Consider the following 70,376-nt stretch of genomic DNA (forward strand, 5'->3'; position numbering starts at 1 on the left):
TGTGTTCCCAGCCCCTCTCCAGCCTTGTTGTCTCCTCTGGATTCCCTTGAGCATCTCAACGTCCTTCCCAAACTGAGGGGGCAGAAATGGACACAGCACTCCAGGATGATTTCCTGGTTCTCCTGGTTGTCCTGGTTCTCCTGCCTGCACTGAAGCCCCCCCCCTCCCCCCGTGCTGGGCACCCCCAGGCAGAACCCCATTTCTGCATCCCTGGCTGTCCCCGTGCAGAGGCTCAGTAGTGCTGACAGCCTGTGCCTGCTCTGCACGCTCTGACCTTCTCCCAGAGCCATCTCTGAATGCCACCACACCACCAGCAGCCCACAGCCCCCGTGGGAGCCCGGCTGGCAGCCTGCTGTGAGGCTGGGATCTGATTTGTGCCAGAGGTTGGGCAGGAGAGGTCAGAGGCTGGGCTGGGCTGAGCTGGTGGGGAAGATGAAACAGGAAAGCCTTATAAATGTGATTGCCTGGCAAAAGATTTTGAGAATATGGGAACTCTAAGCGAGATTGAAATGAAAGCAAGCTTTGAGATCCCTCAGTTACTGAACAACTGGAAAACAATGGCATGGCCAGCTGAAGGTGATCCCCTTTGGATCAAACAATCCCCTCTGCTTGCAGACAGGCCCAAGGCTCAGAGCAGACCCTGCCAGCTTGGCAGAAGGGGCCCAAAGAGGAGTTTTTAGGGTTTAAAATGTAACACAGGATGGTAATGCAGAGATTGATGAGGGCACCCCTGAGGCTCCTTTTCTATGATGATTTTATGGTTCTATGACCTCCACAGCCCAACCACCCCCACGCTCTGGGTGCAAGCTCAGTTTCACCAAAATCCCATCTCCCCCTTGGTCACTCTCCCATGTTCCCCAGCTTCTTTGGGGGCACCATTCCCCATCTCAGCCACACACACAAGCACTGACAGCAGCAGCAGCCCCACCTTGTAATATTTAAAACAATTTTATTCATGAAAATATGCTGTACAATGCACTATACACAGTTCTTTACATTGCCACATACACAAACTCTAATAGCACAACCAAGAAAGTTACCATTGCCTACAATAAATGTGTGTGAGAGATGAGACCCTCCCCCCCAGTCTGTACAGTTATAAATACGAGGGAAACGGACCCAAAACCGCCAGGGGAAGCAAACTGGGGGGTCCTGGGTGTCCCCCCACACTGGCTGCAGGCAGGGCAGGGTGGGAGCAGGGAGGGAGATCCTGGTCACAGAGGGGAATGGCTGATGGAGAGGATGGAGATCAGTGAGGTGGGATGTGGGGTGGCTGATTGCAGAGAGGGAACCCAGAGCGTCAGGCAGTGACACAAAGCCCTGGAGGGTGTCCCCTTCCCCACAGTGACAGTCACGGGGGGGCACAGCCATGCCAGCCACCCCCAGTCCATCACCACCTCCCACCTGCACACCACAGCCCACCTGCCCTGGTGCTCTGTGGCAGGGCCAGCTGTGCCACCCAGCCCTGCAGCCCCCCCGGGGGTGCCCACAGCCGCCCTGCCGCCCCTCGCCCCGCAGGGCACTGACCACACGACTGACTGACTGACTGACTGACTGACTGACTGACGTTACCAACACGACTGCACCGCACACACGACAACCCCACGGTCACGAACCACGACACAGCTTGGCCAGGGGCCGTGCCCACGCAGCGGGGCAGGGGCACGGGGCGGCACGGCGGGCACGGGGACAGCTCCCTCCTGTGCTGGGGACAAGGGACACTCCCCTCCTGTGCTGGGAACACCTCCCTCCTGCTGCTGGGGACACAGGGACACTTCTCTCCTGCAGTTTGGGGACAAAGGGACACTTCCCTCCAGTGCTGGGGACACGGGGATGTTGTATTGCCCTAAGGGGACACCTCCCTCCAGTGCTGGGGACACTTCCCTCCTGCTGCTGGGGCAGCTCCCCCATCACACTGATGGCCAGCCAGTGTCTGTGACACCGGAGGGGACTCAGGGACCCCAGCATGGGAGAATCCCATCCCCAACTGCCCGACTGCTGCCCGGCATGCTGGTGTGCTGCTGGATGTGTGCCTGGAGGGCAGATGCCTGGAAGAACCAGGAACCCTTCCCTTTCTCCCTTTCCTGGAGGTCAGATGCCTGAAAGAGCCAGGAATCCTTCCCTTTCTCCCATTCCTGGGGTGCAGATGCCTGGAGAACCCAGGACTCCATCTCTTTCTCCCTTTCCTGGAGGTCAAATGCCTGGAAAAGCCAGGAATCCTTCCGTTTCTCCCATTCCTGGGGGGCAGAGGCCCCAGTTTGCTCCTGCCTCTGGGTCCCTCACACCACGTGCTGAACTGGGGGTTCAGGGGTTAAAGAGCCATTTGCAATCAGTTTCCAAGGATTTGAAAGATGCCTGAAAGGAGAGGTGGTGTTTATAAAAGGAACGCGGTAATGATCCTGACCAAATAATCCTTTTTTAAAAAAAAGCATTCAAGAAAGATTATATATAATAGAATATATTAAATTCTGTACATGATCAAATAATGTAAACATAATTAATTAACTTCTAAGGATGTCTTTAGAGACCGTGCCTGCCGTGTGCCCTGGGTGAAGGTGGCAGTGGCACACAGGGCTCCTCTGTCACAGCCATGTGGGTCAGGAGAGGAGCAGGAGGTGCCACCCATGGGTCCCCATTCCCTGACCTGTGGCTGGGACCCAGCTCTGGGGCAGGAAGAGCTGGGCTGGGAAAATGTGCTGGTTCTGTGCACTGACCAGGGGCCGGGGGTCACACAGAGCCTGTGGTGCCCAGGAGCAGAAAAGCTGAGCAGAGACCCCACAGGACACAGCAGCAGCTCCCAGCTCCCTCTCCCAGCCCCTCCATCCTCTCCAGACCAGGTGCTCACCAGCCTGACCCCCTCCCAACCCTGCTGCAGTGTGGAATTGCTGGGACACCCCTGGCCCTCTCCTGCCCCACGGAGTGGGGTCAGTCTGGGGTCCTGACACACAGCAGGACCACGCGTGAGTTGTGGTCCTCACGCCCATGGAGCACCCCTCTTGCTGACAGCTCCTGGCACCCCAGGGGTGGGCAGCGAGACACTGGGACAGCCATGGTGGCGCTGACGCCCCCAGGAGCCCCCGTGGCACCTCCCTGAGCAACGTGGGTCACCCCAGCTTGGAGCAGGATGGACCCCACGCTGCATCCAGAGGCCTGGGCCAGCACATCCCTCCCTCCTCACACACACAGAGCCCCTCCTGGAGGGTGGCCCACATCACAGCCCCCAGCTTCCACCCCAACATCCAACACCCCCACAGCCAAGCCAGGATGAGCCATGTGATGGGACACATCACCCATGGCCTCTCTCCTCTCCCTAAGCTCAACTCTTTTCTTCCTTCCAATGCAAAAACTCAATGGCAAAAGAGTGCATGAAATCAAATAAATACTTCCCCTTCCCCGCCCCTGCGAGCTGCCCCTGAGCCTCCAGCCCAGGGGTCCCTCATTGCCACCAGGACCCCCCTGGAGCGTGCCCAGCCTGCTCTGGGCAGGGGCTGCAGCTTCTCCTGCACCCCCAAGGGCTGCCAGGTGCTGCTCCAGGGCTGCTGGCTGCACATCATCACCACCCCCTGCTCACTGCTCGGTCAGGAACCCTGCCTGCAGCCACCAGGACACCCAGCAGAGCTGGCCTGGGGGTGTGGGCTCAGCAGAGCTCCCATCTCCACCAGGACTGAGGGGCCACGAGCCCCCCCTTGCCCTGGGGCAGGGTCCCCACTCCTGACACTTCTGCCCAGAGGACTCATTTCCCAAGGTGGCTCAGAGAAGAGCTCTTCCCCAGGGGTCCCACAGCACCAGCCATCACCACTCTGTCCCCCAGCCCAAGGACAAACCCAGCTGGCACCACGGGGCACTGGGACTGTCTAGAAAGGCTTTCCCTTCCTGCCACCACCCTGGATCTGCCTGGCTCCAGCTGCCTCTCCCTCCCACCTGCCCTGTGTCCTCCAAAGGATGCTGGCAGGACCTGGCACACCTGGGGCTGGGTGTCCTCCCTCATCCAACATTTCACCCTCCGGTTTGTGTTTCGTGTTCGACCTTAAGCTCAGACCGATGGCTCTCGCCTATCTTAACAAACAAAGGCAGAAGAGAAAGGAAAAAAAAACAGTGAGTCTCAATGTTCCCCTGGTGGCTTCCCGGTGGCGAGCCCGAGCAGGGGCAGGGTCACCCGGGCACCCAGCTCTGGTTCGTGGGCTGCGGGCCCCCGGGCAGCGCGGGCACGTTGAGCCCGTTCTGCGGCGGGAGCGCCGAGTCGAAGTTGAAATCCATCTCATCGCTGTCCATAAAGTCATTGAGGATGATGGACTCCACGTCGCACTCCAGGCTCCCGTTGAACATGTCCAGGTCCAGGTCTGCTGGGAACCTGTCCTGGCCCAACACGGGGGGGTGGACGGCCCCCGGGTAGGGGCCCTGCAGCGAATCCAGCAGGCTCATGTGTGCCCCTTGGCTATTGGCGTAGGGATGCAGGTGCCCGTGGTGGTGCGGCACGGCCGTCATGCTGCACGACTCACTGGGCAGGCTCATAAGGCTGACAGGATTGGCTAAGGCACTGGTGCTGACCGCAGGGTGGTGGCCGGCTGGTGACGGGTGGTACAGGGCGTTGCTCTTCATCAGAGAGCCCGGGTGGGGCGGGTAGGAGGACAGGGCCTGCTCCCCAGCCCCGCACAGCAGCGGGTTGTGTCTGTGGCCACGGGCCGGCACCATGGGGCTGGCCTGCGGCAGCGGGGGCAGCTCCCCCGGGACCATGCTCTCCTTGTGCGCGTAGGAGATGGAGGAGAGCAGGTCCTGCAGCGAGGCGTTCCTGTAGGAGCTGGCGGGCGAGAAGGTGGCCTGCTTGTTCTCCTGGATGGTCTGCATGGGCAGGCGCCGCATGAGGCCCATGGCCGGCTGGCTGTAGATGGTCCCGCAGTAGGTGTTGGAGGCGGCCCCCATGCTGGAGCACTTGGAGTTGAAGGTGAAGCTGGAGCTCCTCTGCCGCAGGGCGGCCGGGGGGAGCTGCTGCGAGGGGCTCATGCTGTAGCCGTCCTGCAGGTCCTCCAGCATGCTCTCCCCCAGGCTCTCGTTCAGGCTGATGGTGCCGGTCAGGTCGGTCAGCCGGGGCAGCTCCACGGAGCAGCGGGCGCTCAGGGAAGGAGACATGGTGCTGGAAGGGCTGGGGTACATCAGCGGCGACGAGGGGGTGCCATCGTCCTCCTCCAGCTCGTCCGGCTCGTGGTTGGCCATGATGGGCGAGAGGCGCCCGCTCAGCGTGCTGGCCGTGGAGCTGGCCCGCGTCCTGAAGTCCGCCCAGGCGTCGTACTCGTCGCTGGCGTGGGACGCGGGGCTCTCCGACCACTTGGGCTGCTGGGAGGACGGGCTGTCCTCGCCGCGCTCCTGCGTCACCTGCAGCTGCTTCTTCTTGCTGGCCTTGCCCTTGATGCGCAGGAACTTGCTGTTGTTGTCCATGGACACGGCGCGCCGCCGCGGCGTCTTGCCCGTCTTGCCGCCCTCGGGGTTCAGCATCCACCAGGAGCTCTTGCCCGTGCCCTCGTTCTGCACGCGGATGAAGCGCGTGTGCAGGGACAGGTTGTGCCGGATGGAGTTCTGCAAGGGGACAGCAAGGACAGGGGCAGGGTCAGCAGCAGGGAGGGCACCTCCGAAGGAAAGGGACGCCCACAGGGCACTGTGGGACACTGTGGGACACTTGGGGTCCATCCCCCAGAGCCGAGGGTTTGGGGCTGGGAGAGCTCGGCTGGCAGGTCCCTCCCAGATCCCAGGGGTCACAGCCCCTTGCTGCCCTCCCAGCTCTGTCTGGGGCACAATTCCTGCCATGGCAGCTCCCAGGGACCCACAGCAGCCATGGCAGCTGCCAGGGGACCTTCCTTCCCCGGCAGAAACCTGCAGAGGGACAAGGTGAAGAGGGAACAAATGCAGTGATGGGGTCAGGACCATGCACAGGCCCAGGGCTTCTCCATCCCTCCCTCCCAGCTCTGTCTGTGGCACAATTCCTGCCATGGCAGGTGCAAGGCACCCATCTGGGCTCCATCCCCCAGAGCTGAGGGTTTGGGGCTGGAAGAGCTCAGCTGGAAGGTCCCTCCCACATCCTGAGGGTCACAGCCCTTGCTGCCCCTCCCAGCTTCTCCATCCCTCCCTCCCAGCCCAAGGCCACCACGTAGCCAGCACATCCCACAGGATGCTCCCAGCACAGCCAGCACCTCTGTGGAGATTCCAGCCCGCTCCCCACCAGCTCCACAGACAGAGGGGATCCCTTTGGAGGGGACTCCAAGCCCTTTCCCCTGCCTGGCATCCCTCCTGATGTGCTCCCCTCCACTCTCAGCACCGACACCTGCCCTGTGCAGGGCACATCAGCACCACCACAGCCCCAAACAACCTGTTGGCACCATGTGAGACCTTGTCCCCAAACGCCTGTGAGGCCAACAGGGCAACGGGGGAATTCCTCCCCTTGGCTCTTGCGAGACCCCATCTGCAGAGCTGCCTCCAGCCCTGCAATCCCCAGCACAGCAAGGACATGGAGCTGTTAAAGCTGCTCCAGAGGAGCCCCCGGAGCTGCTGCAGGGCTGGAGCCTCTCTGGAGCCAGGCTGGGAGAGCTGGGGGTGCTGCCCTGGAGAGGAGAAGGCTCCAGGGAGAGCTCAGAGCCCTTGCAGGGCCTGAAGGGGCTCCAGGAGAGCTGCAGAGGGACTGGGGACAAGGATGGAGGGACAGGAGGCAGGGAATGGCTGCCAGTGCCAGAGGGCAGGGCTGGATGGGATCTTGGCAACTGGGAATTGTTCCCTGGCAGGGTGGGCAGGGGCTGGGCTGGAATTGCCAGAGCAGCTGTGGCTGCCCCTGGAGCCCTGGCAGTGCCCAAGGCCAGGCTGCACATTGGGGCTGGCAGCACCTGGCACAGTGGCAGGTGGCCCTGCCCTGCAATCAGCTGCCATTGAAGATCCCTTCCCACCCAAACCACTCTGGCATTCCCATTCCTCAATCAAGGATGGAAACCAGCACCAAAACCCATTGCAGCAAATGGAGAAAGCAAAGGAAAGAATGATTTCCTGGCTGGTTCCAGGTGCCCCCAGTGCCATTTGCCACAGGGGGTTTGTAGGCTGGCAAGGCCTGGTTAGAGAGGTTTGGGCTGTGCCAGGGTGGCCAGAGCAGCTGTGGCTGCCCCTGGAGCCCTGGCAGTGCCCAAGGCCAGGCTGGAGCACCTGGCACAGTGGGAGGTGGCCCTGCCGTGGCTGGGGTGGAATGGGATGGGGTGGAATGGGATGGGGTGGAATGGGATGGGATGGGATGGGATGGGATGGGATGGGATTTGAGGTCCCTCCCAGCCCAAACCACCCTGGGGTTCTCTGCCACCTGCCTCTCGCTGCTGACATGCATCTCAAGGGATGCCACCCCAGCTCCCTGTGCCTCAGTTTCCCCAGGAGAAAAAGGCAATATGCAGAGCCCAGGGAAGAGTCTGCAGCACTGAGACCCTTCCCCAGCTCTGCCCAAAGGCTCAGGGCTGGCCAGGGGCTGCTGGAGGCTCCTCCCCAGTCCTTCTGCCCCTCCTGCAGCTCCTTCCCAGCTGCAGGAGGGGCAGAAGGACGAGGAGGAGGAGGAGGAGGAGGAGGAGGAGGAGGAGGAGGAAGAGGGGAGAAAGTTTGGTGCTGCTGTGGTGTACAGTGGAATACTAATGAAGAGGCAAGTGAGCTCCAGCCTCATCTATCATATTATGTAATGGCTTACTTCTCTGCACTTCATTTATTTGGAGATTGCTCCCAGGCTGGCTCCTCGCCAGCAGCCACCAAATCCAAGTCTACAGAAATCAATCTCGCACTGACTGATTAAGCCGTGTTTAGAACTAATTGCTCCTTCGTGTGTGGGGAGAATAAATTACGGGCTTTAATTTCACATCTTTAAAATGCAACTGCAGGTATGGGCCAGCCATTAACCCCTTCCTGCACGGCTGGGGAGGGCACCCAGGGGGTGGTTGGGACACAGCTGCCCAAGCAATGCTCACCACCTTCCAGCAGAGCAAGTCAAACCCTGCAGGGAGAGTCCCCCTGACCCTTCCAGCAGCTCTCCTTAATGCACAGGATGATCCAAGCTCCCATCCAGGACCCAGCCACCGTTCCTGGCAGGGAAAATCCCCCTGACCCTTCCAGCAGCTCTCCTTAAGCCACAGGATGATCCAAACTCCCATCCCATCCAGGACCAAACTCCCATCTTGTCCATCATTGGACAGGATGATCCAAGCTCCCATCCAGGACCCAGCCACCATCCAAGCAGCAGGGACAGAAGCACAGCAGTGGTTGTCAATGCCTGGCAGGGCCAGGGCCACCAGCCAGCTCAGCCCCATGGTGCTGCCCTGCACCCACAGACAGTGGGGAGCTGGGGATGCCAAGCTGGGCTTGCAGGAGTGATGCCCAGTCCCTGCTGGGCCCTGGCAAGAGTGGGGACCCTGCCACAGCCACGGTCCCTCCCTGGCAGCACTGCCAGCCTGCCCAGCACAGCAGGCAGGAGATGCTGCAGCAGGGCTGGAGCTGCCATGCAGAGCACAGGGACAGGGGATGGGCTTTGGGCATGTCACAGCTGCACGGGGGTGACATTCAGCATCCTCCCAGCACAGAGGGAGCACAGGGCACCCCACACCCCCCGAGGCAGGGCACAGGGCTGGCAGGGTCAGGCTGCCCGAGGCAGAGGAGACGAGGAGAGGCTGCTGCTTCTCCCGCAGCCGAGCTTCATTAGGAGCCAGAAGCCAGCAGCAATTAAGTGCAAGGTGCAGCACACCCGGCTCTCTCCTCATTAGCACCCCGACACGCTCGGCTGCCCGCGGCTCGGGGCGCACGGAGTGGGGCTGGGCTGGGCAGGAGCTGATTAACAGCAGGACCTGCCTCACCCCCGGGTACCCAGCGTCCCACAGCACCCTGGCAGCGTCCCCCTGGCACACAGGGGACAGAGCTGCCTTGGCAGGGGGTGCCCTGGGGTCAGGAGGGGCTGGTGCCAGCCCTGGGGCACCCACGGCACCTTTGGCACCACTCCCTGCCCTGCATCGCTTCTTGCAGCACCACTGCAGGGCTGGCTGTGCTCTGTGCCCCGCTGTGCCACCCTGCCCGTCCCCTCTGTCCCCCTATCACCCCTGCCCGTCCCCTCTGTCACCCTGTGCCACTGTACCCCTGTCCCTCTGCCCGTCCCTGTGGCTCAGACCTCACTGCTAACCCGGCCCCACAGCCCCCGGTGCCCAAACCCCAAACAGCACCGGGCAAGGGCATCGGTCTGGGCTCACAGCTAGGGGTGACAGCCAGCCCCTGCCAGGGGTGACACCCAGCCTGTACTGGGGATGACACACAGCCCATGCCGGGGGTGACACACAGCTTGTGTTGGGGATGACACACAACCTGTGCTAGGGGTGACACCCAGCCTGTGACACCCAGCTCGTACTGGGGGTGACAGCCAGCCTGTGCTTGGGGTGACACGCAACCCATTCTAGAGGTGACACACAGCCGTGTTGGGGGTCACAGCCAGCGCATGCCAGAGGTGACACCCGGCCGATGCTGGGGGTGACACACAGCCTGTGACAAGGGTGACACACAGCCCATGACAGCAGTGGCACCCAGCCCGGGACAGGGGTGACACCCAGCCCATGTCGAGGTGACACTCAGCCTGTGACAGCAGTGACACCCAGCCTGTGACAAGGGTGATGCCCAGCCCATGCTGGGGATGACACCCAGCCCATGCCAGAGGTGACAGCCAGCCCATGCTGGGGGTGACACACAGCCTGTGACAGCAGTGATACCCAGCCTGTGCCAGGGGTGACACACAACCCATGCCAGGGTGACACCCGCACCGCGGACCCCCGCCCGGCCCCGCAGCTCAGCCGAGGGCACCGGGATGCTCTGGGGGGCACAAGGGCGGGCTGGAGGTGGCACCGGGGCTGCAGGTGCGCCGGACCCCCTGCCCGGCCTGGCTGGCACCAGGGCAGGACGCGGCTGAGCCCGTGCCAGCCCGTGCCAGCTGCCGGAGGCTCTGCCAGGCTGGAAGACCCCGGTGCCAGGGCGGTGCCCATGTGAGAGGCCGGAGGGGGGGCTGCGGGCACCCACAGAGCCCCTCACCCCCCCGGAGCCCTCCTCCGGCGAGCCTCATTGTCAGGGGAGCCGGCAGTGTGAAATCGGTCTGATTAGCAATTAGTGCCATTGTAACGGGATTGGCCGGACCCATTGTGCGGGAGAGTGTCTCGACTGTCAATGGGCAGCTGGCAGAGACGGTGAGGATGACAACGGTGCTGCGGGGGAGCCTCATCCCCCGAGGCCGGACCCCGAAACGAGCATCGAGCCCCGAGATGAACCCCGGGCCCTGAAAAGAGCATCGATCCCCAAAACCAACCTCAGACCCCGAAATGAGCATCGAGCCGAGATGAACCTTGGAACCCAAAATGAGCATCGACCCCCGAGATGAACTCCGGGTCCCAAAATGAGCATTGAGCCCTGAGACCAACCTCAGACCCCAAAATGAGCATTGACCCCCGAGGCAGGATGGGCAGTGCCCATGCCCAGCCCAGCAGCGGGTGCCAGGGTGCCACCCCAGCCTGGGAGTGGGGCTGAGCTCCCCCTGTGTGCCCCGAGGAGAGCAGGGTGAGGGGAAAGGAGTGCAAGAACAGGAGCAGGCCCTGGGCAGAGAGGGGAGAGCAAACCAGGCTGGGCTCTGGGGCACTCCCCATGCCTGGCACATCCCTGCACCCTGTGCTGTGCCCACCGAGCTGCCACCCCTCCCCTATGCCCAGCACTACGCGTATTCCACGCAAAACTCAACCCCAGCTGCTCCCCACACCTGCTCTCAGAGGTCTGTCTGTCTGTCTGTCTGTCCAGGCTGCTGGGCCACCCAGCCAAGCAGCCCGTTGGTTGTTACCTGGTGCGGGCTCAGCACCGATGGCAGGAGGAAGCAGGGACAGGGACAGGGACAACGGGTAGGGACAGGGACAAGGACACAGGGACAGGGAAAGGGATAGGGGCGAGAAAAAGGGACAGGGAGAGGGATAGGGGCAAGGCAAGGGACAGGGGCAAGGAAAGGGACAGGGGCAGAGACAGGGATGGGGTCAGGGACAGAGAAAGGGGCAGGGGTAGGGACGGGGATAGGGACAGGGGGACAGGGAAACGGGGACAGGGAGAGGGACAGGGACAAGGAAAGGGACAGGGGGACAGGGATAGGGGCAGGGACAGGGACAAGGAAAGGGACGGAGCAGAGAGGGAGACAGGGACAGGAGAAAGGGCAGGGGCAGGGGGAGGCAGAGCAGGGGAAGCAGGGGGAGCAGGGCAGGGGGAAGCAGGAGAAGGGGCAGGGGGAGGCAGGGGCAGGGACAAGGACAGGGACAGGGCTGGGGGAGGCAGGAGAAGGGGGAATCAGAGGGAAGCAGGGCAGGGGGAGCAGCCGCCCCCCGGCGCGGGGTCTGGCCGGCGGCGGCGCGTTCGGGTCAGCGCTCGGGCTGAGCAGAGCGGGGCTGACGCGCCGCTAATTGAAGCAAATGCCCATTAGAGCTGCGAGGGGCAGGTGGCTGACACGCGAGGAGCCCGGGGGGCACGGCCCCAGCATCCCCGCCTCCCCCCGGCGCCGTCGACAGCTCATTAGGGAGCGCTAATCACCCCCGGGGTGTGCGCTCAGCCCGGGACAGCTGGGCACGGCTGCTGCAGCCTGAACCCTCCTGAACAACCCCGGACCCTGTGTGAGCTACCCCTGAATACTCCCTGAACACCCTCCAGGCCCCTGTGTGTGCCACCTCTGAACACCCCTGGGCCCTGTGTGCCACCTCTGTGCCACCCCTGTGCTACCCCGAACACCTCCCGACCCCCGTGTGCCACCCCCAGCCCCTGTGTGCCACCCCTGAACACCCCCAGCCCCTGTGTGTGCTACACCTGTGCCACCCCACAACCCCTCTGTGTGCCACCTCTGTGCTGCCCCTGTGTGTGCCACCCCTGGACAGCCCCTGGCCCCTGTCCCCTGGACCCTGTGTGTGCCACCCCTGAACACCCCCCGAGCCCTGTGTGCCACCCCTGAACTCCCCTGGCCTCTCTGTGCCACTCCTGTGTGTGCCACCCCTGTGCCACTCCCCAGCCCCTCTGTGTGCCATCCTTGTGTCACCCCCAACCCGTGTGGCACCCCTGAACAGCCCCCGACCCCTCTGTGTGCCACCTCTGTGCCACCCCCACAAACCCTCTGTGTGCCACCCCTCAACACCCCTGGACCCTGTGTGTGCCACCCCTGAACACTTCCAACCCCTCTGTGTGCCACCAATGGATGGATGGATGGATGGATGGATGGATGGATGGATGGATGGATGGATGGACACAGCATTAGGACTGGGTCTGAGTGATTTCAGTGCTGGGGAACACCTGCCTGGTCAATCCAGTTACCACAGCCCGCACAAACACCCCCTCCCTGCCTTGGGCTTCTCCTGATGGGGCCAGAACAGCCCCAAAGCCACCCTGAGTGACCCCTTCTCCAGCCACAGCCATTCCCAGGCTGGGTCAGCACAGGAGGGGCCACCAGAGCTGCTCCAGCACAGCTGGCACAGGTCCCATCACCCCACAGCGTCCCCCCAATCCCTGTCCTCCCCCACCACCCCGAGGTCTGCGGGCAGCAAGGGGTGACCTGAGGGGCAGAAGAGGAGCCCGGGGGTAGCACACACAGGGGGTGATGATGATGATGATGATGATGATGATGATGATGATGATGAGGAAGGCAGTGATCCCTGTGCAGCCTGTGTGCAGAACGACAGCCCTGCCAATCCCCAGCCACCCCCTGGTGCCCCACAGGCTCCCCAGAGGGCTCATTAGACCAGGGCAGGGCTGGGGATAACGAGCAGGCACAGCATCCCCTCTGGGGCAGGGCTGGGAGCTGGGAACTCCCCTATGGGGGATGTTTGGAGAGCTGGGGACTCCCCTATGGGACTGGGGGATGTGTGGGGAGCTGGGGACCCCCCTATGGGACTGAGGGATGTGTGGGGAGATGGGGACCCCCCTATGGGACTGAGGGATGTGTGGGGAGATGGGGACTCCCCTGTGGGACTGGGGGATGTTTGGGGAGAGCCCCACCTTCCCCCAGTTCCTGCACGAGCCCCACAGAGCTGTGGGCACACAGCTGCAGCTGCCCTGGCACCAGGGGCACAGCCCCACAGTGCTGGACCCTGCCTGGCTGTGGGGTCACTGCAGGTGCCACTGCAGGGCTGGCAGGGCACAGCCAGTGGTGGGGAAGGTGAAACAGGAAAGCCTTATCAATATGATTGCCTGGCAAAAGAGTTGGAGAAGATGGAAACTCTAAGTGAGATTGAAATGAAAGCAAGCTTTGAGATCCCTCAGTTACTGAACAACTGGAAAACAATGGCATGGCCAGCTGAAGGTGATCCCCTTTGGATCAAACAATCCCCTCTGCTTGCAGACAGGCCCAAGGCTCAGAGCAGACCCTGCCAGCTTGGCAGAAGGGGCCCAAAGAGGAGTTTTTAGGGTTTAAAATGTAACCCAGTGTGGTAATGTAATGATTCTTATAGGCTGTATGGAAATGCTATAGGATTTGTATCTTGGACTAGATTGGTTAGTGAGAATCAGAATATTCAGCAGAGAAGATGATTTATGGTATTGTAAGGGGAACTTTGCTCTCTTAAGTCTTAGCTCTTACCTCTTGTCTCTTAGCTCTTGCCTTTTACGCTCTCACCCCTTTTACTCTCTCACCCTCTCATCCTTTCTCCCCCTCTCTTCTCTGGGCCCTGCTCTGAGCTGTTTGGCAGCTCCCAGCAGGGCCCTGCACCCAGGCCCTTTGCAATAACCCACGAGTTCCCAGCCCTGGCTGCAGAGATCTCTGCTCTCTGTCCATCCCCACCCTCCTACCCCCATCAATCCTACAGCCAAGCCCCCTGCCCACCTCCATCCCAGAGGGCAGGGCCTGGGGCCAGCTGAGCTGCTGTGCTGCCCACCCCAGCTCTGTGCCCCTGGCATCATCCCCCTCCTTTGGGGACAAACCCCACCCTGAGCACTCCCTGCCCGCCCAGACCCCCCTGCAGCAGCTCAGACCCTTGGGGGACCCCCTGTCACCCCGTAATGCTCTAACGACACCCCAGAGCTGCCAGCCAAAACAGCTGCAGTAAATCACCCCGAGCTGCTGCCGTGCCGGTTTTGCATGGAATTACAGGATTTTCTCCCCTGGGTTCAATTTCCTCCACACCAAGTTCTCACCGCAGCCAGATCATTAAAGCAGCAGCGCTCCCTTCTCCTCGGGCACCGCTGGATGTCCCCGCTGGGACAGCGGTGTCCCAGTGCCCCCAGGCACTCGTGGCGGTGCTCAGAGAGCCCCGAGCGCTCCCAGCCCGAAGCCAGGCACATCAAACCCTGCTGGGAGCCCGGGGACACCCGGCAGGGATGCAGGAGGTGCCCCGAGCAGGATGCTGAGCCCTGGGGATGTTCCCAGGAGGAAAACCGCCCACTCCTCCTCCTCCTCCTGCGGGAGGAAGGGGGGAGCAGCACCCCGTGAGCCACAGCGATGCTCAGACACCCGTGGGAGGGTGTGGTGCCGTGAAACATCGCCTCTGGGTCACCCGGAGGGACACAGCCACATGTCACCCTCGTGTCACTGCCCTGCCCGGCTCACTGAGCAACACAGCCCCCTGAGATGGGCAGCAGCAGGAGCCCCAGAGCCGAGGAGTCCAGCCCCTCCTCATCCTCATCCTCACCCTCACCTTCATCCTGCCCTGTCTGTACCAAGAGGGCTGGCCTGATTTCCAGCCTGGAGCTGCCTCCAAGCTGGGTTGGTCCCAGTGAGCCGGGGAGGGATGGGCAGGGAGACAGCACCGGGGCACACGTGTCCCCCCGTGTCCCCCCGTGTCCCTCCATGTCCCCCCATGTTCCTCCTGTGTCCCCTCGTGTTCCCCCTGCATCTCCCCATGTCCCCCTGTGTCCCTCCTTGTTGTCCCGGTGGTCTCTCCCTGTTCCCCCCTGTTCTCCCCGTATTCCTCACCTATTCCCTCATATCCTACCTATGTCCCCCCCATGTCACCTCCTGTCCCCCCGTGTCCCCCCATGTTCTTCCCATGTTCTTCCCATGTTCTTCCCATGTCCTTCTGTGTCCCTGTGTCCCCCCTTGTTGTCCCCATGTTCCCTCCCTGTTCCCCCTGCTCTCCCTGTGTTCTCCCCATATTCCCCCATATCCCCCCATGTCCCCCCATGTTCCTCCCGTGTCCCCTCATGTTCCCCCTGTGTGCCCCCATGTTCTTCCCCTGTTGTTCCCCTGTGTTCCCCCTGCATCTCCCCATGTCCCCCTGTGTTCCCTCTTTTTGTCCCCATGTTCCCCCCTGTTCTCCCCATGTTCCTCCCATATTCCCCCATACCCCTCCCATATCCTCCTGTGTCCCCCCATGTCCCCCCATATCCACCCCATGTCCCTCCATGTCCCCCTGTGTCCCCCCCATGTTCCCCACCTATTCCCTTATATCCCCCCCATGTCCCCCCATGTCCCCCCATGTCCCACCATGTCCCCCTGTGTGCCCCCATGTTCTTCCTCTGTTCCCCCATTGTTCCCCTGTGTCCCCCCATCTCCCCTTGTTGTCCTCATGTTCCCTCCCTGTTCCCCCCTGTTCCCCCGTGTTCCCCACCTATTCCCCCATATTCCTCCCATGTCCCCCCATGTCCTCCTGTGTCCCCCCTTGTCCCCCCATGTCCCCCCTGTTCTCCCCATATCGCCCCTGTGTTCCCCCTGTGTTCCCCACCTATTCCCCCATAGCCCCCCCATGTTCTCCCATATCTCCCTGTCCCCCCATGTCCCCCCGTGTTCCTCCATGTTCCCTCCATGTTCCCCACACTCTGCTCTGGGGGTTCCCTTCCTGCCCCACATCCTCAGTCAGCCCTGCAGAGCAGCCCCCCAGGGGTGCCCCCAGTCCCTCTGTGCTGTGCCCTGCATGGAAGGGGCATTTTCCTTCTCAAACACAGTCAGATAATCCCAAACTGCTTTGGAACGGACCTTAAATCCCATCCCATCCCACCCCTGCCATGGCAGGGACACCTCCCACTGTCCCAGGTCTCTCCCAGCCTGGCCTTGGGCACTGCCAGGGATGCAGGGGCAGCCACAGCTGCTCTGTGCCAGGGCCTCATCATCCACCCAGGGAGGAATTTCCCCCTGCAAGAGATTTCACCCCACCAGCAGCAAGCACAGATGGCAAATGCTTGTGAGAACTCAGGGCTCTCATCCCTGAGGGATGGCCAGGACAGCAGGGACATCCCCACCACCCTTGGCTGGGAGATCCTTCATGGAACAGTTTTATTAAAAAAAAAAAAAAAAAAAAAAAAAAAAAAAAAAAAAAAAATTAAAATCCCAGCTGCTCAAGCAAACAAATGTTTGTACAGTTTGCAGGTTCCAGGCCCAGAGGGTGGAGCAGGGGAGGGTTCAGTGAAGCCTCTAAGGGAGAAAATCCTCACCACGGGGACTTGCTGTGCAGAAACGTATGAGAAGCACTATTTAAAAAACAGTTCTGAAAATAAGGAGCAGTTTCCAGCCAATGGTGGGGTTGAGTCCATCTAACTGAGCCCATGGCACCCTGGCAGGCTCTGGGCTGTCCCTGCTGTCCCCAGCCAGCCCTCAAGGCAGAGCCCCCCATGCCAGCACACACTGAAAGCCTCCAAAATCCTCCAAACCATCCCTGGCACACTGAAGCCCTCCAAAATCCTCCAAACCATCCCTGGCACACTGAAAGCCTCCAAAATCCTCCAAACCATCCCTGGCACACTGAAACCCTCCAAAATCCTCCAAACCATCCCTGGCAGTGCCCAAGACCAGCCTGGACCCTCCAGGGCTGGAGCACCTGGCACAGTGGGAGGTGTCCCTGCCATGGCAAGGGTGGCACTGGGTGAGCTTTGAGGTCCCTTCCAAGCCAAACCATGATTCTGTGAACACCCCACACAACCCTGGGGTCTCCCCAAGGGGGAGGCTCTTAGGGGGTCACAGCTGGGAGGGCTCCTGTGTAGGGTGCAGGGTGTGAAGGGGATGGGGAGCCCATCCCTGCTGTGCCCTGGGGTGGCAGCCACAGCCTGGGGGGTTCTCAGCCCCTCTTGGGTGCTGGGCAGGAGCCAAAGGCAAAGGTGTGGTAGGGGACAGGTAAAACCATCCCAGGGGGCTGAAAGAACAGTCCCCAGCCCTGCAGCAGCCTGGGGGGGGGTCATAGCCCTGCCTGGGGTGTCCCCAGCCTGCCAAGGGGTGTCACATACTGCTCCAGTCACACCCCAATGGCACAATGGGCATCACCCTGCACAGGGCACCTACAGTCACAGCCCCTCCTGTGCCCCTGCCACCCCTGCTGGCTCTGCTGTCCCTTTTTTCCATTCCTCTGCACCTGCCAATGACAGCCCCAGGTGGGTCCCACTGCCTGTGCTCACTCCCAGCACAGCCAGCCAGGAGGAGAGGAAGGCAGGAGGAGGATGAGGATGAGGATGAGGAGGAGGGGAGCCTTCCCCCACTCTCAGCAGCTGCCCAAGTGTGGGCTCAAAGCCCCCCTGTGCCAAAGCCCTCCCACACACCCCAGTGCCCCCCAGGCACTGCCAGCACCCAGCAGCCTCCGGGCACCCAGCGGGCACAGCTCTGCCCAGCACTGCTGGGGCTGAGCCCTGGTGTCACCTCAGGGATCTTTGGTGTCACCCCACAGAGCCCTGATATCACCAACAAACTCATTTGTGCTCGTGGGCACTGCCCCACTGATGGGGGAAAATGGGCACAGGGTGAGAAAAGGGCACAGCCACACTGATGGAGGGAAAAGGACACAGGGAGGGAAAAGGGCACAGCCCCACTGCTGGGTGAGAAACAGGCACAGCCCCACTGATGGGTGGGAAAAAGGGGATTTTAGGCCACCCCCGTGCCCCAGGGGCTCGGCAGGATGGGATGTCTGGATCCCCTGGGTGCTGCTCCCAAGGAATCCTGTGCATGAGAGGGGCTGGCTGCCAGCAGGGCTCCCCAAATCCACCCCGCAGCATTTCCCAGCCCAGCCCACGGGGCACAGCCGAGGATCCGGGGGAAGCGCTGGCCAGCGGCGCTGCAGGCTCGGGTTTCATCCAAACACATTCCCCGGGCAGGGCTGAGCACACGGGAATGTCCTGGCTCTGCAGCCACGGCTGGAGACAGCATCGGAACAGGCTCCAGCTTGCCCTGCCCGGGGTCTGAACCCTGATGTTGTGGAGTTTAGGGGAGTCTGGGGTCCCCAGGATGTGTACAGGGAGTGGGGGTGTAGGGGAGATGGGGGCAGGACGGTGGGGATGGACAGAGAGCAGAGATCTCTGCAGCCAGGGCTGGGAACTTGTGGGTTATTGCAAAGGGCCTGGGTGCAGGGCCCTGCTGGGAGCTGCCAAACACAGCTCAGAGCAGGCTGAGAGAAGAGAGGGGGAGAGATAAAGAGAGTGGTAAAGAGCATGAGAGAGAGAGAGGATGAGAGGATAAGAAAGTAAAAGGGTAAGGGAGCAAAAGGGGTAAGAGAGTAAAAGGGGCAAGAGAGCGAAGTTCCCATTACAACACCATAAATCTTCTTCTGTGCTGAATATTCTGATTCTCACTAACCAATCTAGTCCAAGATACAAATCCTGCAGCATTTCCATACAGCCTATAAGAATCATTACATGACCACACTGGGTTACATTTTAAACCCTGAAAACTCCTCTTTGGGCCCCTTCTGCCAAGCTGGCAGGGTCTGCTCTGAGCCTTGGGCCTGTCTGCAAGCAGAGGGGATTGTTTCATCCAAAGGGGATCACCTTCAGCTGGCCATGCCATTGTTTTCCAGTTGTTCAGAAACTGAGGGATCTCAAAGCTTGCTTTCATTTCAATCTCACTTAGAGTTTCCATCTTCTCCAACTCTTTTGCCAGGCAATCATATTGATAAGGCTTTCCTGTTTCATCTTCCCCAACAGGGGGACATTCCACATGGGGTGGGACAGGGCACAGCTGCTCTCAGGGCATGGGCAGCTGCCCACTGGGCTGGCATGGACTCATGGCATGAAGGCACCATCAGCTCCAGCCTGTCCTGGGGTGCTCTCCCCACCTCCCCAGTGCCCTCCTGCCCAAACCAGTCACCCCAGGGTGACCAGCAGAGTCCCAGCTGCCCTGGGGCCCTGCCAGCATCCCTTGGTGCTGCTCCCTTGGGAACACCGAGTGCCCACAAGCCCAGGCACGGTGCCCAGCCCTGTGTGCAGGCACGGGGTGCGCAGGCCTTGCTGCTCCTCCATCCCTGAGCTGCCCATGGCTCCCCACACTGAGCAGACCCACGAGGCACCTGCAGGGAGCAGAGTGGGGGCTGAGCTCTGTCACAGGCAGGGCTCATCCCATCCTGTAGGAGGATGTACCCAATATTTAAATTGGCTAGGATTGAGGCACCAATCTCAGGGCAGCATCTGGAAGGAGACCCCATGTTTATTGTTTTAATTGGAGTTTATTTATTTACCTCTCTCCCCCCCTCCCCCATTTTATTCCATTATTTTATTAATTAAACTGTTCTCATCTCAACCATGGTTTTTCTTACCTGCTCACAGCTCTGTCCCCATACTACCAGGGTGGGGTATTGGTACCCAATATTTAAACTGGGGGATTGAGGCACCAATCTCAGGGCAGCAGCTGGAGGGAGACCTTGTGTTTAATATTTTAATTTGAGTTTATTTATTTATCTCTCCCCACCCCTCTCTCATTTCATTCCATTATTTCATTTATTAAACTGTTCTGATCTTATCCATGGTTTTTGCCTGCTCACAGCTCTGTCCCCATCCTACCAGGGTGGGGTATTGGTACCCAATATTTAAATTAGGGTATTGAGGCACCAATTTCAGGGCAGCAGCTGGAGGGAGACCTTGTATTTAATGTTTTAATTTGAGTTTATTTATTTATCTCCCCCTCTCTCCCCATCCTGCCAGGGTGGGGTATTGGTACCCAATATTTAAATTAGGGGATTGAGGCACCAATTTCAGGGCAGAATCTGGAAGGAAACCTTGTGTTTAACGTTGTATTGGAGTTTATTTATTTATCTCTCTCCCCCCCCCCGCCCCCCATTTCATTCCATTATTTCATTTATTAAACTGTTCTTATCTCAACCGTGGTTTTTTTACGTGCTCACAGCTCTCTGTCCATCCTACCAGGGTGGGGCATTTGGTGCCACAGGGGTTAAGCCATGACAAATGGGGACAGGCTGGTGCCTCATCCTTCCATGCCTGCCTTGGAAGGAGCAGCTCTGGGAGTTGCCAGCGGTGCCCAGCAGCCCAGGCCAGCCCAGCAGGGCTGTGTGACAGGCTGGGCACGGCAGAGGCAGCTGGGGACCCCCCGTACCTGCCAGAGGAGCTCCCGGAGCTGGGTTACCCGGGAAACAGCAGCGATGACATCGCAGGGGAGGCAGGGAAGGGAAACTCTGCCCGAGGTGTGCGGGATGGCAGCGCCGCCGTTGCCAGGGAAACTGCAGAGACATCCTGCAGGTGAGGGGGTGCTGGGCTGGGGGCTGGCACTGCAGCCCAGGGGGGCTGGTGCCCTGTGCCACACGCCCTGGGGGCACTGAGCGGGGATCTGCCGCTGCCAGCCCCCTGGGGATACGACAAGGAGGGGACATTGCCCTTGGGGACATTCCTCTTGGGGACAGTGCCACCCCACCTGGGCTATCCTGAGGTTGGTTCTCCCATTGCCAGTCCCCCGGGGCACTGGTGAGGGGTCAAGGAGGGGACATTCCCCTTGGGGACAGTGCCACCCCACCTGGGTTGCCCTGAGGTTGACTCTGCCATTGTCAGCCCCCTGGGGATACAACAAGGAGGGGACATTCCTCTTGGGGACAGTGCCACCCCACTTAGGCTGCCCTGGCTTTGCCACTGCCATCCCCTCAGGGCACTGGTGAGGTGACAAGGAGGGGACATTCCCCTTGGGGACAGTGCCACCCCACCTGGGTTGCCCTGAGGTTGGCTCTGCCATTGCCAGCCCCCTGGGGACACAACAAGGAGGGGATATTTCCCTTGGGGACATTCCTCTTGGGGACATTACCACCCCACCTGGGCTGCCCTGAGGTTGGCTCTGCCATTGCCAGCCCCCTGGGGCAACGACCAGGAGGGGACATTTCCCTTGGGGACATTCCTCTGAGGCTGGCTCTGCCATTGCCATCCCCTCAGGGCACTGGTGAGGGGACAAAGAGGGGACATTCCTCTTGGGGACATTCCCATTGGGGACAGTGCCACCCCACCTAGGCTGCCCTGAGATTGGCTCTGCCATTGCCAGCCCCCTGGAGCACGGGTGAGGTGACAGAGGGAACTTTCCCCTTGGGAACATTTCCCTGAGGTTGGTTCTCCCATTGCCAGCCCCCTGGAGCACGGGTGAGGTGACAAGGAGGGGACATTCCCCTTGGGGACATTTCCCTGAGGTTGGCTCTGCCATTGCCATCCCCTCAGGGCACTGGTGAGGTGACAAGGAGGGGACATTCTCCTTGAGACATTCCCCTGAGGCTGGTTCTCCCACTGCCATCCCCCTGGAGCACTGGTGAGGTGACAAAGAGGGGACATTCCCCTTAGGGACAGTGCCACCTCACTTGGGCTGCCCTAAGGTTGGCTCTGCCATTGCCAGGCCCCTGGGGCAAGGACAAGGTGGGGACATTCCCCTTGGGGACAGTGCCACCCTATCTGGGCTGCCCCGAGGTTGCTCTCCCATTGCCAGCCGCCTGGGACACTGGTGAGGTGACAAGGAGGGGACATTCCTCTGAGGTTGGCTCTCCCATTGCCATCCCTCTGGGACACTGGTGAAGCGATGAGGAGGGGACATCCCCCATGGGGACATTCCTCTTGGGGACAGTGCCACCCCACCTAGGCTGCCCTGAGGTTGGTTCTCCCATTGCCAGCCCCCTGGGGCAATGACAAGGAGGGGACATTCCCCTTGGGGACAGTGCCACCCCACCTGGGCTGCTGCAGCAGGGACACAGAAGCCACCATGCCCCAGCTCTGGGCACTCCCTCCCTGCTCTCCACTCCGTCCCCAACAAACACACCCAGCACACATTCCCTGCTCCCAGCCCGAGGCCAGGCACATCAAACCCTGCCCAGGGACCCCGGGGACACCCAGCAGGGACGCAGGAGGTGCCCCAAGCAGGAGCTGCAGCTCCTCCCTGCAGCCCAGGGCTGGCAGTGAGCCCACAGCACCGAGGGGGAGATCCGCATCCCTGTGCCACCTCCAGCTCCATCCCAAACTCTGCTGCTCCCTCCCAGGGATTTCTGCATCCCTGTGCCACCTCCAGCCCCATCACAGGCAGCTGCTGTTCCATCACAGGGAGCTCTGCATCCCCAGCTCCACCACAGCCTCTGCTGCTCCCTCCCAGGGATTTCTGCATCCCTGTGCCACCTCCAGCTCCATCACAGGGAGCTGCTGTTCCCTCCCATGGAATTCTGCATCCCCACCAGCTCCATCACAGCCTCTGCTTTCCCTCCCAGGGAGTTCTGCACCCCTGTGCCACCTCCAGCTCCATCCCAAACTCTGCTTTTCCCTCTCAGGGATTTCTGCATCCCTGTGCCACCTCCAGCTCCACCACAGCCTCTGCTGTTCCCTCCCAGGGCTGGAAGCATCAAGGGCACCTCGAGATTTTTCCCATCATCCCAAACTCTGCCCCCAGGGATGCTCCATCCCCCGGGCAGGGTGTCCCCATGCTCTGAGGCTGTTTGATCACACGGGGTGGCAGGAAAGCCACAGGCACAGCCACTGGCAGGATCCAGGGATGCTCCCCATGAGCAGGCATGGGATGAGGGAATTCTGCCACAAACCAGCACCAGGGGTAACAACGAGCCAGTGGGGCAATTCTGGTGCAGCCTCTGCCCCACAAGCTCGGCTCTGGGAAGGGCTCAGCCAGCACAGGCAGCCCGAGGAGGAGGAGGAGGAGGATGAGGAGGAGGATGATGAGAAGGAGGAGGGGAAGCAGGCAGCCACCCTGGGGAGGCAGTGGGATCCCCGTAGGCTGCTGCAAAGCAACAGGAACACAACAACCCCTCCTGCCTGCCCCGGGGGAGTCTGCCACCCGAGGCGGAGCAGTTTGATGTGTAATGGCAAAAATTGCATCAGCCAGAGCTGCCGAGGCAGAGGCAGCCGGTGCTGCCCAAGGGAGGATCGGGATCCACCCTGCACTGCCACAGCCCCTCCTGCAGCCAGGAGGAGCAGGAGATGCTCTGGGCCAGCCCTGCGGCACCCTCAGGACTGGTTTTATTGCTGATGGGTCCCTCTGGAGCAAGAGCTGTCCCCTACAAACTGGCAGGGGGCTGTGGGATCAGCCCCAGGGCCCTCCCCGATCTCTGGGTTTGTGTGGCAGTCAGAGCAATCAGACACTTGGAAATAAAAGCACCAAAAAAAGGTGTCTGGGTGGGAGGATGTCACAAAATGCCCAGAAACGGGCAGAAGGAGACATTGCTCAGAGCACCAGCACAAAGCAGCTCTGGACTGCACTGACAGTGCCCTGAATCTCGACCCCAGGGGCTTGAGCCCATCCCCAGCCCCCTGGGTGTGGATTTTGGGGTGCTCCTGGGAGGTGGGGGTGCAGCAGGGCTGGGGTGGATGCCAGGGTGAGAAGGCACAAGGAGGAGGTGTGGAAGGAAGGGGAGATCACAGCTCCCTGCAGGAAAGCAGCTCCTCATGGCTCTTCTTCCCTCTGGAAGCCCAGCCCAAGGGGTCTGAGCACCCGGGGGCACACTTCAGGACACCCAGGCTGTGGGCACCTGCCTATGGTGCCAGTCTGGGTACAACATACTGCCTGTGGTGCCAGCCTGGGTACAATGCCCTGCCTATGGTGCCAGGCTGGGTACAATGCCTGTGGTGCCAGTCTGGGTACAACACAACACCCTGCCTGTGGTGCCAGGCTGGGTACAACACAATACAACACCCTGCCTGTGGTGCCAGGCTGGTTACAACACAATACAACACCCTGCCTGGGGTGCCAGTCTGGGTACAACACAACACCCTGCCTGTGGTGCCAGGCTGGGTACAACACAACACCCTGCCTGTGGTGCCAGGCTGGTTACAACACAATACAACACCCTGCCTGTGGTGCCAGGCTGGGTACAACACAATACAACACCCTGCCTGGGGTGCCAGGCTGGTTACAACACAATACAACACCCTGCCTGTGGTGCCAGGCTGGGTACAACACAATACAACACCCTGCCTGTGGTGCCAGTCTGGGTACAACGCCCTGCCTGTGGTGCCAGTCTGGGTACAACACCCTGCCTGTGGTGCCAGTCTGGGTACAATGCCCTGCCTATGGTGCCAGTCTGGGTACAACACAACACCCTGCCTGTGGTGGCAGTCTGAGTACAATGCCCTATGGTGCCAGTCTGAGTAAAACACCCTACCTGTAGTGCCAGTCTGGGTACAACACCCTGCCTGTGGTGCCAGTCTAGGGGTTAGAAGAGACTTTAAAGCTCATCCAGTGCCACCCCTGCCATGGCAGGGACACCTGCCACTGTGCCAGGTGCTCCCAGCCCCAATGTCCAGCCTGGCCTTGGGCACTGCCAGGGCTCCAGGGGCAGCCACAGCTGCTCTGGGCACCCTGTGCCAGGGCCTGCCCACCCTCACAGGGAGGAATTCCCTCCCAATATCCCATCTCACCCTGCCCTCTGTCAGTTTCCAGTGGGAAAATGGGGATTTTCCTGCCTGAGGGTCTCCCGGCAGAGCAGGGGGTGACAGCACACCCCCATCCCGGTGTCCTGGGGCCCTGGCAGCCCCACAGAGGCCGCCCCTGCCCGCGGGGCCCCCGGCGGCCGGGCCCGGCTCCGTGACACGGAGCTGTAATTGAATTAGCCTGAATTAGCCGCTGCTGCCCGGGCAGCGCCGCCTGCAAACCATCCTCGAATTCCTGGGCACGGCGCCCGCTCCCCGCTGCATCCCCGCCCCGCGGGCCCGGGCCGGCAGGGACACAGTGCTGGTACCGGGATCGGTACCGCGGGACCCAGAGCCGGCAGGGACACAGTGCTGGTACCGGGATCGGTACCGCGGGACCCAGAGCCGGCAGGGACACAGTGCTGGTACCGGGATCGGTACCGCGGGACCCAGAGCCGGCAGGGACACAGTGCTGGTACCGGGATCGGTACCGCGGGACCCAGAGCCGGCAGGGACACAGCGCTGGTACCAGGATTGGTACCGCGGTGCTCCGAGTGCCGGCAGGGACACGGTGCCAGTATCGGCTCGGTACCGCAGTACCCAGAGTGACGAGTGCCAGTACTGAGCTCGGTATCGCAGTGCCCCGAGTGCCCGTACCGGTTTCGGTACCCACACAGTACCCAGAGCTGGCAGGGTCCGTGGGCCGGTACCAGGCTCGGTACCGCGGTACCCAGAACCCGCAGGGTCCAAGTGCCAGTACAGAGTGCCCAGAGCCGGCAGGTTCCGAGCATACCAGGTTCGGTACCGGGCTCAGTACCGCAGTACCCAGAGCCAGTGGGGTCCCAGTGCCGGTATCGGGCTCGGTACCATGGTACCCCGAGAGCCGAGTGGCGGTACCGGATTCGGTACTGCGGTACCCAGAGCCAGCAAGGACCCAGTGCCGGTACCGGGCTCGGTACCACAGTACCCAGAGCCAGCAAGGACACAGTGCCGGTACCGACTGCCCAGAGGCGGCAGGTTCCGAGTACCGGTACTGGGCTCAGTACCGCGGTACCCCGAGAGCCGGTACCGGGCTCGGTACCGCGGTACACAGAACCCGCAGGCTCCCGGTGCCGGTACCGAGTTCGGTACCGGGCTTGGTACCGCAGTACCCAGAGCCGGCAGCGTCTCATGCTGGTACCAGGCTCGGTACCGTAGTGCTCCGAGTGCCGGTACCGGGTTCGGTACCACGGTACCCCGAGCTGGCAGGGTCCCAGTGCCGGTACCGGGCTCGGTACCGCAGTGCCCAGAGCCAGCAGGCTCCGAGTGTACCGGGTTCGGTACCAGGTTCGATACCATGGTACCCGGAGCCAGCAGGGACACAGAGCCGGTACCGGGTTCGGTACCGGGCTCGGTGCCCAGAGCCGGCAGGGTCCCAGGTTCGGTACCGGGCTCGGTACCGGGTGCCCAGAGCCGGCAGGGTCCCAGGTTCGGTACCGGGCTCGGTACCGAGTGCCCAGAGCCGGCAGGGTCCCAGGTTCGGTACCGGGCTCGGTGCCCAGAGCTGGCAGGGTCCGAGGGTCCCAGGTTCGGTACCGGGCTCGGTGCCCAGAGCTGGCAGGGTCCGAGGGTCCCAGGTTCGGTACCGGGCTCGGTCCCGCGGTACCGCCGGGCCGGGCAGCGCTGCCGGAGCCCCCGCGCTGTCCCGGGGTCAGCCCGAGCCAGCCGTGCCCGCGCCAGCTTCCTGCGCTACAGAATGTCCCGAGCGCGGCGGCCGCGGCCAGGGACACGATGTGCTGCTGCTGCTCCCCGCTCCAGGGCTGTTTTTCCTGGCCGGGCTCCTGCTCCGCTGGCGGCCCGGCTCTGTCACTCAATGCAGCTTTTGTTCGCTCCCCGCTCGCCTCCCTTCGCACCTCCAGCCCAGCCCTGCAGCCTCCCGGAGCTCTCTGCACCCGCCGTGACCGTCCCCGGCCCCGGCTGTCCCTGGCTGTGACCGTCCCCAGCCCTGACTGTCCCCAGCCCCGGCTGTCCCCGTCCCCAGCCCTGACCGTCTCCAGACCTGTCTGTCCCCATCTGTGACCGTCCCCGGCCCCGACTGTCCCCAGCCCCGGCTGTCCCCAGCCCTGACCGTCCCCTGGCCTCTCCTGCAGCTCCACCGGTGCCTCAATGGCATTTTCCCCTCCCCATGAGCCCGGTCATGGATGGTGGCAGCGCCCCCCAAACCCCTCCTGAGCACAGATCCCAGTGCCAACCCAAGGAAGGAGGAGGTCACAGTCCCTTTCATCATGCCCACATTGTCACTGTCCCCCCATGCTGCCCCCAGAGTGACACTGTCCCCCTCATGCTGCCCCCAGCCTCATCCTGCTCATCCATAACTCCCCCAGGGGTGTTATGGGGGTGCAGGGGGTGTCCCCCCCTCCCCAGTGCCAGCCCCATCACTGCTGCTGCCCTGCCAGGACCCACAGAGTAACACAGGCACAGGGTGACACCCACCCACAGCAGGGTCTGGGGAGAGTGGGAGATGGAGCTGCCCACATGGGAGAGCTGAGCACAACCTGCAGCCCTGACACCCACTGGAAAATGGGAATTTCCCACTAAACTGCCAGGGGGCAGGGATGGATGGGATATTGGGAAGGAATTCCTCCCTGTGAGGGTGGGCAGGCCCTGGCACAGGGTGCCCAGAGCAGCTGGGGCTGCCCCTGAATCCCTGGCAGTGCCCAAGGCCAGGCTGGACAGGGCTGGGAGCACCTGGGACAGTGGGAGGTGTCCCTGCCATGGCAGGGGGTGGGACAGGTTGAGCTTTAAGGTCCCTTCCAACCCAAACCAGTTTGGGATTCTGGGATTTGAGGTCCAGTACAGAAGCTGATTTCAGCTTCCCGATCTTTAAACATTTCCTATGGTAAAAGCAAAAGAGCCCCTATGATCCCAGACTGCCAGGATCCCATTTAACCCCCTGGATTTGCTCCTGCCTGCCCTTCTCCTGCTTCCCCTCTCAGCCACTTCACCCCCTGAATCCCACAGCCCAACAGGTCTGGCTGCTGACTGGGATCTGCCCACTGAGCACTGGGGCCACAGCCCTGGGGCTGGGACCCCCAGATCAGCATTTCTGGGGAGACACCAACCATGCAAACCCTGCCCACCACAGCACCACCATCCCCCTGAGCCCTGGAATCCTGGGAGTCACCTGGCAATGCTCCCTCCATCCCTGCCCAGAGCCCAGGAACAGCCAAACCTCCTCCATCCCTCCATCCCTGAATCCTTTCACTCTCCATGCCCCCATCCCTCTATTCTCAATTCCTCCTCACAGCCCAGGAACAGCCAAACCTCCTCCATCCCTCCATCCCTTCACTCTCCATGTCTCCATCCCTCTATCCTCCATCCCTCCCCACAGTCTGAGAACAGCAAAACCTCCTCCATCCCTCCATCCCTCCATCCCTGAATCCCTTCACTCCCCATGCCCACACCCCTCTATCCTCCATCCCTCCCTATAGCCCAGGAACAGCCAAACCTCCTCCATCCCTCCATCCCTGAATCCCTTCACTCTCCAAGCCCCCATCTCTCCATCCTCCATCTCTCCCCACAACCTGAGAACAGCCAAGGGATATTGGGAAGAAATTCATCCATCCCTCCATCCCTGAATCCCTTCACTCTCCATGCCCTCATCCCTCTATCCCCCATCCCTACCCACAACCCAGGAACAGCCAGACCTCCTCCATCCCTCCATCCCTGAATCCCTTCACTCTCCATGCCCCTGTCCTCTATCCTCCATCTCTCCCCACAACCTGAGAACAGCCAGATCTCCTCTATCCCTCCATCCCTGAATCCCTTCACTCTCCAAGCCCCTATCCCTCTGTCCTCCATCCCTCCGCACATCCCGAGAACACCCAAACCCTCTCCCACTCCCTTCACCCCATGGATTAACCCTGCTGGCATCACTCCTGCATCCCCCAACCCCTCTATTTTTGCCCCCCCCCTCATTTCTAGCGGCTGCTCTCCCCCCTGGCAGCGCAGGGGGGTCTCCCCTGCCTCCGTCTGGCAGCCCAGCCCCTGTCGCCACGGGGGCATTAGCACCAGAGCTGCAGGGAGCTCCCCGGGGAGGAGTAAGTGGATCAAAGGGTTTTAGCAGCAGACGGCTCCCAGACAAATCTGGATCGTCTTCAAGGCAGCCACTTGCGGCTACAAATGCACTTTGTGCCTGCGGCTCCCCAGCCAAAAGTTTCACACTGGATTGAGAGCGTTTAACCCCTCGCTGCTCCCCACCCCAGAGCTAATCCAGCCCTGCAGGAAGGGCTGAACTTGTGCAGAGACCCCCGAAAAAAATGGGGTGTCCTGAGCCAGGCAGCACAGTCAGCTCAGTCCCCCACCCCTGGCACAGGGACAATGGGGACACTGAGGCACAGGGAGGGGGAGCAGCAGGGCAGGGGTGATGGGGGACCTGCCCTCCATCCCCTGTTCATGCCATCCCCACCCTGGGAGCAGACTGTGGGTGACAAACCCCCCTCTGTGCCACCCAGAGCACCCCCAAAGCTGTGCTGGGAGGAACTGGGGGCAGCAGATTAAAGGTGACAAAAAACCCCCCTCTGTCCCACCCCATTCTGTGCCCTCACCCACAGCACCCCCAAAGCCATACTGGGGGAACTGGGGGCAGCAGATTGGCCGTGACAAACCCCCCTCTGTGCCACCCACAGCACTCCCAAAGCAATACTGGGAGGAACTGGGGGCAGGTGACAAAGCCCCCTCTGTGCCACCCCATTCTGTGCCCTCACCCACAGCACCCCCACAGCCATACTGGGAGGAACTGGGGGCAGCAGATTGGAGGTGACAAACCCCATTCTGTCCCCCCAGACTGTGCCCCCACCCACAGCACCCCCAAGGCAATACTGGGAGGAGCTGGGGGCAGCAGGGAGGGGAGAGGCCCCGCTGGACTCTGCTGCCATGAATTATTCAGGGCACCAGGAGAATTGCTGCAGCCCCTGGTTCACTGTCCCCACACAGGATTTGGGCTGTGGGGAGGGCTGGGGACAGGGAGAGGGTCCCAGGGAGCACTGCTGGCCCTGTTCCCCTGGGCTGTGTCACCATTGGGGTGCCCCAGTGGGGCAGGAGGGGACCCCAGGCTCTATCCCTGCTGAGGAGCCACCTCAGCACCTTGGCTGGGGGGTCCTGCCCCAGAGCCCTGCAGCTGGGGACCTTGCTGGGACCTTGATGGTTAAACTGGGAGCTCTGGGGAGCCAGACTGGGTCCTTGCAGGCAGCCTCTTCCCATCCCTGCACCCCACAGTGCACAATGCACACCCCAAATCTCTCAGCACTGCACAGTCCATACCCCAAATCTGCCAACCCTGCACCCCACACTGCACAGGGACCTTACTGGGACCATCCTGGTTAAACTGGGAGTTATGGGGAGCCCGACTGGGTCCCTGCAAGCAGCTCCACTGCCAGCCCTGCACCCCACACTGCACAGTCCACACCCCAAATGCCTCAGCCCTGCACCCCAGCCTTCACACAGCCCTGCACCCCACCTCTCCCCAGCTCACTGCCCAATCCCCAGCCTTGAGGTTGTCCCCTGGGTCCCCCATGGGCCCACAGAGGAGTCCCTGACCTCGGGGACGGGCACAGAGGTGCCCAGAGCCCATCCTGGTGGTAACCCCATGTCCCCCCAGCCTGGGTCCCCAGCTCAAAGCCCCCAGTCAGGGACAGCCTCAGCCCTGGCAGAGCCTCCTGTTCCTTGGCTGCTGCTCTCAGGCTCCAGGATGGAGGGAAAACAGGAGAGGCTCAGCCAAGAAATCTGCTCGGGGTGGGGTGAGAGGATCCTGCCGGGATCCCAGACCTGCCCGGCCTGGAATGGGCAGAGGGAGAGCTCAGCCAGGGAGGGCTGGCACGGGGGAGGACACCTGAGAACGGCCTGCTGGGAACCTGGGAATGCAGGGATGTGGGAATGCGGGAATCCTCACCCCAGGGCAGCAAGGAACAGCACAGCATCCCCAGAACCGTCTGGGATCCATCCCAGGTACCTCTGCTGGGGTGCCAGGGGTCAGGGCTGCCCCCTGTGACACCCCAAAGCCCAGAGAGCACAGAGAGGACAGAGCCAAGCATAAGCCAAGGATTTGTGGGCACAGAGCCCCAGCAAGAGTGTCCCAGCGTCAGAGCACACTGGGCTGACTGGGAAACCCTCCCAGGGCAGGTGACAGTGCCCGCCAGGGAAGGTGGCAGGATTAGGGCTGCAGGTTTGGGGTGCAGAGTGTGGGGAGCAAGGCACACAGTGCAGGGTGCAGGATTAGAGGCAGAAATTTGGGGTGCAGAGTGTGCAAAGCAAGGCACAGAGTGCGGGGTGCAGGATTAGGGCTGCAGGATTGGGGAGCACAATGAGGGGTGCAGGATGCACGTTCTGGGGTGCAGAGTGTGGGGAGCAAGGCACACAGTGCAGGGTGCAGGATTAGAGGCAGAAATTTGGGGTGCAGAGTGTGCAGAGCAAGGCACAGAGTGCGGGGTGCAGGATTAGGGCTGCAGGATTGGGGAGCACAATGAGGGGTGCAGGATGCACGTTCTGGGGTGCAGAGTGTGGGGAGGAAGGCACAGGTTGCAGGGTGCAGGATTAGAGGCACAAATTTGGGGTGCAAAGTGTGCAGAGCAAGGCACGGGGTTCAGGGTGCAGGATTAGGGCTGCAGGTTTAGGGAGCACAATGAGGGGTGCAGGATGCACGTTCTGGGGTGCAGAGTGTGGGGAGGAAGGCACAGAGTGCAGGGTGCAGGATTAGGGCTGCACATTTGGGGTGCAGAGTGTGCAGAGCAAGGCTTGGAGTGCAGGGTGCAGGATCAGAGGCACAAATTTGGGGTGCAGAGTGTGGGGAGCAAGGCACAGGAGGCAAGGTGCAGGATTAGGGGCACAGGTTTGGGGAGCACAATGAGGGGTGCAGGATGCACATTCTGGGGTTCAGAGTTTGGGGAACAAGGACGCAGGGTGTAGAATTAGGGGCACAAATTTGGGGTGCAGAATGTGCCGAGCATGGCATGGAGTGCAGGGTGCAGGATTAGAGGCACAGGTTTGGGGTGCAGAGTGAGGGGTGCAGGATTCGTGCTGCAGGTTTGGGGACCAAAATGAGGGGTGCAGGATGCACGTTCTGGGGTGCAGAGTGTGGGGAGGAAGGCACAGAGTGCAGGGTGCAGGATTAGAATTGCAGGTTTGGGGTGCAGAGTTTAGAGAGCAAGGCTTGGAGTGCAGGGTGCAGGATTAGGGGCACAGGTTTGGGGTGCAGAATGAAGGGTGCAGGATTAGGGGACAGATTTGGGGTGCAGAGTGAAGGGTGCAGGATTAGGGGACAGATTTGGGGTGCAGAGTGAAGGGTGCAGGATTAGGGGACAGGTTTGGGGTGCAGAGTGAAGGGTGCAGGATTAGGGCACAGGTTTGGGGTGCAGAGTGAAGGGTGCAGGATTAGGGGACAGATTTGGGGTGCAGAGTGAAGGGTGCAGGATTAGGGCACAGGTTTGGGGAGCAGAGTGCAGGGTGCAGGATTAGGGGACAGATTTGGGGTGCAGAGTGAAGGGTGCAGGATTAGGGCACAGGTTTGGGGAGCAGAGTGAGGGGTGCATGGCACGGGGAGCGGGTGCAGGACAGTGGGTGCAGATTTTGGGGAGCAGAGTGAGGGGTGCCATGTGCAGTTTTTGGGGTGCAGGGTGGTGCCTGGCACAGCAGCTCATGCCAACCCTGCAGCCCCTGCATGCCCAGGGCAGACATTCCTGCTGCTCCCAGCTGTGCCCCCCACACCCCACACCCCAACCCCACACCCCACCCTGCTGCTCCCCCACTGCTGCAGGGCCGGGGGTGCCCAGGCCTGCCCTGCCATGCCCGAGCAGGCTGTGGTGCCCTGCCGGCCCTGCTGCTGCGTGCCAAGCCTGGCACAGCTCCTTGCTCCTGCTGCTGCTGCTGTGCCCGCCCCAGGCACGTCTGCAGCTGTGGTGCCCTGTCCCCAGCCCCTGTCCCATGCCTGGCACCCTGTCCCCAGCCCCTGCCCCATTCTCACCCTGTCCCCAGCCCCTGCCCCATGTCACCTCTGCCTGTCCCTGCCCGTGCAGGAACCTGAGGCACAACGGGCACAACCACGAGTATGTGCCTCAGGGCTTGGGTGGGCACTGGGTGGTCCCCACACGTGGGCAGAGGGAAAGGGCAGCACAGGGAGGAGCTCAGCATCCCCTGCCTGGTGCCCGCAGTGCTGGGGACACGCTGCCACACCAGCCAGGAGCTGCTTCTCCTATTTTCCTTAAAAACACGAAATCCAGAGGGAAAACGAGCTATCCCCAGTCCCACAGTGAGCTCCTGTGAGCTCCAGTGCCACACACACCTTCACCAGCCCAACAGGACCCAAAATGAATCCCTGAGACAGAACAGAGCTGATTGAACAACCAGCACCATCACTGCCTGACACCTCAGCAAGGGTGTGAGCACAAACCCTGGAAAAGAGACTCCTCTTGGCTTTGTTTTCCCTCCTTTTCTTGGCTCTTTTTGTTTTCCCTCCTTCTCTTGGCCTTTTTTGTTTTCCCTCCAGCTCACAGGTAATAGCCAGGAATGGGCAAACCCTCTTTTAATGGACTCTTAATAATGCTGTAATTTCCCTTTGCACGGAAAGTTTTCCAAACAGTCAAAGATTCAAAACAAAGCAATGATTGTTCCTATTAGCATTAAATTCTACTCTGGGAGAGAGAATAAATCAAGCAAGGGGATTCAATTCAAAACAGAACTATAAAAAAATCCAATAATGATTTTTTAATATTAATAAGAAAAATATATTGTTATGCACCCTTAGCATTTAAACTTCTAATCCAATCAGCGCAAAGTGCAGAGATAAATCACAGCCACGGAGGGGAAGGGAACAACCATCAAGCAGGCAGCAATAAAATGCTGTCTTACATCCCTGGGACAGGCAGAGGTTTGACAGTGTGGAAAAAAAAGCCAAAATTTATAAGTCTGTCTCGCCACGAGCTGGTGAATCCCTCCCCTGCATCCTGCGCACACCTGGGGCAGGGAGGCCAGGCTGGGAGGAGATGATGGCTGCCCAAAGCTGGCGGTGGGGCTGGGCACAGATGGGCATTGCCCATCTTTATTCTGGTGGAATGCCCTGCCAGCAGCCAGCAGAGCTGCACGGAGCTGTGCCATGGGATGGGAGCACTCCCAGCAGAGCTCCAAGGGGCTGTGCTGTGAGATGGGAGCATTCCCAGGGCCTTGCAGGCACCGCAGGAAGGAGCCCTGACAAAGGAGGGCACGGCTGGGTCCTAGGCAGGGTCTAAGCAGGGCCCTAAGCACAGTCCTGAGCAGGGCCCTAAGCATGGTTCTAAGCAGGGTCCTAGGCACGGTCCTAGGCAGGGAACTAGGCAGGGCCCTAAGCATGGTCCTAAGCAGGGCCCTATCTAAGCATGGTCCTAAGCATGGTCCTAAGCAGGGTTCCTAAGCAGGGTCTAAGCTGGGTCCTAGGCAGGGTGCTAAGTAGGGTGCTAAGCAGGGTCCAAATCATGGTCCTAAGCAGAGTCCTAAGCATGATCCTAGGCAGGGTGCTAAGCAGGATTCTTAAGCACAGTCCTTAGCAGGTTCCTAAGCAGCGTCTAAGCAGGGTCCTAAGCAGGGACCTAAGCATGGTCATAAGCAGGGTCCTAAACAGGGTCTAAGCAGGGCCCTAAGCAGGGCCCTAAGCAAGGTGCTAGGCAGGGTCCTAGGCAGGGCTCCCTAAGCATGATCCTAGGCAGGGTGCTAAGCAGGATTCTTAAGCACAGTCCTTAGCATGGTCCTAAGCAGGGTCCTAAGCAGGGTCTAAGCAGGGTCCTAGGCACAGTCTAAGCAGGGTCCTAGGCAGGGCCCAAAGGATGGTCCTAAGCAGGGTGCTAAGCAAGGCCCTAAGCAGAGCCCTAAGCAAGGTGCTAGGCAGGGTCTTCGGCAGGGTTACTAAGCAAGGTTCCTAAGCAAGGTCCTAAGTGGGTCCTAAGCAGGGCCCTAGGCAGGGTCTTAGGGAGGGTCCTAAGCAAGGCCCTAAGCATGGTCCTAAGAAGGGCCCTAAGCAGTGTCCCAGGCAGGGTGCTAAGCACGGTCCTAAGCAGGGTCCCAAGCAGGGCCCTAAGCAGGGTTCCTTAGCATAGTCCTAGGCAGAGTCCCAGGCAGGGTCCTAGGCAGTGTCTTAAGCAGGGCCCTAAGCAGAGCCCTAAGCAGGATCCGAAGCAGGCTCACAGTCCCGCTGTCCCCGGCTCTCCCACCTCACTGATGTTTCCAACCCTGCACTGCCAAACACACCCAGCATCCTCAGGGAGCTCCAGTGATGCTCCAAACCTGACGGTGCCATGGAGTGGTGCCCACTCCCCCAATATCCACAGGTGCCAGTGTGGAGCCAGGGGTGTCCCCACGCCCCCAGTGCCCATCCCTGTGTGGGGCAGCCCTTCCCACCTGCTGGCACTGCCCAAAACCGCGGCTGTGTGCGCTCCCACATCCCTGCCAGGCTGGGAGATGCCCGGGGCTCTGCCAGGCTCACAGTCTGGGAATGCCCCGTGCCAGGCTGTGCCATCCCCAGGGAGCCCATCAGGGATCATGGCAGCACCATCCGCACCCCGCACAGCCGGGCTCCAGCCCTGATTTATCAGCAGCGAGCAGGGGCGGGCAGTGAAATGCCAAGGAGCATTCGGAGAGCTTCAGTTCTCGCTGGATTCCCCCAGAGCTGCCCCTGGATCCCCAAAAGCCTCATCTGTCTTTGGATCCCCCCAGAACTGCCCCTGGATCCCCCAAAGCTGCCCCTGGATTCCCAGAGCTGCCCCTGCATCCCCCAAAGCTGCCCCTGGATTCCCTCAGAGCTGCCCCTGGATCCCCCCCAAGCTCCCCCTAGATCCTCCAAAGCTGGCCCTGCATCCCCCAAAGCCTCAGCTATCCCTGGATCCCCCAAAGCTGCTCCTGGATCCCCCCAAAGCTGCCCCTGGATTCCCTCAGAGCTGCCCCTGGATCCTCCCAAAGCCTCAGCTCTCCCTGGATCCCCCAAAGCTGCCCCTTGATCCCCAAAACTGCCCCTGGATTTCCCCATAACCACCCCTGGATCCCCAAAGCTGCCCCTTGATCCCCAAAACTGCTCCTGGATCCCTCAAAGCTGCCCCTGAATTTCCCCAAAGCTGCCCCTGGATCGCTCCCAAAGCCTCAGCTCCCCCTGGATCCCCAAAAACTGCCCCTGGATCCCCCAAACCCCAAATCTCGGTATTCCCGCGCCATGCGCGATGCCGAGCCGGCAGCACCTGCAGCTGCCAGCCCCGGCCATGCGACAGCTGGGGACAAAAGCCATCCCAGGCACACAGGGAGTTCCCGGGGACAAGTCTGGCACAGCGCTGACGCCACCAGGCAGGGCCAGAGGGCGTTTGGGGACAGGGGCTGGACACGCCAGAGCCACATCCCCGCCGGGGGAAAGGATTCATCACAGCCAGGACAAGCCCAAACCTGACACATTTCGGGGCGTTTCTGCTCTGGTTTGCCTTTTATTTTGGGCAGAGGGTTGGGGAGCAGGTGCCAGGCTCGTCTGCAGGCTGCCCAGCCTGGCACTGCGTGGCACCCTGTCCTAACTAGGGGGGTGTTTTAAGGTGCCCCAAATGCCCTCCTGGCACTGTGCAATGTGTTTTAGGGCCCCAAATGCCCTCCTGGCACTGTGCAATGTGCTTTAAGGACAAAACCAGGGCTGAGGTGGCCACACCAATGAATGGCACTGAGGGCATCAGGCTCATGGGCTGCCACAGCCAGGGGGTGCCCTGCAGGCTCAGCCCTCCTGTGGGTACCCAGGGAGGATGAGGAGGGGGGAACCCACATCCTATCACCCCCCATTGTCCTGCCACTCCTGCCAGTCTGGAGGAGATGCCAGCTGTGCCTGGGGCAGCACAGTCACCAGTGCATGCGGCAGGGCTGGAAAGTGCTTGGCGAGCTGGAACGTGGGCAGTGCCACCACTGAGGGCAGTGCCACCACTGAGGGCAGGGCAAGGCTTTCCCTTTGAGCCCCCAGCAGGACCTGGCACCCTGGCACACAGCACCCATCCACTCCTTTGTGCCCCCAGCAAGACCTGGCACCCTGGCACACAGCACCCATCCCCTGGGGGCCCCAGCAGCGCCAGGGCTGGGCACAGAGCTGGCACAGCCCCAGGAATGCCCGTCTCCTCCACACCCCAGGGCTGGCCTGGCTGCAGCCTCCTCCCAGTGCCACAGAATTTGAGCCAGACTCCCTGGGAGACACGGAGCAGGGCAAGGCCGTGGGCAGTGCCCGGGTGAGGGGCTGTGGGCACCAGGATGGGCATCCCAGGGGTCACCCACAGCCTGACCAGAGTGGGGCAGGCGAGCAAAGGGGGATTTTTGGGCAGAGAGGGGGTGAACTTTTGAACCCACAGGCAGGAGATCAGTGCATTACCTTAACGCGAGTTAAAAATAACCGTCTCGTCTCTCGAAATGAGCCTGTCTGCAATTACAGCCTGGCATGTCTGCTCCGGAGCGTCCCCGCGCTGGCACCGCGCCAGCCGCCTGCCAACAGCCCTCCCCTGCCTTGCCTCGCCTCCCTCACACTGCCTCTCTCGTTTTTGGGGGTGTTTGGGGTGGTTTTGAATCCGTGGGGCTTTTTTCCCCCCATCCCAAATAAATTAAAGGTGGTTGGGTCACCCCCATTGCACCCACACACAGCCTTCAAATGCCGCTGTGCCTGCACCCCAAAGACACCCTGTGTCTCCAAGACATGCTGTCCCCAAGGTCCCCAAGGACAGGGGACACTGCCACCAGCCCACGGTGCCAGGAGGGAGGTGCAGCGGTCACCAGGTGTCGGAGGGTCCCTCCCATGCTGCCCTGGCACACCTGAGACAGCCTGGTGCAGGGCGTGGGCTGGTGAGTGTGGGGAGACTGGCACAGCCCGGGCACAGAAACAGGGACATGCAAGGGGACACAGTGAACATGAGAGGGAACACGCGAGGGAAGAGGGAATACACGAGGGGACAGAGGGAACACACACAGGAACACATGAGGGAACATGTGAGAGAACACGTGAGGGAACACACAAGGGAAGATAGGGAACACACAAGGGAACACAAGAGGAACACACGAGGGAACACAAGAGGGAACACAAGAGGAACACCAGGGAATACACGAGGGACACACGAGGGAATACACGAGGGAATACACGAGGGAATACACATGAAACCACACATGGAAACACAGGGAACACACATAGAAACACACAAGAGAAGAGGGAACACACAGAGAAACACACGAGGGAACACACGAGGAACACACAAGGGAACACAAGAGGGAACACACACAGGAACACACAAGGGAACACGAGAGAACACACGAGAGAACACACATGAAAACACATGGAAACACACACGAAAGGAAACAAGGGAAGAGGGAACACAGAGAAACACGCGAGGGAACATACGAGGAGAGACAGGGAACACACACGGGAACACAAGAGGAACACACGAGGGAAGACAGGGAACACAGGAGGGAACACAGGAAGAACGCAGGAGGAACACACATAAGAACACACATAAGAACACACAAGGGAGCACAAGAGGAACACATGAAGGAACACACACAAGAGAACATGTAAGGGAACACAGGGAACACACATAAGAACACACGAGGGGACACACGAGGGGACACGTGCCCAGGGAAGCTGCAGGTGCCCGGCAGCACGGCTGCCTGCCCCCCTGAGATCTGCCCAGCCCCACAGGAGGGGTCTGGCAGCACCCAGGGATGCAGGTAGAGCCACCCCAGTGCCACATCCTGGGAAACCCCCTCGGCCCTACAGGCCCCAGGGGCTGCATCACTGCTGCAGCCACGGCTCAGCATGCACAAAGGGGAAAAGCCCAAGGGCCACCCCACCCCAAACCCTGCTGGGCATGGAGGGACGCACAGAGAGGCACGGGGGTCCTGGGGAGGGGAGGAATGACAAAGGGGACACCAGTATCACCCCCATTCTGCTGCTGACACCCACCCACAGGCCAGCACCAGCCCCAGGGGTGGACATCTCCTGGTGGAAGTCATCCCTGCTCATGTAAGGGGTTGGAACAAGATGATCCTCAAGCCCAGACCAGTCTGATGGTGATTCTGTGACACCTCCCAGCAGGCAGCAGCCTGGGATGCCCTGGGATGCTGGAGCATCCCCGCCTGCCTTGGGGGTCCCCGGGCTCCCCGCCTAGCGCCGGGTGCCTCCTCCTCCTCCTCCTCCTCCTTCTCCTCCTCCTCCTCCTCCTCCTCCTCCTGGTGCTCCCCGCAGCGGGTGAAAGCGAGCTTTGTGCCGGGGCTTTCAGTTCCCCTGGCTGGCACCCGGCCAAGGCACCACATAATAATGAACAGATGCTGTCCAAAATGAGCCTCAGCGGCAGACAGGCGAGCCTCCGCGTGTCCTTCCGTAACCCAAAGTGCCTTTCACCTCGGCACTAATCAGGCACCTTCCCTGGGAGCCGGCAGTGCCAGGATTATTAAAAGTAACCTGAGCTGGGAGCAGGGAGCCCACCGAGGTGGGTGCAGGGGCAGGGGGCAGCTGTGTCACCACAGGGAGGGGACACAGTGAGGGGAGACCCCGAGCCAGCTCCAGAGCATGCCCATGGACAAGGACACGGCGGCTGTGAGGCCTGGGATGAACCCCAGGGATGGGGATTCAACCATGTCCAGACCCTGTTGATGCATGGGGAGGGGACATTCATCCCTTTCCTGTCAATTCCCTGCAAGGACTAGAGGGGACAGGGGTCCAACCCCACTCCTTCAGCCCCAAGAGCCTCTCACTGCCAGCAGCATTCTCGTGAGAGTCTCATAGGGATGGGAAGCCTGGCCAAGGAGCCCCCAAAACACACCTGGCCCAACCCACAGCCTCCCAAAAATAAATTTACAATATTTACAAGGTGACAGGTGCCCAACCCCACTCCTTGAGAGCCTCCCACTGCCAGCAGCATTCCAGTGAGGGTCTCACAGGGATGGGAAGCCTGGCCAAAGAGCCCCAGCTCACCCCCAAAACACACCTGGCCCAACCCACAGCCTCCCAAAAAAATATTTACAATATTTACAATGTGACAGGTGTCCAACCCCACTCCTTAAGGGCCTCCCACTACCAGCAGCATTCCAATGAGGCTCCCACTAGCATGGGAAGCCTGGCCAAGGAACCCCCAAAACACACCTGGCCCAACCCACAACCTCCCTAAAAAATATTTACAAGGCTTTTTAATCACAAAATCCATTTTCTAGCCCAGAATGCTGATCCTCCTCCCACGCCAACAGCAGGAAACAGAGGGAGGGATGCACACAGGGATCCAGGATGGTGAGAATGAGGCGGCAAACACTCTTCTAGTCCACAGCATCTTAACTGTAGTTTATATTCCAGTGGTTATTAAAAATAAAGGGGGAAGTGCAGGGAGGGGGGGAGCTAAGAGCAGAGCAAGCTGTTCATTTGGAGCCTTTCCCTGGGGTTTAATAAAGCCCCACTCGCTTCTGTAGTATCATTTTTATGCCATCATAAAGCCGGACCATTTAGCAGGTTTGTGTTACTTCAGCAGTTAGCGCTGCATGAGAAGCGATTCCACAGGAAGGGAGAGAGGGAAAAGGAAGAAAAAAAAAATAAAATTAGAAGACGAAAACCTCCAAAAGGAGAGAGCAAAATGAGGCGGGAAGGAGGAAAGGGGATTCCTCACAGCCACACCAGCACTGCAGCACATCAGGGGGATGTGAGTGGGCTCCACGATCCCTGGTGGGGAGACCCCACTCCAGCCCCGTGGTGCTGAAGGGTCAGAGACCCCAGCCCAGCATCCAGAGGGACCCTGCCTGTGATGGGAAAGAGTGGGGAGGGGTCTCCTCACACCAGGGTGTTGCACCTGTGGGGACAGCAGAGCCAGTGTGGGTTATCCTGGGGGGCTGAGGGGTTCCCCAAGGTGGAAGAACCAGCAGCTCCCCCAACCCTGAATGCTCCTGGGGCTGTCCCAGCCCCTCTGCTCGCAGCCCCAGTAGCTCATCCAGGAGCACTGTGGGGCTGGGGCAGAGGGGGTCCCCGAGGGGAAGGAACCAGCAGCTCCTGACAGGGCTCTCCCAGCCCAGGGCAGCCCAAGGGGAGCATCAGGCTCTCTGTGCTGCTGGAAAAATCTCCTTATAAGGCCAGGATGGGATCCATGGCCGAGCTGAGCCCAGCCAAAGTGCCCAAGGGGAGCCCTGAGCTGCCAGCCCGCACTCAGCCCCGGGCTGTGCCCACCCCAAGCCTGGCACTGCCCGCACCGCTAAGCCAGCGCAAACGGGAGCCAGCCTGGGTGCACGCCCAGAGCCAGGTCACCCCACAACCAGGTCACCCCACCCTCCCTGTGGCTGCCCCCTCAGTGCTGTGCCAGCCCCAGGGGCAGCACCCATGCCCCAGCGAGGGCAGAGCCATCCCCATCGCTCCCAGGCGCTGGCTTGGAGCCTCTCCAGCCACACTGGGCAGGGCTCCAGAGGCACTGTCCCCATCCAAGAGGGGAAGGCCACCACTGAGAGAGCCACAGAGCCAGGAGCTGCTGCCTGGGAGGATCCTCGGGGTGCCCAGCAGGACCTTCCCCTTGCCCATAGCTCAGGGGGTCACAGCAGCAGGGAGGGGACACAGCCTGGCACCCCAAACCCCCGAGCAGCAATGACACCTCTGACCACACCACCACTCACACACCATTCCCACACCTTTTTCTGCCTAATTAATGCCTGTCCTGCCCTGCAGGAGGACAGTGGCATGTGGCAGGGGGGTGTCTTTGTATGGCAGTCATGACCCCCATGCCAGGCACGGCCGCCACGCCACCGACCCCGCAAAATATAAACGAGGGGACACAGCCTGGCACCCCAAACCCCCAAACCCCCGAGCAGCAATGAGAACCCTGACCACACTAAAACTCACACACCACTCCCACACCTTTTTCTGCCTAATTAATTCCAGTCCAGGAGCACGGTGGCACTTGGCAGGTGGGTGTCTCTGCATGGCAGCCCCGGCCCGACGCCACCGACCCCGCAATATAAATGAGGAGGAGGAGGGAAGGAAGGAAGGCTGGGAAATTAAGGTTTTCAGCACTGTCAGAGCCGCATCAAACAGGCATCCACCAGCTGATGGCTTGATTGTTATATTTTGGATGTCAAAGCGGAGCAAGCAGAACCCTTTAAAATGCATCAGCGCCGCTGCCTTTCTGACGGAGGGTGTTGGTTTCCCATTAACAAGAGGAAAGCGTGAGCTGGAGCAGAAAACTTCAAGCGCTTTGGAATTGATAAAATAACAACTCCCTAATTAAGCAGAACTGTCAGTCAGCGGGCGCCCGCTGCCCTGCATTGGGAAGCAGCAGCAGCAGCAGCTCCTGGTGCACAAGCCCAACAAGCCAGCTCAGCCCTGGGGGATGCAATTCCCCAGGATCAGCAGGCAGAGCATCCCCACTGTGCTCTGCAGCACACCCAGACAGGTCCTGGCGCTGGTGCTGGTCCCGAGGCTGGGCTTGTTTGGGTTCTATCCCTCAGTTTGCCTCACCATGAGTGATGTGGCTGCCCCATCCCTGCTCCATCCCTTGGAGCACCCTGGGATGGTGGAAGGTGTCCCTGGCCTTGGCAGGGGGTGGAAGGAGATGAGCTTTAGGGTCCCTTCCAACCCAAACCATTCCAAGATTCTATGATTTTATGAAACCATGCAATGCAATGCGCAGCCTGGCAGGGAAGGAGAGGCCTGACCCCAAAAATGCAACTCCTGCCAACAGCCTTCCCTTTCTAGAGACAACACCAGCCTGGGGCACACATTCCTGATGGACACAGCATCCCCACTGCCAGCTGCATGCAGGGAGGGGTCTCCCTGTGAAGGTCCCCCCAGAGAGGGCTTGGAGAAGTTCAGAGTGGGATTTGAGGTGCTCAAGGCCGGGTTGAACACAGCTCTGGGCAGCCTGGTCTAGTGGAAGGTGTCCCTGCTGGGGTGAGATGCTCTTTAAGGTCCCTTCTGACCCAAAGCATTCCATGATCCTGCAGAGCCCTGCCAGAGCAGCAGCACAGCCGATGCCCATGGGCACGCTGGGCCCCCAGACCCCGCCATCCTGCTCTGCCCAGCACCATCCCGCTCTGAAGGAAGCGGCCAAAGAAGCAGTGAGACCTCCCTCTGACTCTGGCAGTGAAAAGCTGAACCTCTGCCATGCCTGGGGCCACAGGGAAAACTGCCCAGTGCCCTGGGGAGGGGACACAGAGGAGGGGGACAGGGCAGGGGACAGCCAGGAGGGACCACGGGCTGTGGGGAAGGTGTTTAACCCCTGACATGCTGGTGTCTGACGAAACCACCACGCAAAGGGGGTCTCTGCTTCTCACTCAGGCTGCTGCCAGCCCCTACAGTGCCAGCCCCAGTTGGGCACTTGCAGCACAAGGAGAGGCTCCTGGGCACCCCAGGGCACTTCAGGGGACACTCCTCAGCCCAGCTGGGAGGTTCAAATCAAAGCAGGAGGCAAGGCAGGCTCCAGGAGGGAAGCAGCCAGGCAGCAGAGGCACCTGCCCACAGCCCAGGCAGAGCCACGGCAGAGCAGCTGGGCCAGGAAAGGGGAGAGCACTCCATGATGGGGTGCACACAGGGGAGCCCCTGAAAATGATCCTGGACTCTGAGCCTGTCCTCCACTCTTCACAACATGAAACCCCCAGTGACGCGTGTGACAGCCTGGGAATCCCTTCACTCCTCATCCCAGCCCCCTGACACATCTCCAGACCCCACCAGTGCATGTCCCCATGGTGGGCCAGCCCTGGCAGACCCTTTTTCCCCAGGTCTCACCCCAGGTGGGGGTTGGAGAGGCCCCACACAGGCATCATCACCTCCTGCCACCTCCACAGCCCTGACACCCTTCCTGCACTGGGGGGACACCAGCTGCCCCCAGCCCACCACCAGGAGTGGGTGCCATCCTCCACACAACAGCAGCCACATAGTCCAGCCTCTCTGCCCCAAAAGAGCCCGGTTTGCACCCAGCGGGCTGGATCTGGGTGTCCCCAGCAGAGCCAGGACACGCGTGCCAGGGCCACAGGCTGGTGTGGCAGCCCCGGAGCCCGGTAACACACTAATCACCCTGGAGGTGACAGGGCTTAGGGGAGGAACCGGCTCCTTTTTACTGACACCATCTGGACACAGCCGATCTCTTCCCCCTTTCAGTGCAGAGCCCAGCAGAGGGGCAGGGGTGACCCCAGACCCAGCACCGGATCCCCCCTCGCAGCATCAGAGCGGGGAACGCTGCCTGCGCCAGGGAATCCTAGCGAGCCCACAGTGCCAGGCGAGCGCAGAGCCGGGGAATGCCAGCCTGGAATGCCAGCCTGGAATGCCAGGCTGCCGCTGCCAGCCTGGCCCCCGGGGAGGGGGACGCGGCCGCGGGGAAGGCGGGGGCTGAGCCAGCGGGGACGCCCCGGGTGACAGCCAGGCTGGGGACAGCTGTTTGTTTGGGGACAGCTGTTTGGGGACAGCCCGCCCTCCGGCTGCCCTGCCGGCCACGCCACCGGCACGCCGGGACCCGGAGAGGGGCGGCCGTGGGGTTATCACCCGCTGTACCCCGGTTATCACCCACTGTACCGCGGTTATCACCCACTGTACCCCCATACTTGGGGTTATCACTCACTGCACCCCGGTTATCACCCGCTGTACCCCCGTATTTGCGGTTATCACCCACTGTACCCCCGTATTTGGGTTATCACCCGCTGTACCCCGGTTATCACCCACTGTACCCCCGTACTTGTGGTTATCACCCACTGTACACCGTATTTGGGGTTATCATCCACTGTACTCCCCTACTTGGGGTTATCACCCGCTGTACCCCGGTTATCAGCCACTGTACCCCGTACTTGGGGCTGTGTACCCACGTAATTGGGGGTACCACCCACCGTACCCCCGTTCTTGCGGCTATCGCCCACTGTACCCCCGTACCTGGGGCTGGCACCCACTGTACCCCCGTAATTCGGGTGATCACCCACTGTACCCCCGTGATCGGGGTTATCGCCCACTGTACCCCCGTTCTTGCGGCTATCACCCACTGTACCCCCGTAATTCGGGTGATCACCCACTGTACCCCCGCACCTGGGGCTGGCACTCGCTGTACCCAGTGCTGGCTCACCTGCGACCCCGCTGCCTGTCGCTGTCCCCCTCCCCAACCTGCCGGGGGACAGCGGCGCCGCTCCGACCCTCATCCCGGCTGACACCCGCGGGTGACACAGGGACAAGCTCACCCCGGCTCCAAAACACGACACCACGAAGCGCCAGCTCTCCCCAAACTTAACCGAGCCCTTATCTCGCCAACTGCGAGGACGGCGGGGATCCCCCCAAACCTCCCCGCCAGACCAAGCTCCGGCTGCCTCGGGAGAACCCTCCAAGCTCCGGGACACCGCTCCGGGAGAGAGGGCAAAGTTGCGCAGGGGATGGGGTCAGGGGGTCAGGTACCTTCCAGCCGGCCGAGCTGTTGCTGTCTCCTTTATCCTTAAAGTAGGGGACGTATCGCACCATCCAGTCGTAGATCTGCGAGAGGGTGAGGCGCTTCTCCGGCGAGCTCTCGATGGCTTTGGTGATGAGGTCGGCGTAGGAGAGGTTGCCCCAGGCGTTGCGCCGGGAGGTCTTGGCCTTGCGGAGCTGCCCCACATCCGCGCCGTGGGGCGGCGGGGGAGCGGCGGCCGCTCTGCGCTCCACCGGCGCCGCCGCGTTCTCCGCTCCGTCCCCGCCGGCCGCCAGCGCCGGGGTTCCCCCCGCGCCCCCATCTTCCTCCTCCAAGTCGGGGTGGGGGAGAGGCCAAGTGCAGGAGCGGGGACGGCTCTGCGGCTCGAAATCCGGGTCGATCTCCACCTGATGCGCCTGGAGCTTTTCTTCCATGGTCGCCTCCCCGCTGCCACCCCACAGCTCCCCCCGGAGTTACGGGCGGTTTCCACCCAAAAAAAAAAAATTTAAAAAAAACCTACCCAAACACACAACAAAAAACCCAAAATCTCGAGAGGGAGAGGAGTGCGAAGGCGGGCTCCCTGCCCGGCTGGAGGGAGAAGGGAAGGAGGAGGCGCTGGCTGCGCGGGTCCTGGCGGGGGGAGCCCCGAGTCCGGGGAGCCCCGGCTCCGGCGGCTTTAGGAGGCGGCTGTGCCCGGCGCCGCGCCGGGAGCGCCGAGCCGGGGCACACGCTGCATGCTCCTCGGCCGCCTCTCCAGTCCGGCCCGAAGCTGGCGGGTGTTTTTTGGTTCGGATTTGGTTTTGGTTTGGTTTTTAGCAGCCGCGGAGCTCCGGAGCGGTTCCCGGCTCAGTAGCCAGCGGGGCGGCTGCGGGCGGGCAGGGCGCGGGGGCGGCCGCATCCATCGGGCTGGCGGCGCGGTCAGGCAGCAACAGATGAACCGGAGCGAGCGGCGGCGGGCGGCATCCTCGGCCGGGGACCGGCGGGCGCCGGGGCCGGGCGGCGGGGCAGCTAAGCGGGGAGAAGCGGGACAGAGATAGTGGGGAGCCCTCGTTGCGGCGGGCGCAGTCTCCCGCGGGCGGCCCGGCGCTAGGTCCGGCGGCGCGGCGGAGCCATGCTGGCGGGCGGCACGCACCTGACAGCGCCGGCGAGGGCGGCGGCGGGCGGCTCCCGCCCCTACGCCCCCCCGCTCCGCTTCAGCGGCCGCGCACCTGCCCGCCGCCGCCGCCGCCGCCGCACTGCCGCCACGGCGCGGGCGGGCCACATGCTGGGGCGGCCGCGGCTCTCTCGCTCGTTCTCTCCTCGGCTCGCTCTCTCGCTCCCTCCTTCCCTCCCTCCGCCGTGCCCGTTCCCGAATGCGGGCGCCGCCGTGACACAGGGGGAGGGCCCGGAGGGGCGGGGGAAGGGCGGGGGAGGGGAGTGCCCCCGCGGCTGGCGGGGCAGCGGCGGGGCGGGACGGAGCGGAGCGGAGAGCCCCGGCGGAGAGCCCCGGCACCGCGCTGCCCCCGCCCGGCCCGGGCCGCGGCCCCACGTGCGCCCCGGGCGCCCCCCATTGTTGCCCCGGGCCGCCGCCGCCGCCTCATTGGCTGGAGGGGCTCGGCGGACACGCCCCCCCGCCCGCTGATTGGATGGGCGCCGGCGGGATGCTCCGCGCGCGGGGGGGATGAATGGGGGGAGAGGCCCCGCCCCTCTGGTGACGTCACTGGTGCCGGCTGCATCCGCGCGTCACCCCGGGCAACGCGGCCGCGCGGCGGGACACGCCCCTTTACTACGGGCCACGCCCCCGCCGCCTCGGCCACGCCCCCGCCGGGCGGTCGGGGAGACCCCGAGTGGGCCCCGCCCACCGCCGTGCAGCCCCGCCCCTCTAGGGGGACTCGCCCCCGCCTACGTTAGGGGCGATCCCGATCCCGACCCCAATCCCGATTCCATCGCGATCCCAATCCCGACCCCGATCCCAATCCTGACCCTGATCCCGATCCCAATCCCGATCCCAATCCCGATCCCAATCCCGACCCCGATCCCTACCCTGACCCCGATCCTGATCCCGATCCCGACCCCGATCCCGGTCTCCTCGGGCCTGTCCTCCCCGCAGCCCGCCGCCCATCAGCCGGTGCCTTCCCGGTGCTGTCCCCACCGCCATGCGGTGACCGAGGGACCGGACACCCCTGGCCCAGCACAGCGCTGTTTCCTCCAGCCGCACACAGCCCGGCACCCCCGAGGGTGCAGACCCCTCGTCGTGCACCCACCGGGGATACCCGCCTGACCCCCGCCCCCTGCATCCACCCCAGCATTCCCCTCCTCACCATCCCCTGGGGACACGCTGCACGCACTGGGGACAGAGCTGTCTGCGCTGTGTCCCCACCTCTGTCCCTTCCCCGCCACCTCCAGGACCCTCCTGCCTCCTGCTCTGCCCTGTCCCTGCCCAGCAGCCATTCCGGGGAACGCTGTCACTGCGTTCCCCGCATCCTCCTGCTCTTTGTCACCCCCGGTGCCACCAGTTGTTCCTGTGACAGCTCTTTCACGCCACAGTCACAGTGCAATCCTGTTCCTGCAGCCCCATTCCTGGCCCAAAGGGATGGCCTGAGGTTACCCAAGCAGCTCAAGGAGCTGATGCTTCCAGCCTGGAAGTGCTCGGCCTGACAGCTCTAATAATATAATAAAGTAGAATATAATCTAATAGATAGAATATAATGTAATAAATATAATACAATATACAGGCGGGACTTGACAAGTGCTCTGTTTCACAACCCGCAGTGACAGTGACAGCTCCAGCTGGCCCTGGGGGCACATCCCAGCAGCGGGGGACTTGGGGAGGGGGCTGTGTCCCCTGACCCCTGCCTGGCAGCTGGGGACCTGTGACCAAGCCCCTTCTGACAGCTCCTGGTGTCCCTGCCCCGGGGAGGCTCAGCCAGGCTGGCACCAGAGCAGCCCTCAGGACAGACCTGACCCCAAAATCCCCTGATCCCGAGTGCTGCCCTGCGCCTCCCTCCTCCCCAGAGCGTTTCTCCAGGGATCCATCCCAAATTTCCCTGGCTGTGCTTCACACACCCGTGACCTCCTTCCTGTGCCCCAGGGCGCCGTTCCCTCCTCTCTCTCCGCAGCCTTTTGCCCACTTGGAGCCGGGGATGTTTATTCCCTCAGTGTTGCCTTTCATAGTCAAAACCCTCCCACATTTCTCACTCTCTCCCGGCCTTGTTTTCCCAGCCCAGCAGAGCCGAGCAGAGGGTCCCAGCCTGCAGAGCCTTCCCGTGGCTGCCTCTCCCTCCCGGTGCTGCTCCATTCCTCCCCCTGCACTTTTCCTGCAGCAGGTGCCTCTCCCTGCCCTCACCCTCAGCCTCCTCAGCCCTTGGGGAGCTCCCTGCCCACGCTGCCAGCTCACCCTGGAGCTTCGGCAGCTCCCAAAGCTGCTCTGGCTCGCCTGCTGCCTCAGTTTCCCCACCTGCGCAGCCCCTCCAGGCAGGCATGGAGAGAGGGCAAGGAGAAAAAAAAATTAAAATTAGAATATGAAAACCTCCAAAAGGAGAGAGCAAAATGAGGTGAGAAGGAGGAAAGGGGATTCCTCACAGCCACACCAGCACTGCAGCACATCAGGGGGATGTGAGTGGGCTCCACCATCCCTGGTGGGGAGATCCCACTCCAGCCCCGTGGTGCTGAAGGGTCAGAGACCCCAGCCCAGCATCCAGAGGGACCCTGCCTGTGATGGGAAGGTTGGGGGGATCCCTCACACCAGGGGATCCCGGGGGTGTTGCACCTGTGGGGACAGGAGAGCCAGGGTGGCTCATCCAGGAGCGGTGTGGGGCTGGAGCAGAGGGGTTCCCCAAGGTGAAAGAAGGTGACAGGTTGGACAGCTTTGTGGCTCCTCTCAACCAAAGCTGCTCCCATCCCATCCCACCCCATCCCATCCAATCCCATCCCATCCCATCCCATCCCACCCCATCCCATCCCATCCCATCCCATCCCACCCCATCCCATCCCACCCCCGGCTTGCCCAAGGCTCATCCCTGACCTGCTCGCCCATCCCCGTGGATGCAGAGCAGCACATTCCTGGGTGCAGGTGTTCCCATTCCTGCGTGCAGGGCACACCCAGCTCTGGGATGCCCACAGGGGGGTGGTGAATCCTCTGCCCCCGGCAGAAACTCGGGGCTGGCTCAGCCTCCCCTTCCCAAACACCTGGATAATTATCCCTCACCCTCCTGGCAGCACCTCCATCAGCCATCCCCCACCTTGGAGCTGCAGCCCCAATGCTCAGCCAGCCCTCATGGGCACACACAGGCCAGGGGGCAGAGCTGGGGGGCACCAAGCTGTCACCTGTGTCCCCCACACCCCAGGGTTCCAGATGCCAGGTCCCCCTGGGGAAGCTGGGGCTCTGTGGGGTGACACCTGGAATTTCAGGGATCTGATCCCAACACAGTGCAGGAGGTGATGGGCAGTTGATGCTGCAGGGTCTGGGTGCACAATTCTCCAACGTTCTTGGGAATGGTCACCGTCCCACAAATCTCCAACATCCTTGGGAATGGTCACAGTCCCACAAATCTCCAACATCCTTGGGAATGGTCACAGTCCCACAAATCTCCAACGTCCTTGGAAATGGTCACAGACTGAGCCCCCCTGCCCCAGCACCTCTGGGCAGAGCCAAGCTTGGTGTCCTCACCTGCTGCTGGTGTCACCTCCCACCCCACCCCACCAGGCCAGCAGCATCTCCATCTCATTACCACAACATCCCATTAATCCCTTTCTCCTTGCCAGCCCCCAGACTGGCACCTGGGGGTTGTCCTGAAGCCCCCATGCCCTTCACTACCCAAGCAGCTCCCAAGAAGCAGCAGAGAACTTTTTGGGTTCCTGTTGGGAGGGGAAGAAGCACCAAGACAGCCCCAGCAGTTTGTGAGGTGCCTGCTCTGCTTTGGGAGGCAGAGCCACACATACAACACATCTTGTGAAATGAAAATTGCCCCAAATGTTGATTTTTATCGCTATAAAACATGAAGTAAAATGATGTGGACATGCAGCTCTCCAAGGTAAAAAAGAGAAATTTTAATTTCTGACTCCAACATTTATAGATTTCCAAAAGTGACAGTGGATTGGAGGGTGACAGTGCCACCCCTCCAATGACTCTGCACAAACCAACAGGCCATCAAATTTCTCCTCTTCCATAAAAGAACGCAAAACAATGAGTTATTTACATAAAGTGTGTGAGAAAGTTCATTACAAAAATGTGAGCAACAGAAGGTTTAGAAAAACTTAAAAAAACCAGGGTGACACTAATTTGGGCCATGGACATGCCACGTGTGACCCTCCCTCCTCAGGATGTGGTGGCACGAGGAGATCTCAGGCAGTGCCTATTAAAAAGCACGTTCATGGAACATAAAGTGGAAGTTAAGTGAAGGAAATGATAAAGTCAAAATGAAATATTTTTACTTTGCTGAAATGAACTTCGTGTTTTGACATGAGCGGAATAAACATTTTGACACTGCTGAAACAAGAAAGTCAAAGTGATTCTGTGAGGCTTCTTCCTGGGAAAATGGCAGCGAGATCGACAAGTTCCCAGGGAAAGATCTGATTCCAACAAACCCCTGATTTCTGATGGAAAATCACGCCAGGGAGTGCTTCACCCCTGTGCAGAGGACAGGATTCCAGGTGACACCTGCACCTGCCTCAGTCCCCAGAACAGTAGCAGGGAAGGCAATCTGCCTTTATTTTTGTTATTATTAAATTATTATTTTATTTTGATATTATTATATTATTAAAGGGAGGGATGGATGCACCTCAGGGCTGGATTCTCCACCATCACATGAGGACTGATGCTGAACCTTCAATCCATGCACAAGGCACAGGTGTCCAACAGCAGCAGGGTTTGTCCCCTCTTGGTGTCCCCCTCTTCAAGGTCACATCATATCAAACCAAGTGCATCTCAGTGGGATTAAACTTTCATACTCTTATTTGGGGAAATTTCAAGAAGTTTTTTGGATTTTTTTTTTAGTTTAAAACCCAAATAGTTGCATTTCAAATGGCTGGGGTTTTGCTGAAAACAGACAGATACTTTAAGAATAGTCTCATGTAGCTGATGGCTTCATTTTTCATGTGATACCATTTGGGTGGGGAATTGCTGATCATTCTTTGATAGAAAATTTCTGATAAACCTCTGGTGCTCACTCCAGGTATTGTATTTTGCTCCAGAACAGCATTTAGGGGGAAACCTGTTCTTTAAAAATAACAATGCCTAATAATAGTTTTGAATGCTAATTCTTGGCAGCAGTTCCATGTGATTAAACACACCTTTGCTGCGCAGAAAATGGTGCATGTCGTGCAACAAGTTCACTCACCCTCTAATGTCCCCTTCTGGCACAGCCACCCTGGCCAGGCACGAGGGCAGGGAACTCTGCAGCCCAGCTCACCATTCCCTGTCTGCATTCCAACAGGCTGCAGCATCTCCTCTGGGCTCAGTGCTCCAGATTGCAAGGCAAGATGTATTTATTACCATCTGCATGGCAGTTGGCTTTGTCAAATGGGCAGTTTGCCTTGTCTGTCTCTTTGAGTGACCACATTCACACCTCCCTCCAGGCAGACACCTGCTGATAACAGCTATTGAATGTCCCTGCATGGCTGATAAGAACTACAGCATCTCATTGGGAGATGGGAGCCCAGAGGGAGGAGCCAAGCATTCCTACCTGGATAGAATCTGGAGATTCTGGAACACCAGCACGGCTTCTGCACTGGATTGCCCAGAGGAACAGCAGCTGCCTCTGCCCCTGGATCTTCAGAGGAAGAGACTGCACCTTTCTCCAGGATCCCTGCTCCAGCAGAAGCAGCCCTGACACTGCAGGAGGGCTGAGCCACAATTCCAATGGCACTGCTGCCAACAGCCTGACCCACAGGGTGCCAGGTTGGGTTCTGACTCCTGCAGTGTTGGTTTAGTTCACTGCATTGTTTATTTTATCTTTTAAAGTTTTTTTTTTCCTTTTCCCTATTAAAGAACTGTTACTTCCTGCTCCCATATTTTTTGCCTGAGAGCCCCTTAATTTAAAATTTATAGCAATTCAGGAAGGGGGTTTACATTCTCCATTTCAGGGGAGGCTCCTGCCTTCCTCAGCAGACTCCTGGCTTTCCAAACCGAGGCACTCAGCATCACCCTGGCAGCTCACAAGCACTTGTCACAGTCCTGTCCCCCCAGGCAGAGCCCCCCAGTAACCAAGGGAGGACCCCTGGGCAAGAGACCTCAGGGGATATGGTTGATTCCTCTCATTGGTGTCCCACAGGTGAGAGCATGAGGCTCAGGTCACCAGCAAGGCCATGCCAATGCCTTTGGGAAGCATATATCAGCAGCTGAGCTCCTTCAGGACCCCCCTCCACTTCCCAGGTCAGTATGGAAGTGTTGTCTCATGTTCCTGGTGCTGCTGTCCTGGAGACAAAGCCCCCAGCATCATCCACCTCCCCCAGTGCCTCCCACTGACCAAGGAGAGGTGAATGGTGAGAGAACAGGAGTGCCTGGGGGAGGTGGTGCTGGGGAGGTTGGTGACAAAGAGCCCTCAGCCCCAGCACCCCTCCTGGCACTACAGCAGGGTCCCCAGCATCCCTTCAGGGTGGCATTCAGGTCAACCCTGAGTTTGGGGGATGGATCCCCCCAGGGTCCCCAGCATCCCTGCAGGTCAGCCCTGAGTTTGGGGGATGGATCCCTCAGGCACAGCTGCTGCAGTAGCTGCAGCCTCCCTTTGCATGTAGAGGCAGAGCCTCCTCTCCAGCCTGCATGCTAATGAAGCATCCTGGAATCCCTGCGTGGTCGCTTCCTAGTTAGGCTCATCTGCCTGAGTGAGCTGAAAACTGTTAAACACATTGAGTGTGTCAGACCAGATATTATCAGAAATAAGACTACCTTTCTCTGGCACCCACAGCTCCCAGACACACAGCAAAGAGATATTTAAATCTTTTCCAGCTGTCTCCTGTGCTTCCAGTGAGGCTCAGCTCTGACAGGTCTCTTAACCCCTTCCCTTCCCTTCCCTTCCCTTCCCTTCCCTTCCCTTCCCTTCCCTTCCCTTCCCTTCCCTTCCCGACTCTATTTTGGTTTTCTCTCTGCTCTCCTGGGCTCCAGAAGTCCCCACTGCCCTGGCTCCATTCCCTGCCATCCCCACCAGCACCAGAGGTTCTTCCAGCACCTTCCACCTCCACACCCATCCCAGCGGGGCACAGCACTGGCAGCCCCAGGTGCCCACACCCAGTCCCGTCCCCTCCAATTTGGGATCCCCCCCTGCTTACTCTGCCCTTCCCAATTCAATTACACCCCTGTGAAAAACGCAAATCACTTGTTTTTAAATTTTTAAAAGTTTAATTGTAATAAAATGGTTATAAAAATAGTAATATGAGTAATAATAATTTGAACAATTTGGATTAGGACAATGTGAGACAACAGAAACAAAGAGTTATGGACAGTCTGGGTACCTTTTCTGGGCAGCATAAACCCGAGAAAGGACACCTGTTAACAGAGAATTAACCCTTAAAAGCAATAACCTGTTGCATATTCATACACCTCATACATGATGCATAAATTCCATTCAAATACAGGATTCTATCTGGTCAGCATCAGCTTCTTCCTCTTAATCCTGATGGCGTCTCATGGCTGAGCAAGGTGGGAAGAAGTTCATTTATTCTGATAAGAGAACAATAAATTCTCTTTCCCTGAAAGATTTAGGTGTCCTGTGGCTGCTATCTTGGTGCGAGTCCTTTCTTTATAAAAAGTACCTTACATAGCATAATTTCTATTTCAACATTAAAATATATTATATTATATTATATTATATTATATTATATTATATTATATTATATTATATTATTATAATAAATATAAACTATATTTAACCCACTACTTAAGAGAATTAATACAGCATCACTTTCTAACACAACACATTCTGTCTGGTCAGTGTCAGCTTCTTCCTCTTAATCCTAACCAGCGTCTTCAGGGCTGAGCAAGGTGGGAAGAAGTTTGTTTCTTATGATAAGAGAGCAATAAATTCTCTTTCTCTGAAAGATTTAGGTGTCCTGTGGCTGCTATCTGATGTGAGTCCTTTCTTTAAATAAAATACCTTACATAGCATCATTTCTATTTTAACATTATAATATAATATAATATAATATAATATAATATAATATTATATTATATTATATTATATTATATTATATTATATTATATTATATTATTATATTATAGTTATAATATATAATATAATATATATAATATATAAATACATAAAAATATATGAAATAATATATATAAATATATGATTAATATATTTATTATATTAAATATAAAACTATATTTAACACACTACTTAAGCAAACGAACACAGCATCACTTTCTAACACAACACACATAGCATTCATTTGAATATTTGCAAAGAGCCAATGCTAAACCAGGCATTTTCCGACCCTGGAGCCTGCGGGCTGCCGGCCCTGCCCTCCCAGCCCAGCCCCAGCAGCTCCTCCCCGTCGTGGCCGCCTGCCCGGAGCTCAGCCCCGGCGCTTCCCGAGGCTGCCTGGAGCTGCAGCCAGCAGTGCAGCCCCGCTTGCACGGCCAGAGGGTTTGAGAGGGGCCATCTGGCCGGGCTCGGCGTCCAAGCACAAATTGCTGGATGATTTTGAAGGTCACTGAGCAGGGACTGGAGGCGCTTTCATATTTTCTCATATAAATCACAGAATTACAGAATGATGAGGTTGGAAATGACCTCTATGATCATCGAGTCCAACCCAGGCCCTAACACCTCAACTATAGCACCAAGTGCCATGCCCAGTCTGTTTTTAAACACATGCAGAGATGTAGGGGGATAGAATGTTAGAAAATAAAGGTAGTATAGAAAGTAATCTTACCCCTAAGGAGTTGCAGCTGAGCCAATTATTAGAGATTAGGAACAGGCCTGACTTTAGCAGGCCACAGGTGTAGCCAATGAGAAGAAGAGGGCTATAAAAGAGTTGGTTGGTTTGTGTTCCCAGCCCCTCACCAGCCTTGTTGGCTCCTCTGGATGTTCTCAAGCATCTCAATGTCCTTCCCAAACTGAGGGGCCAGAACTGTATACAGCACCCAAAATGTGGTCTTACCAGTGCCAAGCACAGGGGAAGATAAATAACAGCATTTCCAAGGGAGGGAGAAGGAGCACATGCTGGGAGGAAGGATCTGGAGGTTCATGTCATGCTCCCTGCCCAAGAGTTCCATGGCAGGGACACTGTGGCAGGGTCACCATTGCAGGAACTGGGGCTGCCTCTAGCTCAGCAAACAGAGCTGAGCCCCGTGCCCAGCCTGGTCCCCGCCCTGTGTCCTGTGCCCAGCCTGGTGCCAGCCCTGCTCCCTGTGCCCACCTGGGCACTCTCTGCCCCCATGCTGAGCCACTCCTTCCCCTCCTTTTCCCGGCTGGATGGGCAGCCTGTGCTGCTGGAGGTGTTTCTTGCTTCCACACTGCACACCTGGGCTGGAGGCTCAGCCGGGGAGCATCCCTCACCTGCCAAAGCCCCAGCCTGGGGTCAGGGATGCCCCTCCAGGGAGCTCCCTGCAGGGGTGAGAGGGAGGGAAGGCAGGTGCCCAGGGAGGGAGGGGAGATGCCCAGAGATGTGAGGTGTCCAGGGAAGGAGGTGAGTTTCCCAGGGAGGGAGGTGAAGTGCCCAGCGAGGGAGGAGAGGTGCCCAGGGGGGATGATGAGGTGCCCGGGGAGGGAGGAAGGTGCCCAGGGAGGGATGTAAGGTGCCCAGGGATGATGATGATGTGCCCAGGGAGGGAGGGGGATGCCCAGGGAGGGATGATGAGGTGCCCAGGGATGATGATGATTTGCTCAAGGAGGGAGGGGGATGCTCAGGGAGGATGATGAGGTACCCAAGGAGGGATGTGAGCTGCCCAGGGGTGCCCAGGGAGGATGATGATGATGTGCCCAGCGCTGGCACTGCCGGCCTGCCCGGAGCACGGGGAGCCGCAGGAGCAGCGGGGCTGGGCTGAGCTCAGCGCAGCCGGTGCCAGAGCCTGCCGGGAAGCTTTGGGCGGCTGCTCCCACCTCCGGAGCCTCGCCCCGCCGGGCAGGACACGCTCCCGCTCCATAGCTCCATCCCCCAGCAAAGGCACCAGCACAGGGCGCTGCGACAAGGGACAGGGAGGCCAAAAACTGCTCTCAGTGCTGTGGAAAATTACTGCTCCTTTTTTCTTAATAAGGGTGAGGTGGGCTTGTTTTTTTCCCTTGTTTGCGCAGGTATTTGTCAGAGGATATTTTTAACCGAGCTGCAGCCGAGCAGCGCGGGATGCGAGCTGTGCTCCAGCATTCCTGCGGCTCTCCCTGGCCAGCGGGGACCTGCAGCTGACCCGGCCGGACAGGGCGGCCAGCCCAGCCAGGACGTGCCGTTCCCGGCCCCTGCCCACGGGGAGGAGGAAACTCGGAGCTGTCCAAGCTGCTCGGCTCCCCGGAGCATCCTCCTCCTCCTCCCCGGGACATCCCCAGAGCCAGCCCGGCCCCCGCCCCGGCGCGGCTCAGAGCCGGAGCCCTGCTCAGCATCATCGGCTCCGCGCCTCTCACAGCTCTGCAAACAGCCCGGCCCTCGGTGCTGGTAAAAATAGGTTGGAAACTGTTGTGAAATAGTTGAGAGTTAAGCGTGTAGTGTTAGTTTGGTCGTTATATTGTAAAAGAAGTTAAAAGGGGAGTTTTAAGATATAAGGTACCCAACGTACCATAACATACCTCAGTAAAGTGCACCACGAGCCAGCCTGGGCAGAACTGTAATGGGCCAATCAAGGCCTAAAACAGGATCCAAAAAGAAACCAATCCAAAGGGAAAAAACAGGATAAAAAGGGGCCTCTGACCCCTGAATCTGTGCTGCTCCATCTGGGACATTGCTGCAGCATCCTCAACAGGAACGCTCCTGCTCGGCCCAGGCCTCTACTTTGGGCCCTCCTTTTATTATAATAAATGCTGAAATCCCTTTAACACCAGGAATCTGGTCCTGTTTTTAACATGTACTGTTAGTTTGGTTATGGTAAAAGGGGTTAAAAGGGCAGTTATAAGAAATAAGGCCTTCAATGTACCATAACCCACCTCAGTAAAGTGCAGCATGAGCCAGGCTGGGCAGAACTGTAATGGCCAATCAAGCGCCTTAAACCTTCATGCAAATGAAGGATCCAAAAAGAAACCAATCCAAAGGGACAAAAACCAGGATAAAAAGGGGCATCTGACCCAGGGAAGGTGTGCTGCTCCCCTGGACCATCGGGGCCATCACTGCTCCATCCTCAACGGGAACGTTCCTGCTCGGCCCAGGCCTCTGCTTTGGGCCTTCCTTTTATTATAATAAATTCTGAAATCACTTTAGCACCAGGAGTCTGGTCCTGTTTTTAACATGTGCTGTTAGTTTGGTTATGTTAAAAGGGGAGTTATAAAAAATAAGGTACTTAAAGTACCATAACACACCTCAGTAAAGTGCACCATGAGCCAGCCTGGACAGAGCTGTAATAGGCAATCAAGGCCTTACACCTTCATGCAAATGGAGGATCCAAACAAAAACCAATCCAAAGGGACAAGAAACAGGATAAAAAGGGGCCTCTGACCCCTAAATCTGTGCTGCTCCATCAGGGACATCACTGCAGCATCCTCAATGGGAACACTGCTGCTTGGCCTGGGCCCCTGCTTTGGGCCTTTCTTTCATTGTAATAAATGCTGAAATCACTTTAGCACCGGGAGCCTGCTCTCATTTCTAACAGCTCCCACCCTGCCCAGAGGGACTCGGTGGATGTTCTCACCTGTTCCCCACAGCCTTGTTACTTCCTGCTCCTTGCTTTTTGCTTCCAGCAATCTGGAAGCTTCTGCCATGCCCAGCCTGCCTCAGTTTCCCCTAAGCCTGGTGTTGTTTAAAGAGAGTGCAGGGGGCCGTGGTGAGGTGGGCTCTGCCCTTGTGCAGGACCCTGGAGCTCCTCCTCACTCCACCATGCACCAGCCCTGTGCAGCCCCCAGTGGGTCCCCAGCACATGGAGATGTGCCCTGAGCATCCCACAGCCCAGGGAAGGGTCAGGAGGATGCAGGATTCCTGACCCAGCCTCTGGGAAGTGCTGCCTCCAGCCAGACTGGGGTGGAATCCTCCTTGCTGGATTGGAGCCCGTGTTCTCTCTGCTCCCGCCCTCCTCCCACGCACGGGGCTGGGGGCCAGCTCTTCCTGGGGTTATGGGCTCCAGCCAAGGGCCAGGAAACGTGGGTGCCATGGCCACCACCTCCTGCCCTGCCCGGGGCTCCTTCCAGGGGTGTAACCCTGGGGAAACCCTTCCTGCTGTGGGAGGTGATGGAGTCACTGCCTTGCTGGGGTGGTCAGATCATCCTGCAGTGACAGCACACAGGGGAGTGGATTCCAGCTGACAGAGAAGGTTTAGATGGGATATTGGGTGTGATGGAGTTCTTGGATGAGGGAAGAGACAAAGATTTGACTCCATGTTTCTGAAGGCTGATTTATTATTTTATTATAAATATTACATTAAAACTATACTAAAAGAATACAAGAAAAGGTTCTCATCAGAAGGCTGGCTAAGAATACAATAGCAAAGAATGATAACAAAGCTTCTGTCTCGGACAGAGAGTCTGAGCCAGCTGACTGTGATTGGCCATTAATTACAAACAACCACATGAGACCAATCACAGATGCACCTGTTGCATTCCACAGCAGCAGATAGTCATTGTTTGCTTTTTGTTCCTGAGGCCTCTTCAGCTTCTCAGGAGGAAAAATCCTAAGGAAAGGATTTTTCATAAAAGATGTCTGACAACTGGGAGGAAATTCTTCCCTGTGAGGGTGGGCAGGCCCTGGCACAGCTGCCCAGAGAAGCTGTGACTGCCCCATCCCTGGAAGTGTCCAAGGCCAGGCTGGACAGGGCTTGGACCAACCTGATTTGCTGGAAAGTGTCCCTGCCCATGGCAGGGGGTTGGAGATCCCTTTCAACCCAAGCCAGTCTGAGATTCTGTGATTCTATGAACTCTTTCAGCACCAGGGAGCGTGGGATGAACTGTTTCTATGCAGGGACAATCCAGATTTAAACACTGCAGCACCACTGCCCCAGGATAAACAAGGAGGAACTGGGCTGCAGTGGACAAACTGGCTCAGCAGCTGAGATGGAAGCTGGCAAGGAAAGCACATGGCAGAACCCCTGCCCCAGCATCCCCTCAGCCTCTCCTGCCCTCTCCACTGAGCCCCTGCTGGACAGGTGATCTTGCCCTGGATCCCCTCTGGAAGCAGAATCAGCCCCCTCTGGAAGCACAGTCCTCCCATGCCTGGGCTCCAAGAGAGCACTTTGTGCCCCACAGCATCAGGAGCAGGACAGGAACATCCCAAATCCTGCCAGACTCCTCATTCCCAACCTTGCCGTGCCTTCCCACAGCAGGGCAACATCCCCACTCCTACTCTGAGCCACTCCTGCACGTCCTGTGCCTCCACCCCTACACCCACATGCTCCCTCATTTGTGTCAGGCAACTTCAGGATGGGAATCCACAGGAAAATCCCTCTGTTAACAGGGAGCTGTGTCCTCACTCAGGGCTCAGGCATGGGCGGCTCCAAGAGGTCCCTCATGATGTCAGGGGACAGCCACAGAGTCATTCAGGCTGGAAAAGAGCTCCAAGGCCATCAAGTCCCACCATGCCCGCTGGACCATGTAACACAATGCCACGTCTGCTGGGTTTTGGGCTCTTACAGGGATGGTGACTCCACCTTGGTCATGCTGTGCTGGCTCCTTACCACTGTTTCAGTGGAGAATCTTCTCCTAATATCCAACCTGAATGTTCTCTGGCATAACATGAGAGCTGCCATGTTTCTTTCACAAAAGGCAAAGCAAAACGCCACTAATTTCCCTATTCTCACAATAGGATGGCTCTGACAGAACCAGGGCAGCCTTATTTGGGGTTACTGACCCACCCCATACCACAGGCACTGTCTTCTTCCTTTACACTGCATTTCACACCTCTGTGATGTCCCCACAGCAGGACCTGCCCCACTCCCAGGGGAACCCAGGGACCCAAATGGATCCAAATGGTGAGCAAGATGTCCTGCAGGTCCTCTGCTGCATGGTCTGAGGGTTCCAGAGACTCAGAGGGCTCTGAAGGAGAGCATGGGAATCTCCACAGGTATCCACAGGCCTTCAGCAGGTGTAGAGCACTAGAGGAAGGCACCAAGGGGTTGCACCTGCTGCAGGTGACATCCAAACCCCCAGGCAGGGACAGTGACAGCCCTGCACTGTGCTCCACTGTAGGATAGATGGGGGTAGGACGGTGGGGATGGACAGAGAGCAGAGATCTCTGCAGCCAGGGCTGGGAACTTGTGGTTTATTGCAAAGGGCCTGGGTGCAGGGCCCTGCTGGGAGCTGCCAGCCACAGCTCAGAGCAGGCCTGAGAGAAGAGAGGGGGAGAGAGGATGAGAAGCAAGAGAGTGTAAAAGCTTAAGAGAGTAAAAGGGGTAAGAGAGCGAAGTTCCCATTACAATGCCATAAATCTTCTTCTATCTTGAATATTCTCATTCTCACTAACCAATCTAGTACAAGATACAAATCCTACAGCATTTCCATACAGCCTATAAGAATCATTACATGACCACACTGGGTTACATTTTAAACCCTAAAAACTCCTCTTTGGGCCCCTTCTGCCAAGCTGGCAGGGTCTGCTCTGAGCCTTGGGCCTGTCTGCAAGCAGAGGGGATTGTTTGATCCAAAGGGGATCACCTTCAGCTGGCCATGCCATTGTTTTCCAGTTGTTCAGTAACTGAGGGATCTCAAAGCTTGCTTTCATTTCAATCTCGCTTAGAGTTTCTATATTCTCAAAATCTTTTGCCAGGCAATCATATTTATAAGGCTTTCCTGTTTCACCTTCCCCAGCACTCCACCCTGCAGAGCTCTGCACACACCCCCAAGCACAGGGGCCATCAGGCTGCCAGGGCTGTTGCTGCCAGGCCCAGCAGAGTTCCAGGAGCCCAGTTTGTGCTGCTTCAGAGGGACATTGGCACTGGGGCAGCCGTGGCGTAGCAAGGAGGGGGCAAGCACTTCATCCCCTACAGCTGCTGCTGAAATCTCAGCACTAAATTAGCTTTAATCAGCCCTAAATTGATGACAAAGGCTGTTCAGTGAGCCCCTGGCCCATCCCTTTCAGCTGCTGCAGGCAGAGTCCTGGCAGTGCCATGGAGCAAACTCTGCCCAAAGCTTTCACTGCCCTTTGAGTCCCTGGCCACCATCGTGGGCACAGCCCTTGGGTGCAGTGTCAGTGGTGCCAGACACCTCTTGAGAGGCACAGAAGGCTTGGGAAGCCCTTCCAGCAGCCGTCCCAGCAGTGTTTCAGCAGTGTCCCCCCATAAACACCCCAGCCTGTGCTGGGAGCTGCCTGTTCGTGCCGGGACGTGCTGGCCCCGTGCCCGGGGATGGGAGGGTGGTGCTGCACTTTCCCTGCCACAGAGCAGCTGCAGCCAAGCTGATTTCCCCACACTGACATCTCCACCCTGCGCGCTGCTGCCTCCTCACACTCCCCCAGGGCGTTTTTTCAGGGGGGTGGCAGGTGCTGTGGGTTTGGTGCCGTCCCACAGAGGACAAATGATCTCCCTGGGCTGTGAGAGAACAGCCTGAGATGGAAAGGACCCACAGGGATCATGGATTGCAAACCCAAACCCTGCCCAGACCCCCCAGCACCCCCACCCTGGGCATCCTGAGCTGGAGTATCCACAGGGATCATTGATCCAGCTCCTGGACCCCCCAACAACCCCACTGTGATGGTGTTCACAGGGGTCTTGGGATGAGGGAAGAGACGAGGATTTGACTCCTTGTTTCAGAAGGCTGATTTATTATTTTATGATATAGATTACATTAAAACTATAGTAAAATAATAGAAGTAAGGATTTCATCAGAAGTCTTGCTAAGAATAGAATAGTAAAGAATGATAACATAGGTTTGTGGCTCGGCTCTCTGTCCGAGCCAGCTGGGCTGTGATTGGCCATTAATTAGTAACAACCACATGAGACCAATCCCAGATGCACCTGTTGCATTCCACAGCAGCAGATAATCATTGCATTTGTTTTTGTTCCTGAGGCCTCTTCAGCTTCTCAGGAGGAAAAATCCTAAGGAAAGGATTTTCATAAAAGATGTCTGTGACAGGCCACGTGGGCTGGAGTGTGTTCCACTGTGTGGACAGGCTGAGGCAATGAGGTTTGCTCAGACTGGGACTCCACAGCCACCTACACGGAGATCACCAAAAGGCAGACCCAGGATCTCCACAGCTGTCCATCCAGGAGGATGAAGGCAGCAGAGATGAACCAGAACAACTCTGAGCTGGATATGGTGGGAATATTTCACCATGGGGAAGGTCAAACCTGGCAGCAAATTGCCCAGAGAGGCTGTGCAGCCTCTGTCCTTGGAGGCCTTCAGGACCTGGCTGATCATGGGGAAAAATCCCTGAGCAGCCTGCTCTGATCCTGCTTGGAGCACAAGGTTGAACAAGAGACCTTCAGAGTCCTCCACCCTCAATTTTCCTGTCGTGCTGTGCTGCTGCAGGTGGGGTGGTGTTCTCTCTCTCTGTACAGTTTTCCCCTTATTATATCTTCTGTCTGAATTCCTTAAAAAGCCATTTCACTGTTGAGGGAATGTCTTGGGAATGGCTTTGCGCTTTCACTTCAGGAGCATTCGAGATTGTTTCCATTTTCTGGTGGCTTGGGGGATTTTTCACACCCGTGATTGATAGCGTGCCACACGCAGCAGCTACACGAGCACTTAAGTTGCAAAGCAAAGCAACTCCAACCCACAGAAATGCCACAAGTGACACAGTCCACAAAACCATAACTGTGCCTTCTTATCCATATTCAGGCTGCAGGGTATTTAATTACGAGATCCCAGATTATCAGCACGCACTCCTGCCTGGTTCAGTGGAGGAGGAGTGATGTGTCTGGAATGACAAAGCTGCTCAACACTTTCCTTTCCTTGTGCTTCCCAGTGAATCACAGGATCCTGCACGTCCAAACCTTGATAGGACCCGAGCTGGAGCTGGGCCAGGGAGGAGATCAGGGCAAGGCTCTTCCTCCAGAGGGTGCTGGCACTGCCCGGGCTGCCCAGGCAATGGGCACGGCCCCGAGGCTGCCAGAGCTCCAGGGATGCCCAGGCTGGGCTTGCTGGGGACTCTGGGCAGGGTTTGGCTTTGGGATTGATCATCCCTGTGGGTCCCTTCCAGCTCAGCACATTCCATGGTTGTGTGAGAGTGAGGGATGGGGGAGATGAAGGATGGGGGAGAAATTGGGCAGCGCTGCAGGGATGGCCAGGGTGGGGTTGGTGGGGGTCTGGCCAGGGTTTGGGGCTGCACTGGATCATCCTGGGGGTCCCTTCAAGCTCAGGATATTCCATTTTTTCTGTCCAGCCCTATTCTGCCCCTATGCTGAGCCAGGCACAAGGATCCTGTGTCACTCTTGGCCTGAGCAACGCAGGAACCCCCAGGTCTGTGCTGACAGGGGAAACCATCAAACATGCCAGAGTTATTTCTGCCTTCCTCCATGCAGCCTCTCTCTTCTCACCTCTGCCCATCTTCCTTAGAAAATGTTTTTAACCCCAGGGACAGGTCCTGGGAAGCTGCTTGGCAGAGAGGGCCTGGGCTGCAGGGCAGTGCTGGGTGTGGATGAGCAGGCAGAGGGATGCAGAGCAGTTCTGCCCACTGGGTCAGTGGTGCCCAGCCTGGCACTGCCCTCTCTTGGTCTCTGAGCTCACAGAGGGGATCCAGAGCAGCTGCAGATAAGGGCTGGGCCAGACCCTCCTGTTCCCTGGGCAGAGCAGAGCCTGTGCCAGGGCATCACTTAGAAAATGAATGTTTAGAAAATGAGTTTTTAACCCCAGGGACAGGTCCTGGGAAGCTGCTTGGCAGAGAGGGTCAGGGCTGCAGGGCAGTGCTGGGTGTGGATGAGCAGGCAGAGGGATGCAGAGCAGCTCTGCCCCAGTGGGACAGCACCCTGCCCAGCCTGGCACTGCCATCCCTTGGCCTCTGGGCACACAGAGGGGACACAGGACAGCTGCAGCTGAGGGTGTGGGCCAGACCCTGCTGTTCCCTGGGCAGAGCAGAGCCTGTCCTGGGGCAGAGCTGGCAGTGATGGCAGGGCATCACTTAGAAAATGAATTTTTGGAAAATGAATTTTTTAAAAATGAGTTTTTAACCCCAGGGACAGGTCCTGGGAAGCTCCTTGGCAGCGAGGGCCTGGGCTGCAGGGCAGTGCTGGGTGTGCATGAGTGGGCAGAGGGATGCAGAGCAGCCTGACCCAGTGGGCAGAGGGATGCAGAGAGGTCCTGCCCACCGGGTCAGTGGTGCCCAGCCCCTGCCCAGCCTGGCACTGCCATCTCTTGGCCTCTGGGCACACAGAGGGGACCCAGGGCTCTGCAGCTGAGGGTGTGGGCCAGACCCTGCTGTTCCCTGGGCAGAGCAGAGCCTGTCCTGGGGCAGAGCTGGCAGCAATGCCAGGGCTGTGCAGCTGCCTGGCACCCGCTGGCCATGCTGGGAGCGTGGGACACACGTCCTGCCCGGCTGGCGCCGTGCCTGGCAGGCCAGCTCAGGGCAGAGCCAGCTGTCTGCTCCCAGCCAGGAGCGGGCAGGGAGCTGGCTGCTCTCCAGTGGCACTGAGCAATTGAAAAATCGCTGGAAGGATTCCACTGAAGGGGAATAAATAAATAAATAAATAAATAAAAGGTGTCAGTGAAAACTTGTTTAGCCAAACGGGCTTCCCTGGCACGGGGCTGGGGCTGGGCACCTCCCCACTGTGCCAGGCAGGCACAGGCAGGGAGCAGAGGGAGCTGCTGGCACTGGCACAGCTGTGGCATCCAGGCAGCTCCCTACAGCAGGGACAGGACAGAGTGACACAGGACAGCCTGCTCTGCCACACAGTGATTTTTCTTTATTTTTTATTAAGTGCCAGTGTTTCCTCGTGCTCAGCATCACCCTGGGAGCAAAGGTGGAGGAAGGGGAAGGTCCTTCCCAAGAGCTTCTTCCTCTCTGTGCACACAGTTCTTGTCCTACCCTGTATGCCCACCCTGCTCTGTGTGCTCACCTGCCTGTCCTGTGTGCCCACCCTGTCCTGCCCTGCCCACCTGCCCAGCTCAGTGAGGAGCTCCCAGCACCACCAGGACCCACAGCACTCACAGCTGTGGCCCCAGAATCACACACACCCCCAAACCTGGTTGGATGACAGGTCCTTTCCAGGGTCCTTTCTGGGGGTGACCCAGCATGAGGGGGGCTCCTGTTCTGTCCTGTCGGGCTGAGAGCCAGCCCAGCCCTCCAGGCTGCTCAGGATTGAGAATTCTCTTGGTTGTCACTGGGTTGTACCCGCAGCAGCTGGGCTGGGGCTCTCCATGAGGAGCCACTGGGGCTTTCCTGTGTGTATGGGGGGGGGGAGTCTCCTGCCCATCCCCTCATGTGGGACATCATGTCCTGGGGATGCTCCCACACAAGGTGCTCAGGTGTCTTCTGAGGCCTGGAAAAACACCAGTGTGGTTTCGGTAGCCCGATTTTGTAGCCCAATTTTACATAGGAGTTTTATAGCCCAATTTTCCATAGTAATTCTATAGCCCAATTCTGTACCCAGATTTTGTAGCCTGATTTTGTAGCCCAATTTATATAGCAATTTTATAACCCAATTTTCTACCCAGATTTTGTAGCCCAATTTTCCATAGCAATTCTATAGCCAAATTTTGTACCCAAATTTGGTAGCCCAATTTTACATAGCAATTTTATAGCCCAATTTTATATAGCAATTCTATAGCTTAATTTTGTACCCAGATTTTGTGGCCCAATTTTATATAGCAATTCTACAGCCCAATCCTGTACCCAGATTTTGTAGCCAAATTTTATATAGAAAATTTATAGCCCAATTTTGTACCCAAATTTTGTAGCCCAATTTGACAGAGAAATTTTATAGCCCAATTTTGTAGCAAATTTTATATAGAAGCTTTGCAGCCCAATTTTGTACCCAGCTTTTGTAGCACAATTTTGTATAGCAATTCTATAGGCCAATTCTGTACCCAGCTTTTTTAGCCCAATTTTGTAGCCCAATTTTATATAGCAATCCTATAGACCAAATTTGTCCCCAGATTTTGTAGCCAAATTTTATATAGAAATTTTGTAGCCCAATTTTACATAGCAATTTTATAGCCCAATTTCGTACCCAAATTTTGCAGCCTAATTTTGTACACAAATTTTGTACCCAAATTTTATGCAGCAATTTTGTAGCCCAATTCTGCACCCAGATTTCACAGCCCAATTTTGTATAGCAATTCTATAGACCAATTTTGTACCCAGATTTTGCAGCCCAATTCTATATAGCAACTTTAAATAGCAATTTTACAGCCCAATTCTGTACCCAGATTTCACAGCCCAATTTTGTATAGCAATTCTATAGACCAATTTTGTACCCAGATTTTGCAGCCCAATTCTATATAGCAACTTTAAATAGCAATTTTACAGCCCAATTCTGTACCCAGATTTCACAGCCCAATTTTGTATAGCAATTCTATAGACCAATTTTGTACCCAGATTTTGCAGCCCAATTCTATATAGCAACTTTAAATAGCAATTTTACAGCCCAATTCTGTACCCAGATTTCACAGCCCAATTTTGTAGCCCAGTCCCTCACTCCTGCCCTGGCATTTGTCCTGGTATCTCCCTGCTTCATTCCCCAGCCCACACCTGCAGGGCTTTCACTAACAAAGGCCACATCCCGCACCCTGCCCCAGGGAGGTTTCCCTCTCTGCTCCATCAGCAGAGGCAGAGGCTTGGGGGGCACCCCTGCCCCAGGCTGGCACTCCTGGGCAGGGCTGGCATCAGCCAAGCAGATGGGCTCAGATGGCAGCAGCCAGGAGGGCACGGAAATCCCTGTCACATTTGCAGGACAGCATTCCTGTCAGCGTGGCTCCGTCTGGCTGGGCATGTTCTGCAGGCAGGGGAATGCTCAGCTGCTAATCCGTGTAATCCTGCTCTAGGCTGGATTCGTTTTAAAAAATAAATAAATGGCTGAGAGCAGGTTTTGGACCATCTGACTCAAGGGCTGCTGATGCTGAGAGGCAGAACCACAGGAGTCTTGTTTACATTGATTTCCATGGAATGGATCAAGGAATTAAAGCGCTGCAAGGCGAGGGTAACCTGCAGATCAGCTGAGGGCATCCCAGCTGGCACATGGGGTGTGAGATCTGATCGCCACTTGCCTGGGCTTTAACCTCTGTTTGCTGCACCATTTTCATGTTCACATCCAGAGCTCAGAAATGCACACAAATTAAACAGGCTGATGGGCTCAGTCTTGGAAATTTTGGCCAGAGTGACACTGGAATAAAACCATATCCTGCACAGGAGCCTCCTGTTCGCCCCGAGATGCAGCAATGGGCACTCAGAAAATGTCAATCTGCAGATCAGGTGAGGGCATCCCAGCTGGCACATGGATGTGAGATCCGATTGCCACTCGCCTGGGTTTTAACCTCTGTTTGCTGCACCATTTCCATGTTCACATCCACAGCCCAGGCATGCACACAAATGAAACAGGCTGCTGGGCCAAATCTGGGAAATTTTGGTGAAAGAACAGAGCGACACCGGAATAAAAAACTCAAACCATATCCTGCATAGGAGCCTTCTGTTTGCCCCAAGATGCAGCACTGGGCATTCAGCAAATGGTAACCTGCAGATCAGGCAAGGATATCCCAGCTGGCACATGGGAAGTAAAATCTGATCGCCACTTGCCTGGGCTTTAACCTCTGTTTGCTGCACCATTTCCATGTTCACATCCAGAGCTCAGGTATGCACACAAATGAAACAGGCTGCTGGGCCCAATCTTGGAATTTTTGGCCAAAGAACAGAACAACACTGGAATAAAACACCCAAATCATATCCTGCACAGGAGCCTCTTGTTTGCCCCGTGGTGCTGCAATGGGCATTCAGCAAATCTGGGTGCTGGAGCATCTCCCCAGCATGGCAGGAAAGTGTGGAAAGCAGCCATCTGGAGGTGTCAGGGAATGATTTCTCACCCTGGCAGCGTTGGACAAGCACTGGGGTGACCCAGGCAGCCACCTCAGAGGTGTCAGCTGCCTTCTCCTGGGGCAGGACCTGCCCTTGGCATGGTCTTCTTGGTGTCAGCCTCTTCCCCACCCCAGGATGACCTCGGGAAGGGCAGCACCCAGTCTGGCTGATCTGTGTTAAAGAAAATAATGCATCATCTCCAAAGCAACTTTGCTTTGCTCCCAGGAGAGAGGCGGCCGTGGTCGCCAGGAGGAGCCAGGGCCTGAAGGGACTTGTCCCCATCAGACACCTGCAGCTGAAAGCCAAGTTTCTGTGATGATCTCAGGGCCAGATTCACAGCAGCAGCAGAGACACACACACCCCAGCCTGCTGAAACTGGCAGGAGGCAGGAGCCAAGAGCTCCTTGCAGAAATTCACCCGTGGCTGTGGCAGCCAGGGATGATCTGGGTGCTCTGCCCTGTTCTCCAGGTGCTCTCCCCTGTTTCCAGGTGCTCTGCCCTCGTCTCCAGGTGTCCAGGTGCTCTGCCCTTCTCTCTACGTGCTCTGGCCTGTCTGCAGGTTCCTGAGTGTTCTGCTCCTGTTCTCCAGGTGCTCTGCCCTGTTCTCCAGGTTCCTGGATGCTCTGCCCCCATCTCCAGGTGCCCAGGTGTGCTGCCATTTTTCAGGTGCCCAGATCCTTGGCCCTGTCTCCAGGTGCCCAGGTGCTCTGCCCTGTTCTCCAGGTGCTCTGCCCCTGTTCTCCAAATGCCCAGATGCTCTGCCCCTATCTCCAGATGCCCAGGTGTTCTGCCCCTGTCTCCAGGTGCTTTTCCCTGTTTTCGAGGTGCTCTGCCCTGTTCTCCAGGTGCCCAGATGCTCTGCCCCTGTTCTCCAGATGCTCTGCCCCCATCTCCAAGTGCCCAGGTGATCTACCCTGTCTCCAGGTACTCTGGCCCTGTCTGTAGGTTCCCAGATCTCTGCTCTATTCTCCAGGTGCTCTGCCCCCATCTCCAGGAGCTCTGGCCCTATCTCTGCAGGTTCCTGAGTGTTCTGCCCCTGTTGGTTCCCAGGCGCTCTGCTTGTGTCTCCAGGTGCCCGGGTGCTCTGCCAGTGCCCGTGTCCACCCATCCCCAGTGTGGGAAATGCCTGACCCAGATTCAGGCCTCATTAGCAAGTCGAGTTGCTCATGAAAAGCAGGTTCTTGGTGCTGCCTGTGACCATGAGTAACTCCCCGTGGTTGCACAAGCCCTGCCTGTGCCATCTCGCTCCCCTTTCCACCCTGACGAAACCCAAAGCCCGGGCATCACCCCTGGCTGCTGCTGGCAGCTCCCCGTGGCATGTGGGTGATGCCAGACTGAAGACACCTGCAGGACTGGGGACACTAGTTCTGCCAGGTCAGGAAAACCTGTTTTCCTGCTGAAATATCCTTACTTTGTAAGGAAAGAAGGGCTGGCTCTGAACACTGCTCAGCAGAGCCCACAGATGGGCCCTGGAGCTGTTTGGCTGCAGGTTGGTGTCTTGGTTTGGAAAGCCAGGAGTCTGCTAAGGAAGGCAGGAGCCTCCCCTGAAATGGAGAATGTAAACCCTCCCCACCCCTCTGAATTGCTGTAAAATTTATATTAAGGGGCTCTCAGGCAACAAAACTTATGGGAGCAGGAAATAACAGTTCTTTAATAGGGAAAAGAAATATTCTTATCTCATTGGCTTCCCAAGAATATTCTTATCTCATTGGCTGTGCCTTTGTGCCACAGTAGAATGCAATATGGAGATTGTTCACCCACAGTGATGGGGTTTTGGTTCCTTGGCCTGTCAGGGCCAGGTGTGTGTGTGTGTGTGTGTGTCAGGACTGTCGGGACAGTCACGAGATTCTGTGCAGTGTGTGCAGGGTTGAGTGCTTGGCACATTCAGTTTAGACGTAATGTAATATAGTGTAATATAGTATAGAATAATATAGTATAATAAAGTAATTAATTAGCCTTCTGATAAGATGGGGTCAGATGCGTCATTCTCTCCCCTCATTGGGGTTCCCTGCAAATTCAATACCAGCCCCCGGCTGCTGAGCTGATGCCTCCTGATTGTAAGACTGGCACAGACTGACAGGTCCTTGTCCCTCATTAAATGAAGAAGTCACTGGATTGCCACCAGGATCAGCAAATTGCATTAATTACTCACAGTGCACAGAGCCAGCAGCACAGAGGCCCAGGACTCCCAGCCCCAGGGTGGTTCTGGCTGCCCCGAGCCCCTTGGAGCACTGAACTGCAGAATCACTGGGTGGCTTGGATTAAAAATGACCTTAAAGCCCATCTTGCTCCAGCAGCCCACACATCTCCCTGCACTGCCATACCCAGGCCTTCTGAAAGCCCAGGAAGATGCTGGACATGCCCAGGGAGCCCTGGGTCACCACTGAGGGTGTAAGGGACGAGCAGAGTGATGCAGTGTCACACAGCAGGGACGGAGTGTGGCAGCCCTGTGCTTGCTGGAGCATGCGGGAACTACCAT

At 58.6% G+C, this 70,376-nt stretch overlaps 1 protein-coding gene across 1 annotated transcript; it reads right to left on the reverse strand.

Annotated features, from left to right (window-relative positions):
* Positions 1-3,287: 3,287 nt before the first annotated feature.
* FOXO6 (forkhead box O6) lies at positions 3,288-45,387 on the reverse strand. The gene is made up of 2 exons (XM_054292662.1): positions 44,933-45,387; positions 3,288-5,571 (listed from the first exon to the last, which is right to left on the reverse strand). Exons 1-2 carry the CDS (start codon positions 45,353-45,355, stop codon positions 4,153-4,155), a joined length of 1,842 nt encoding a protein of 613 aa, XP_054148637.1. The 5' UTR covers positions 45,356-45,387; the 3' UTR covers positions 3,288-4,152.
* Positions 45,388-70,376: the final 24,989 nt, after the last annotated feature.

The sequence above is a fragment of the Melozone crissalis genome, unplaced genomic scaffold (assembly GCF_028551555.1).
Source record: "Melozone crissalis strain CALT ecotype California unplaced genomic scaffold, PUWL_Pcris_2 ptg000111l_1, whole genome shotgun sequence".
Classification (NCBI taxonomy): Eukaryota; Metazoa; Chordata; class Aves; order Passeriformes; family Passerellidae; genus Melozone; species Melozone crissalis.

Coding starts and splice junctions, on each gene's coding strand:
- FOXO6 (XM_054292662.1), bottom strand. CDS start 45,355: ATGGAAGAAAAGCTCCAGGCGCATCAGGTGGAGATCGACCCGGATTTC. Junction 5,572..44,932: donor ACAGCTCGGCCGGCTGGAAG/GTACCTGACCCC, acceptor GTCCCCTTGCAG/AACTCCATCCGGCACAACCT.